The following is a 65,773-nucleotide window of genomic DNA, read 5'->3' as shown; positions in this document are numbered from 1 at the left end:
TATTTTAACTATATTAGTACTTAATTATACTTTATATAATAGGGTACGCCTTTTAAAGGTATTCTTTAAATGAAATAGAGTCGTCTTATTTAATTCCTACTAAATAAGTTTATAGTAGGGGATCTAATAAAGAGTAAAAATCCTCTTTCTATTATTCGTATAGAAGGTTAGCTTCTAAAGCTAGGTATATAAACTCTAACTAGAACTTCTAAAGATCTATAGAAATTTTATAATAAAGGTCCTTTAGCTTCTTCTTTATATCCTTTTACTAGTACGAATTCTTAAATACTTACTTAAGCTAGTAATATAAGTTAGTATTAAGGACTAGATTATCTATCTTTATATAGATATAAAGAAATAGTACTAAATACTATACTACCTTACCCTATATCCTAGAGAGGATGTAACTTATAATAGCTTCCTTAGTATCTATAGTAGTACCTCTTTTAAAGTAGTCCTTATTACTATAAATTTTATTATTTATAAGGAGCTACTAATACTCGTACGTAGGGTTTTAGCTATTCGTTAATTTAGGTAGGTTAGGTACTCTTAGTATATATTTCTTCTTCTTCTAGGATCTATTCTCTTCTAAATACTATAAACTTATTAACTTAAGAGTATCTTCGCGTAATAAAGTTTAATAACTTAAAATCCTTTCTACTAAGTTAAGGATAACTTATTTAAGAGTCTTAATTTATATCTTTACGTAAATAGTAATATCCTAGGTTTATTCCTTTATAAGAGGAGTAATCTTAGATTAATAGTTATTAGCTTCTTCTAGTAGAATATACCTAAAAGCTTCTTTAACCTAAAATTATATCGCGTAAAAAAGACCTTTCTCTTATACTTATATATTAAGCTTAACTGGTAATAGGGAGTAAAAATGTTAGTAGTATTCTATAAAGATAAGTAATATCTTTATTATATACCGTATAGTAGATAGTTTATAGTAGAGAATGTAGTAGATTCTTTACTATAAGAGAACTTCCTTAAAGGACTAACTAGTAGGCTACCTAAGGGTGTTTATATAGAAGAACCTATAGATTCTAGAGAGTTCTATCTCTAGGTAATTCGTAATAGGTTCTTCTATTAATAGAAGACGATTTCTAATTAATCTAGACTAGAAGATTCTAGGCCTTAGTAATAAGACAATCTAGAATAAGGGCTAGAATCTAAAAGAACCCGTAGGAATAAGTTCTTAGTAATAGAAGAGGTCTAGAAGAGTCTAGAATAGTCTAGACTTATTCTTAGGCCTCTAATACTCCCCCTAACTTATTACGCAGGGTAATAGAGAGGAATTTAGTAAAGAGAGCCTTAGTAAGTACCTTAGTTAAGGCGTCTATAGGCATCTCTTTAGTAGAGATATAGGAGAATCTTATAAGATTTTCCTTAACTAGCTGCCTTAAGAAGTAATACCTTATATCTATATTCTTAGACTTTTTAGTAGCATCTTCCGTAGTAGCTATAGCCGGTATGTTATCCCCTTTAAGGACTATAGGAGTAGGTATAAGGTCTTTATAACCTAACTCTTCTAAAAATCCTTTAATATAAAGGATAACCTTAGCTAGTATACTATAACCTATATATTCTAGCTCTATAGTAGAAATAGAGATATAGGTTAGTCTACTAGCCTTCTAGGCTATAGGCCTATTAGTAGAGTAAATAATATAAGCTGCTAGAGAATGTCTATTAAGCTCATTCCCTAAGTTAGAGTCGGAGTAGAATTCTAGATTAAAACTAGTACCCTTATAGGTAATAGTATAATCTTTAGTTCCTTTTAGATAGGATAAGACTCTTTTAGTAGCTCTAAGGTGCTCTACTAGAGGGCAGCTTAAATACTAGCTTAAAGAAGCTAGTATATAAGCTATATTAGGCCTAGTATAGACTATAGCATATAGAAGAGAGCCTATTAAAGATCTATACTCTTTAATAAGGTCTTTACTAGCCTAATAGTCCGCGGGTGGTCTAGGAAGCTCCTTATATAAATAAGGAGTCTTAGAAGGCGTAATAGAGCTTAGAGAGAAAGTCTCTAAGACTTTAGAAAGATAGCCTTCCTATAATAAAGATATAGTCTTTTTAGACCTATCCCGGCTGACTTAAATTCCTAAATAATAGGAAATAGGTCCTAGGTCCTTAATAGTAAACCTAGACCTTATTAATTCTTTAAAAGAATTAATAATAGACATATCCTTACTAAAAAGTAGGATATCGTCTACGTATACTAAGACCTATATAAATAAGCCTTCTTTAAAGGTCTTAGTATATAAGTAGGCCTTAGATAGAAGCTGTTTATAGCCGTTCTCTTCTAAGAAGTGGCTAAAATAGGCTGCCTATGCCCTAGGGGCTTATTTTAGGCCATAGAGAGCTTTCTTTAATTTATAGACTTTATTATTAAGCTTAAAGCCTGTAGGTTAATGTACATAGACGTCTTCATTTATTTTCCCATTTAGGAAGGCGGTTTCGACGTCTATATATACGATTTCTAGGTCTAAATAGGTAGAAAGGCTTAGTAGTAGGCGTAAAACTATAGGTAAGACTATAGGACTAAAAGTCTCTTTATAGTTTATACTATACTCCTAATTTTAGCCTTACACTACCTATCTAGCCTTATAGCGGGTAATATTTCCCTTATTATTAGTTTTAATCTTATAGACCTATTTACCTCTAAGAATTTTATTATCCTTAGGGGGGTCTACTAAGATCTAGGTTTAATTCTTAATAAGGGAATTATATTCTTCCCGCATAGCTCTCTGCTAGTCTAGGCTATTAGGAGAATTAATAGCCTAACTATAAGTAGTAGGTTCCCTATTACTATAGAGTAAGTAATAAGAGATATCTTCCTCTATATTACTTAGGCCTTCTATAGTAACATAGCTACTACTACTAGGGATTCTAACCTCTTTAAAGGTCTCTCTAAGAGGATGAGGTACTTCTTCTATAGGGCTATTAATAGTAGCCTCTATAGTAGTCGATTCCTTAGAGGATTTTTCTCTAAGGCGCTTACTTCTCCTAGGCTCCTTCCTACTAGTATCTATAGTAGTTATAGACCTAGATCTTAGTCTATTAGGAGGGCTAGTTATAGAAGAAGGAAATATAGGCTTAGTATAGTCTATATCTTCCTTATCTTCTATACTTTTAGTATAGGGAGAAGGAAATTCATCCTCTTTAAAGGTAACATCCCTAGTGCGTATAATAGCTTGTTTTTCTATATCCTAGCACCTATAAATATGCTCCCCCTTAAAGCCTAATAATATACTAGGCCTAGAGCGTAGAGAATACTTAGAGGATATAGTACGCTTTTCTCTAGGGATGTTTATAAAGACTTTACTTCCGAAAGTCTTTATATAAGAGAGATTTATAGTAGGAGACCTGCCCTTAGCTATATTTAGCCGGGCTAGAGGCGAAATACCCTCTAGGGACTTCTTAGGGGTCCGGTTTAGAATATAAGTGGCGGTTTTAATAGCCTCTAGCTAGAAGGTAAGGGGGACCTTAGAATTTAAGAGAAGGCAACGGGTAATAGTATCTATTAACCCATGTATCCTCTCTATAAGCCCGTTTTACTCTAGGCTATAAGGAGAACTCTTTTCTAGAGTTATTCCTTTATTTTTAGCTAGTAAATCTAGCTAAGTTCCCCTATATTCTAGGCTATTATCTAGCCTTAAAGACTAGACTTTACCATGCGGCTCTATAAGTTTAAGATAGTAAACTATCTTATTATAGGCTTCTCCTTTAGTAAATAGGGGGAATACCTATGTAAACCTACTATAATAGTCTATAAAGGCTATATAGTAGGTATATCCCCCTATTCCCTTAGGAGTAATAGGTCCTACGACATCTAGACCTATCTTCTTATAAGGTTTAGAGACCGCTACTAGTATAGTAGATATAGTACGCTTAGATTTAGCTAAAGGGCATATAGAATAGTCTATTTTACTACCCTTAATAGGTAGTAGTGCCCTAAGAGCTTCTAAGTTTATATGCCCTAACCTATTATACTATAGGTTTAAATCTACTATATATAAGTAATTTATAGTAGATTCTACCTTAGGTAGTATAAATAGGTTATTCTAAAGTAAAACTTTAGCATATATCTACTCTCTTTTATCTATAAGTCTTAAGTTCTTTATATCTAGATATATACTATGTATATATAGCCTAGATATAGAGATAAGATTTATAGATAAATCGGGGATATAGAGAGCGTCTAGAAGGGTTAGATTTATCCTTCTATTAGCGTACTTAAAGGTAATAGGTATAGTACCTATTCCTTTAGCATAGATCTCTCCTTTACCTAGTTTTATAGGTAAATTTACTTCTTTTAAAGAAGTAAAGAGATCTTTATGTCTAGACATATAGGCTATAGCGCCGGTGTCTAGAATCTAGTTATTTAGGCCGGGACCCGCGGTAAAATAAGAGGTATAACCCGTAATATATAGGGTATCCTCTAAATCCGTAGGACTACTATTATTTTCTTTACCCTTTAAATTCCTAGCTCTTTTATAGCAGTCCTTTTCTAGATGGCTATTCTTTTTATAATAAGAGCACTTCTTAGTACTCTTATTATTATAAGTAGAGGCGTTCTTTTTAGAAGAAGATTTCCCTTTATTACTAGTTATAGTAATAAGGGCAGTATTACTTTCTTCTTCTAGTTCTCGGCGCCGAGACTCTTCTACTAGACGCTCTATAAGATGGTCTAGAGTAGTCTCTTCTTTTAGCCCTAGCTGGGCTACGGCGCTCCATAAAGAATAGCTACTAGGTATATTACTAAAGAATACACCTAGTTTCTACCTCTCCGTTAAGGCCATCTTAGTCTAAGATAATAGGGTTATCTCATCTAATAGATTAGCTACCTAGGTATTAATATCTCCCGTATCTTTAAGGCTTAGTAGCCTTATAAAGTGTAAGACTTCCTATAAAAGTCCCTTAGATTTACATCTTTTTCTAAGGGCTTCTCCTATAGAACTTATAGTTCTATAATAGGCAATGCTAGAATAAAGTTTAGGATCTATAGAGGTCCTAATGAAAGTCCTTATTCTAGTATTATTAACCTCCTAGGTAGGATCTTCTACTTTAGGTTAAGATTTAGAGTCTAGATAGGCTTTTAGCCCTTCTATAATCACTATATCATTTATAGTAGATCGCTAAGACTCCTAGTTCTTAGGGCCTTTAAGTTTAGGAATGCTAGGGAATTCTTTTCCTATATTTCCTAGTAGAAGATGTTCCTTTCTTAAGGTATATTAAAGATTTTATACCTTATAGAGGTCTTTAGAGTATAAAACTCTATGTACTTATAGTTTTAAGCGGAAACTATAAGTGTATGAAGTCTTGAAGTTTATTAGGTGCTAATGGGCCTGATGCACCTAATAGAAAGTAGGGAGATTATTAGAGTATCGATGTTTTCTCTAATAACTTAGCCGGGAGTAGAGATATAAGGAATCTGATTTTAGATCCTTGTCCGCCGAGTTTTTCTCTTCAAAACGGTATACTACTTTGCTTACTAAGCAAAGTATTCGGGTCGATGCGGGTCGAAAACGTTTCGAAGTGTCGTGAAGTTTTAGTGTTCCTCGTGCCAAGACACTAGCGGGAACTAGTATAAACGGGTAACGCTTAGGCCTAATATGGTATAGAGGCCGCGCAGCCACACCTTATATTAACGTAGTTAATAGAAATGTAAGGAAATCTAGAGAAAGGTGGAGAAAGGTAAAGAATAGGTAGTAAATAAGGTTATTCTAGACTACTAGAAGGTTCTAGAATAAAATCCTAGGTAGATATAGGCCCGACGGTCCTAGGAAAAATTCGATAGGCTAAGAGCCTAAGGATAGGGCTTAGGATACTAGTCCTTACCCTAAAAAATACCTTACTTATATAAATAAGTAGGCTTTCCCTAGACTTCTTTATAAGTTTAGCTTAATAGCTATCTACCGAGATAGTCTTACTAAGCCTTACTTATAAGAGCGGTCTAGTATAGAAAGAATAGTATATTCTTTCTTATAAGTAGGGAAGGAAGTAAAATCCTACTTATAAATTATAAGGCAAGCTATATAGTAATCTATAGATTACTATTAGCCGGGCTCATAACCTATTAGCGGTATTCTATAAAGATAAGTAATATCTTTATTATATACCGTATAGTAGATGGTTTATAGTAGAGAATGTAGTAGATTCTTTACTATAAGAGAACTTCCTTAAAGGACTAACTAGTAGGCTACCTAAGGGTGTTTATATAGAAGAACCTATAGATTCTAGAGAGTTCTATCTCTAGGTAATTAGTAATAGGTTCTTCTATTAATAGAAGACGATTTCTAATTAATCTAGACTAGAAGATTCTAGGCCTTAGTAATAAGACAATCTAGAATAAGGGCTAGAATCTAAAAGAACCCGTAGGAATAAGTTCTTAGTAATAGAAGAGGTCTAGAAGAGTCTAGAATAGTCTAGACTTATTCTTAGGCCTCTAATAAAAAAGATTATAATAAGAAGGAGAGTACCTATACTCTTCCTTCCTCTAACTTATAAGGTAATTTAGTACCTCCGCGCGAGGGTATTTATTATTAACTACTAGACTCCTCTTAAGTACTAGTTATATAGGCTTAATTCTTAGCTATACTATCTACGTATAGAATAGTCTTCTACTTTCTTATAAGTAGGTACGGAGAGGATACCTCCTTAATGTTTATATACTATACTATAGCCTTATAAAGACTTCTATAGTTAATATATACTTAATACTCTTTAGTCCTTAGATAATACTAATGCGCCTTACTAAGACGACTTAAATTTTCTTCTTAAATAATAGACGGTTATATATAAGGCTCGGGCTATATATATAGTATACCTAGTTTAGGTATTCTAATACCTCCCTTAGGTAATAAAAAAGTAGGATAGGGATAATACCTAGAATAATCTTCTATATCTATTACGAATCGTTAAGTAGCTAATATATAGGCTTTTACCTAGAGGCTATCTACTTAGTCGGACGTATATAAAATTAAAAAGAACTTAATTAAAGTTAAGTAGCTAAAAGATAAAGTTAAGTAAAGTCTTCTTAATTATTATAAATATAGAAGATGCTATATACTCTTCTATCTTCTATATATATTTATATAAGAAGTAAAATAAGAACTAAACTCTCTCTTTACTACGTAAATTACTACTTTAGTTACGTTATTAAAATAGATAAGAAATTAATCTTCTTATTACCGCGTAAAGTTTTATTAGCTATTAAGTAGGCTATATATCCTTAGTAGTATTTATTATCTATTAGTACTACTAGCTTATACGGCTTAGCTAGTTTACGCGGCTTAGTTATAATTAGCTTTAGCTTATTAAGTAATCGCGTAAGGGCGTAGTTATAATATACTTACGTTACTAGTATCTAATATATACTTACGTTACTAGTATCTAATAGCTATCGCGATAATTTCCCTCTCTAAAAGGGCTATCCTTAGACTATTAGTACGCTAAGTAGTATAGAGTTAGGCGGTAGTATTACCTATTAGGTTATTATATTATCTAGCCTAAGGATATAGTTATGCTATTAGGCGTATTCTAGCTAGTAATTAGCGTTATTATAGTTCTAAGTATTATTATATAGTAATAGGGTTTCTTTATTTAAGTCTTTAGAGTTATCTACTTTATTATTAGCCTTATAGCTTATATATAAGCGCCTAGGTATTAGCTTATAGGTACGGAGTTAGTAGCTAGTAGCGTATAAATAGGGTTACTTATCTTACCTACTATCTATCTTTTTTATCTATTACCTTTATATAACTCTTACTATAGCCCCCTCTATCTTATATATAATAAGGTTTATAGCTACCTAGTTTATTTCTAGCCTTAGCCGCTATTAGATTACCCTACTTATACGTAATATATTTACTACTAGTCTAGAGTACTACTAGGTAACCCTTTAGCTTCTATTATAAAGCTATAGGCCTCTCCTTATAAGTATAAGGCGTCTAGTAGCTCTCCTAGGAGCGATACTAGCGCGTTATTATCTAGTAGTTATAAGCTATAGGCTTACTTATAGTAAGTTATTAGAGCTAATTTCCTAAACGGCTATAGCTAACTATTCTAGGAACCCTTTAATTATTTAGGCCTAGATCTACATATTATTTATTAGTTATAAGGCGCTAATAGGTAGAAGTAGTAAGTATATATACTACGCTACTATAGCTAATTAGTATAAATAGGTATACTATTTAGTTACTACTTAGGCATGTTACTAACTAGTTATTAGTAGATTAATAAGCATTTTCGCCGCGTAGTTAACATTATACTAGAGGAGTATAAGTACTTAATTAACTACGCTTACTATACTATAGTATATAATAAGTTAGAGTCTTATTACTAGACCTAGTCTTAGACTTAGGCGTCTTATTTATCTCTCCTTCTTATATCTACTAGTAGTATAGCTACTACTCCTCTACTAGCGGCCTATTCTAAGACTAAGCTAGATTATACTTATAGACTTTTAGATAAGGATATATATGACGCTACTACTCTAGCCTAGTAAGATATATTTATACGTCCCTTAGCTTTATAGTTCGGCGATTTAAATATACTAGAGCGTATAGCTTAGAACTATACTAAGGCTATAGGTAATAGTATAAAGAGTAAGAGGGTTATGCTAGTAGAGTTAGGTTATTATTATTAGGTAAGTTACTATACTATATAGGAGTATTAGAAGGTAAGTTATTACTATTTTTAACCCTATTTAGGTTCCTATTAGCTAACCTATAGTAGAATACTAGTAGCCTCTTTAGCCCTAATAAGCCTACTAATATTATTATAAATAAGGAGTTAGAGTAGTTATAGCTATTATATATATATATTACGCCTACCTATTATAATACCCTTTACTATTATAGCTAAGCTAGGTTTTCTTTTCTATAGGATCTATTTATACTAGTTAGGCGTTCCTATTATCCCTAGTTTCTATATAGGGTCTAGTTAGTAGAGTTATTAGGTCCTTTTTAATACTCTTATAGTAATTAAGGTCTTTTATAGGTATAGTTAGTAGAAGTAGTCTACTTATATTAGGCTAAGTCTATAGGATAGTTTATAAGATATACTTATTTCTATCTAGTACTTACTCTTACCTATTACTTTCTATAATTCTTTCTATACTTCTTTTTAAGTTAATATATCTATATTATTACTTAGGCCGCTATCTAAGTTATCTTCTAGTTTCTATAGGGTATTATTAGGGTCTATTAGGGTTCTAAGAGGGCTCTCTACTACTACTATTACCCCTTTAGGTTTATTTTAGGACTCTAGGAGTCGTCCTTATCCTTACTTTATAGGGCCTACTAGGGCTAGCCTATTAGTTACCCCTTTAGGTACTATCTACTTACGTTTAGCTAGGTTTTTTAAAACATTATAGGTAGACTTATACGCGTCTATTATTTCTTAGTAGTTATCTAGGCCGTCCTTATATATCTATTTATTAAATTTATTCCTATAGCCTACCTACTTAACGTAGTACTATACCCCTCTAGGGGTAAGTTTATAGTTAATAATAGTTTCTACTTCCTAGTACTTATTACCCTTATTATTAATCTTAATAGGGTAGGGTTTAGCGTCTACTAGGCCCTAATAGGGTTCTAGTAGGAAGATATAGAATGTTAGGTAGATCCTTACTATACTTCTTAGGAGGTCTAATTTATACGTTAGCCTACTATATTATTAGATAATAGGGAAAGGGCCTAGATAGTAGGTATCTAACTTCTTTATTAGTTATTTAGTATAGATGTTCTTTAATAAAAGAAGTACTCTTTCTTCTATATTAAATTATTTATCCGATTAGTAGCGGTTAGTATACTTAGCCTAGAGTACTTAGGCGCGCTCTATATACTCCTTAGCCTTCTTATATGTTTTAGTTAGCTAGTAGAGGTAGCTCTCTACCTACTAAGCTTACTTAGAGTCTATTAGTGCTATAATATTAGGGTCTATAGTAACCCCTTTATTATTAATTAGGTACCCTATAGTAGCCCTATTAGTTCCCCCTCCTATCTAGGGTATAGTATCTAGTACGCTATTAGAGAGATTAGGTACCTAGCTATAGACTAGGTATATTAGAGTAAACTTAGTTATTAAGTAGACTTTACTATTATAGGTAAAGGCCGCCTTATATAGGTATAAGGCCTAGTCTAATTATTTATAGTTAATATATATATATAAGTACGCCTCTAGCTCCTAGTTTTAGCGCTCTATCTATATATTAGTCTATAGGTTAAACGCTATACTTAACTTTTAGATAATTCTTAAGTAGTAGTAGAATATACTCTAGTAGTTACTTATAAAGAGGCTACCCTAGTCTAAGATAATATTAATTAGGTACCTAGTTACTATAATAAACTTATACTAGATAAGAGTACCTAAGCTATCTATACTTATAGTTATTTATATAGGAAAATACTACGCGTATTTCGTAAACCTATCTACTAGGACTAGGATAGTATTATATTTACATCCTAATAGGTCCTAGAAGGCTAGAAGGTCTATAATAAAATCTATTATAAAATGTTACTAGGGTATTATAGGTCTTTAGACCGGTTTAAGGAGCCTATATAGCTTATACTACTACGGCTTATTTTACTAGTAGGTATTATAGTCTCCTATATATACGGTTACGTCTTTAGCTAGTATTAGCTACTAGATAACCTCTATCGTACGTTTAATACTAAAGTATCTACCTACTAGGTTATTATAATTCCGTATAAAGATCTTACCGCGTAGTAGGGTGCTATTAGGTACCTATACTTTACTATTCTAGTAGATAAGACCTTAGAGGTCTATAGAATACCCCTTTCTAGTACTATCTACCCCTATTACGCTATCTATATAGACCTCCTAAGATAGAGGGTTCTTCCTCTAGCTATCTAGAAGTAGCTAGAGAAGGGACTTAGAGGGGTTAGTATATACTATTTTACTAAGAGTAGGTACTACTACTTCTTAGTAAGGCGTTAGACTTAGCGCTAAGCTAATACTAGTAAGTAAGAACGCTATAAGGGGGTATTACTTATGTTATTAGACTTATTTTAAGGGTAGCTTTACTAGTACCTCTACTTTAAGTAGGTACTATAACGCGTCTATCTAGCTAGTAACTAGGGGTATAGTAGTACCTAGTAACTCCTTAAGGTCTTTTACTTAGAGCTTTTATTATAGAGTAGGTAATAGTATATCTAATACTAGCTATTTATCTACTTCTTTAAAGCCCCTTATATAGTTATAATAGTAGGATAAACTATTAGTAGAGTTACTTAAGCTAGGTTTATAGCTAATCTTAAAGTTAAATTCCGCTAATAACTCTATATACCTAGCCTACCTTACGGTTAGGCGTTTAGTATCTATAAAATAGTAGAGGTTATTATAGTCTATAAGGACTCGCGTTAGGGTAGGTATATATACTAGGTAGTACTACTACATCTTAAAGCACTCTATAATTATAAGTAATTCTTTATTATAGGTATCGTACTATACCTCTATAGTAATAAATTTACGTAAGTAGTAGGTAATTAGGTACTAATAGGTAGCCCTATTACTACTAATAGTTAGCTATAGGAGTATTCCTATATATATATAGTTAGATATATCTATAATTAGGGTTAGTAGGCGCTTTAGATTATAGTACTATAGTAGGGAGCCTTCTAGGAAGGCTACTTATAGCTACTTAAAGGCCGTCTAGGCGGCCTCTAGCTAGTACTAGGGTTAGTACTACCTTATAGGCCCCTTTCTAGTCTTTTTCTTCTTCGCTTCTATAGTATCTAATTAGGCGCTAGCTAGGGCCTAACTAGCCTTATATAGGAGTTTATATAGGGGTTAGGTTAGTATAGAGTAGTTCTAGATAAACTAGTAATAGAAGTTAGTAAAGCCTAGGAATACTTAGATATCCTTATAGCTTTATAGTTCTAGCTATTCTTTAATAGTCTAGACCCTCTTAGCGTCTATTTAGATACTAGTAGTAGTGATTATAAACTCTAGGAACTTAATACGTTTTATATAGAATGCGTACTTTAAGATTTTAGCGTATAGTTTCTATTTCTATAGATATTATAAGATTTACTTTACGTACTATATATAGTCTACCTTATTTTAGGAGTATATAAGAATATTATCTAGGTAGATAATATAGATAGAGTCTAGAAGCCTAGCTATAGCTTAGTAGATATATACTTAGAAAGATATAGGAGCGTTAGCTAGCCTAAAAGGTATAACTAGATACTTATAGTAGCTATACCGCGTCTTAAAGGCTATCTTCTACTTATCTCCTACCTTAATCTAGAGTCTATAGTAGGCGTTATAGAGGTCTAACTTTATATATATAGTAGCCCCTAATATATAGTCTATTAGATCCCTAATAAGGAGTAAGAAGTAGTAGTTCTTAATAGTAACCTTATTAAGTCCCTAGTAGTCTATATAAAGGTATAGAGTCCTATTAGCCTTAGGTATAAAGAGGATTAGGGCCCCTATAGGTAACTTACTTAGTCTAATCTATCTAAGGCATAGCGCCTTTTCTAGATACTCTCTAAGGATACTTAATTCTCTCTTAGATAGTTTATATATAGGTAACTATAGTAGTATTCTACTATCCTTAAGATTAATTATATAGTTATATACTAAGTTCTAGGCTAATATACTAGTAAGATCGCTATTAAAGACGTTATTAAATTTAGCGTATTACTCTAGGAGGCTCTAGATTAGGCTCCTACTAGTACCTATATAGGCTACTAGGTATAGAGTATAACTACCTTTATTAGAGTAACTAGTAGTTACTAGTAATTATATACCCTATAGGGTCCTATTAGGACCTAGATAGCTAACCTACTAAGGTTATTATACTATAGATATATAGGTCTAGGTACTATAGATATATTCCTTAGAGCTAACCTCCTTTCTTAATTCCTCTAATAATACTTATTTAATTATAGGTTTATAGTCTAGGTTAGCCTAGAAGAAAGATAGCCTATATTTCTAGAAGTACTTAAAATAGTATTTAGCCTTAGAAATCTATTCTAGGCTAAGGATAAGTTTAAATACTATATCTTAGCTCTCCTAGAATAGTTAGGAGCCTATAGCTTAGCTCTAACCTTAATTATCTTATATAGTTATAGTAAGCTAATAGGCTAGTCCTAAGGTAAGAGGAGACCTATTAGCTAAGATAGCGTTTAGGTAGTAACTAGATAGCTCTTAGGTAGGGACTAGGCTCTTATCCTAAGCTACTAACCTCTAAACTAGGTTTAGAGTAGTACTATTATTAATAAGAGCTATTAGGAAGTACATCCTAGTAGCTATATTATATATAATATAAACTACTAATAAGTTATATATTACTTAATAGTCTCTTTATTAATTCTTCTACTCTAGTTATGAAGATACTCTTAGGTATATAACTAGAATATACCTTTTTCCGACTTTTTATTAGTTAGTAGTAGTTAGTCTCTCCTTAGCTAGGGAGTACTACCCTTTTAGTACTAATTACTAGTCTAATAGTTCTTTAGCCTACTCTCCTAGTAGGTTACTTTATTAGCTACGCCTCTAGATAGGGAGTCCTAGTATTTCTTCTTAGGTCTTAGCCCCTAGGGGGGTACTAAGCTAGGTTTAAACTAGCCCCTTTTAGGCGCTCCTTTAGGGTTACCCTTTAGGGATACCTACCCTAGGAGCTCCTCTACCTTCTTAACTTTAGTAAATATATTATACTTAGTCTTTATATAACTCTTAGTACTTATCTTAGTTAGCTTAGTACGTAAGATTAGGTATACCTATAAGAACTAGTATATAACGTAGTACTTCTTATTAATAATCTTAAACTTAAGATGTTACTTCTTAGCTTCTAGTATAGACTATAGGCTTTTAAACTCTTACCTCTTTATTTAGGTTATATTAAAGAACTTTATATATATCTTAAACCTCTATACGTTAGGGTCCTAGATCTAGTCTATAATAAACGTATAGAAGTCTTTAAAGTAGACTAGAAGGTCTATTTTTAAGTTAAGAGCGTTAAATACCTTATTATATAGGTTTACTATACTAATAGCTAACCCCTAGGTAGCCTATTATAACTAACGCCCTAAATCTTTAGAGGTACTATATATCTTAAACGTATTATTTAGGGCCTAAAACTAGGAGTCTATATTCTTTACCTCTAAGCTTATAAGCTTAGGCGTAGGGGCCTTAATAAGGGAGCTAAGGGGGTTATAATAGGGAGCTTATAAATTAGATTATAAGTTAGGCCTAACTAGGGTTATAATAGGTAGTTCTAAGAGACTTTATTTAATCTCCTAAAGCCCCTAAACCTATTAGTATACGTTAGTAAGCTCCTCTATATTTATAGAATTAAGCGTTACTAAGAGCGCTATAATCTTATTATTAATAGTTATAACATATAGATTTAGTATTAGAGTAGCTAAGAGCTAGCTCTTACTATTATTTAGGGACTAGATTTTAATATAAGTATCTTTATTAACTAGAGGGAGGACTATTCTCTAGTTAGTAGCCTCTTAGCCTCTAACTAGCTAGTTTATAGCTAGAGAGCTAGCCTCTAGGTTAATACTTCCTAAACGAGTTATAGGAGCTATTTTTAATTTAACTAGCCGTAGTAGTTAAAGGTTTACTAGAACCTACCTTAGTTATAGCATTATACTACTACTAATATATAATTCTAATTCTAGTTATACTAGCTATATTAGATTAGGTAAGTATTATCTTATCTAATTACTTATTATAGATTTAGATATCCTAAAGCTAGTCTAGCTAGATATTATACTAATACCTACTCTTAGGTATAATATAAATATCTAGTCTAGGTTAGCTTAGGTTAATCTAATCTTCTATTAAGCTTTAGTTTAGCTATTTAACTTAACTACTACTTCTACTTATAAATTTATAGTAAGGTCTTTTAACCTATTTTCTCCTAGTATTATTAGATTAGAGACTAAGATAGGAGTACTTAAATTATACTACTTCTACTTAAATTAATATAGATATTCCTCTACTCTCTTTTCTCTCTCTCCCCTCTTCTAGTTTATTATAGTTATAATTATTACTAGCTACTTAAGAGATATATAACTAAAGCGCCTACTATACTATTATCTATAACTATATCTATAACTATATCCCCTATTTATACTAGACTAGATGTCTATCTACTTATTCCTACTACTACTTATTAGACCTACGCTAATTAATTAATTATATATCCTAGCTTAGGGGTATAACGTAATAACTACCTTAGCCGCGTTCCTAAGTAGGAAAGGCATAACCTACGTTTAAAGCCGTTAGTTGCATACGATTAAATTAAATCAGGTCGTTACACTCGACACGTGCAGCAGCTCGAAGGAAAAGAAGCATCTACTAAGGGCTGTGTCTACATGGTTTGCGTAATCTAGTTCATCTCGAGTTTCTACCTTTTGTCTTCCTGAATCCCTAACCGCACGCCGATCGACGAGAGATGGAGAGATGATGGCCTCGGTCAACGTTCTTGACCACAGCCAGGATGACACGATTGCTGCGTTCCTCCATGGGGCCACTTAAGGGACAACGCGCGGCATCCAACAGCCAGCCAGCAGCCCTCTGAATCATCGCATGGCCGGCCTCCTTGACTTGGTCCCTCGCGGCCTGGGCCGGTCGTACGGGTGGCACTGACTTGGAGGCGAGTGTGGACGTCGCCGTGCAACGAATTGATTGTGGAGCAGCCATGCCAGCGACAAGTGAGAGAGGGTGGGTGGGAGAGCAGAAAGTGAGTGGAGGCAGATCGAGTTGTCGGGGGGTTTTGGTTGCTGGCAGACAGCAGCACAAGAGACGTTGTCACGGTAGCGGTCGCCGGCTAGTGGGGGCAGACATGCCGGTCAAGATGTGTGTGGTACATGACGGCAAGCAGGCTGTGGGACGAGCCGTGAGGTTGGCGTTGTCGAGGAGCGACACGACAAAGGCCTCGACGCCGACGGATCCATTGGTGTGGCGGAAAAGTGGTAGCCAGTAAGCGAGCATGGACAAGGCGGTATTTCGAACCTGCGAGCATCAGCAGGACGTCATTTTTCCACATGTACCAGACTCAAGTAGGGGATCTTTCCGCACTCATTCGTGGCGCCTCGTCGCAGACTAAGCTGTCAAGAGCATTCCGACGCTCGAAAAAACAAAGGCGCATCTTGGATCTCGCTGGGGGGAGGCCACTCGCGAGCGCCGACTGAATCTTCTTGGGCAGATTCGGTGCCCCATGCACACATCACATGTAGTCGGAGACGTGGGCAATCGACAGAAAAGCATTGCGCGGCAGACATGGGCCTCGCAAGGTCATTCTACGCCGGAATCATGTCATCCCACCAGGCTTTGAAGTCGGTGCCCACCCACTTATACAAAGCACGTAGCGAGCCAAGTAGTCTATAGACGCCCAAGAACGATCGGGTGTGGCCGATCAAGGATGGCCCATAGAGTCTGACCTCATCTTTCGCATCGTTGCCGCTAGGGATGACAAAGTAAATGTCCCAACAGTGGCCTAGCACAAGCAGCACGGGGAATCCTGGCAGCTGTTGATCATTACCTATCACCTGTCGGACTCGTCTGAGCTGGAGCGTTGCCCAAACGGTAAGCTGAGCTTCAGCCTCGTTTCTATCGCAATTCTTGGGCCTTTTAGTCTCGATGCCAATGGCGATTGGGCGTAAATGAAGACCAGGCTGGTCCGATGCGTTGATGAACTTTTTGAAACAGTCAATCATGATGACCCAGAAGTTCACCATCTGAATAAGAGACGCACCTTTGACTCATCGTCCTGTTGAAGCACAGACCTCAGTCTGTCATATAGTGGCCAACTCGGGCCGACATTGAGCACTATGGCGTAATCAACCATTTTCCTGCTTGCCATTATTTGCATGTTGGCCGCTGGGAGATACGAGACTAAGGTCTGAGGGTGGGTCTTCGCCTTCATCCTAGAGGACTGTCAACTGCAACTGGGATGAATCATCATGGCCAACGGCTACATACATATCTGCTAGGTCGACAGTGTCTAGGCCCTTGAGCGCCGCACGTAGCAATGGCGTGTGCACTTCGCTGTTCCATGACGATTCGTGTCCTCCATCGGCGTCGTATTTTCTTGCCGCTGCGAGGACATCCATGGCAACGCCATACTCGCGGAGAATGTCCATGGCCGACCGGTCGTCTTCCGAGCGATAATTTTCTTCGCGCAGGCCTAGTCGCTTGAGTTGTGGCTGCTCTTCGATTTCCGACTGGAGTTTTGGACGACAATGTCAGCTTGATAATATGACACGACAGCGAGACAAAGCAGCCACGCACCTTGAGACGCGGGGGAATGATGGCCCAGCAGGTCTCGAGCGGCAAGGCTCCAAACAGATTGCCCAACGACTGTCCAAGAAACGACGCAGCGTCGCCCTTGGCCAAGACGTCTTCCATGCTGATGCAAGTGACGACGCCGGAGATTGTCAGGTCGGCCATGGGTCTGATGTGACCGTAGGAAGAGCTGGCTGTTGTGGTTGTCGTGGAGGAGCGAGCTGGAGATGAGGGCCCTGTCCCTGCGCCAGACCTCTTTCGCTTGGCAACTGGTCGCGGAGTCACCTGGTCGTCATCGTCCTCATAGAAATGTCCGCGCGTAGCATGAGGCTCAGAGCGCTTTGAAGGTGTACTTGTACTTGAGCGGGGAGATGGCGGCATGTCAGCCGCGCGTGAGCGATGGCGCTTAGTTGCTGGCGGCGGCGGCGGCGGCGACGACGACGATGGCGACAATAACGGTGATGGCAACGACGGCGATGGTGGGCGGTTCCGCTTTTGCGAGCGACGATTGGTTGCTGTTTCGACGTCTTCAAGCCAAGTGGTGATCCAACTGTCGCTAGACATGGAGATGAGAATGACGGAAGATGGAAAAGTCGATGGTAGTAGAGGGGCTTCTGTGATGGCTGGATGGCTGGGTGGTTGGGTGGTTGGGTGGTTGGGTGGGTGGTTAGGTGGTTGGTGTTGTTGTTGCGCTGCGCTCGCTCGGGTTGCCGGGGCGGCGCCGCCGCGACACACATCACGTGCATGCCCTCATGGAATTCCAACGCTTCCGGTTATCTCCCGTCAGCTGGTGACTCAGCCGGCAACTACGGTCACGTGAGTGCCGTAGGCGCAGCGGCTGAGATAAGGTCAACACCGACCAACCTACACAGTTCCACGCTCGCCTCCTCTTTCGCTACACCCGGACCTCCAGTATGCCGCATGTCAAAACCCGCCTCAACCTGTCGACACTCGCTCGAGCCCCTCATCCTATACTGTCAAGAAATGACCAATGCGCGCCGCCGACGTCGCCTCCTCCTCCCGCACTTTGACCGCGACGACGACGCTCGTGTCGCGCGTGTCGCTTCAATGCTCGCCCTGCTCGACCCCGACGGCATCCACCACAGCCTCGGCGCCTCCCACCACAGTGCGCTGGAAGCAAGATACCGGACCCACCCCTCGACACACAGCGCACGTCTTAGGTGCACCTCCAGCTGGAAAGAATGGTGGTGGCCGATGACTGTGTCAACAACGGCGCCGCATCTGAGGCGGCAACGCAGCCATCATGGGCCCAGACACGTTGTTGGCACTTGTGGTCTTGGGCGTGCTCTGATGGCCGGCGGCGTGCGGCAGCGGAGGATGATGCTGCGGATGCGTTGGAGCGTGTTGGAGTCGGGCGGCAGCGGAAGAGGAGAACAGATGAGGAGGAAGAACTGCGAGTGATGCGAGGGGCGCGGCAACGCCGTCCATACGCAGCTAGCTGGTCGCGCGCAACGTTCACGCAATAAGTGATGGTGGAGTAGTGAGATGGAGATGGTTGGGATGAGATGGAGATGGTGGGCATGGAACCATCGCATCTTGCAGCGGTGCGATGGTCGTATGGTCGTGTGGGGGCGAGGTCCTCCTCCCTCCATAACACCTTCGCATCCCTCTCTCATGCCGCCACCTCATCATATACTTAGTGGACTGGACTGGCCGCAGCACCTCAGCAATTGCCATCGTCACTGTTTCTCAAATCACAGGCCCTGCCCGCGCAGGGCGTGACGCGCATACGCCTTGAAGCTAATTTCCTCCTTCACTTCAACCAGAAAGACGAGTACGCCTACTTACGGCTATCGCCCGAGAAGCTAGGCGTTATTGAGGTTAGCCACTGTATTTCTAACCCCCCCCCCCCCCCCCTCTCCCTACTAAGAGTGCAACTAACTACGTGAAAACTAACTACACGACTAACTACCTAGGTACCTAGTAATAGCTATACGACTACGTAACGGACTACCTACCTAGTAATAACTATATAACTATATAACTATACTATTAAGGCTTTTAATAATACTATAATACCTCTTAGTATCTAGTAGTACTCTAATAACTAGATGCCCTTAGTACCCTTATCTAAGGTAGGTATATTACCTTAAAATATACCTAAGATAGTAATAATAAAGAGGTAGATTTAGATATACTTTTAATACTCTACTAACTCCCCTTTATATAGTAGTTTAAAGTACTAAGTTATAGCTAAATCTAGAGTTAAGAATTATATTCTATATTACTACTAGGTATTACGTACTATAGTACTATTACGGCTAATTTATAGTATTTAGTATTAGGAGTTTTAAGCTTATATATATACTAGCTATAGTTAGTTAGACTAAGAAGTAATAATTACTTACTAGCTAGCCTTATAATAACTACTCTTACTTCTTACCTATTAACTATTAGTAATTAGTATAATCTACTCTACTTAGTACTATAATACTATTAATAGGTCTCTTATTACTTATATAAGGGTATAATTTATTATCTATCCCTTATTAATAAGTTCTCTTACCTTATTTACGCCCTATTAGGTATTAGAATAAAATACTATATTTTTAGATATACTAGAACTACTAGATATTATTAGTTTTATAGTCTAGGCCTTAAGTAGGGCCTAAGAGTAAGATTACTAGTCTAAGGGACTCTAGTTATAGTAAGAGATAATTATCTTATTATATAATATAGTTATAGACCTATATAATAGCTAAGAGTAGCTAAACTACTACTAGTAACCTAGGTTTACTAGCTATAAGATTTAGTACTATAGAGAGTTAAATTAAGGGTAAATAATAATAATATATTTAGTATAGATACTAAATAAAACCTTAGTTTATAAGGTTTTATCTCTTAGGGTATTTATATATCCTTACTAATACGTATAGCCCTCTTTAGGTCCTAGTACGGCCCCCTTTAGGTCCTAGTTAGAGTTCTCTAGGCCCTATCTTAGTTATAGCATTATACTATCCTCTTCTCTAAAAGGGCTATTCTTAGACTATTAGTAAGTAGCTATCTTAGGGGCGCTAAGTAGCGTAGAGTTAAGTAGTAGTATTACCTATTAGGTTATTATATTATCCGGCCTAAGGGTATAGTTATACTATTAGGCGTATTCTAGTCTATAATTAGTATTATTATAGCCTTAAGCATTATTATATAGTAATAGGGTTTTCTTTATTTAAGTCTATAGAGTTATCTACTTTATTATTAGCCTTATAGCTTATATATAAGCACCTAGGCGTTAGCTTATAGGTATAGAGTTAGTAGCTAGTAGTATATAAATAGGGTTACTTATCTTACCTACTATCTATCTTTTTTAACTATTACTTTTATATAACTTTTACTATAGCCTCCTCCTATCTTATATATAATAAGGTTCGTAGCTATCTAGTTTATTTCTAGCCTTAGCCGCTATTAGATTACCCTACCTATATATAATATATTTACTACTAGTCTAGGGTACTACTAGGTAACCCTTTAGCTACTATTATAAAGCTATAGACCTCTCCTTATAAGTATAAGGCGCCTAGTAGCTCTTCTAGGAGTAATACTAGCGCGTTATTATCTAGTAGTTATAAGCTATAGGCTTACTTATAGTAAGTTATTAGAACTAATTTCCTAAACGGCTATAGCTAACTATTCTAGGAACCCTTTAATCATTTAGGCCTAGATCTATATATTATTTATTAGTTATAAGGTACTAATAGGTAGGAGTAGTAAGTATATATACTATACCGCTATAGCTAATTAATACGAATAGATATACTATTTAGGTACTACTTAGGCTTATTACTAACTAGTTATTAGTAGATTAATAAGCATTTTCGCCGCGTAGTTAATATTATACTAGAGGAGTATAAGTACTTAATTAACTACGCTTACTATACTATAGCGCATAATAAGTTAGAGTCTTATTACTAGACCTAGTCTTAGACTTAGGCGTCTTATTTATCTCCCCTTCCTATATCTACTAGTAGTATAGCTACTATTCCTCTACTAGTAGCCTATTCTAAGGCTAAGCTAGATTATACTTATAGGCTTTTAGATAAGGATACGTACGACGCTACTACTCTAGCCTAGTAAGATATATTTATACGTCCCTTAGCTTTATAGTTCGGCTATTTAAACATACTAGAGCGTATAGCTTAGAACTATACTAAGGCTATAGGTAATAGTACTAAGAGTAAAGGGGTTATACTAGTAGAGTTAGGTTATTATTATTAGGTAAGTCGCTATACTATATAGGAGTATTAGAAGGTAAGTTATTACTATTTATAACCCTATTTAGGTTTCTATTAGCTAACCTATAGTAGAACGCTAGTAGTCTCTTTAGCCCTAATAAGCCTACTAATATTATCGTAAATAAGGAGCTAGAGTAGTTATAGCTATTATATATATATTACGCCTACCTATTATAATACCCTTTACTATAGTAGCTAAACTAGGTTTTCTTTTCTATAGGATCTATTTATACTAGTTAGGTATTCCTATTATCCCTAGTTTCTATATAGGGTCTAGTTAGTAGAGTTATTAGGTCCTTTTTAATACTCTTATAGTAATTAAGGTCTTTTATAGGTATAGTTAGTAGAATAGTCTACTTATATTAGGCTAAGTCTATAGAATAGTTTCTAAGATATACTTATTCCTATCTAGTACTTACTCTTACCTATTACTTCCTATAACTCTTTCTATACTCCTCTTTAAGTTAATATATCTATATTATTACTTAGCTAATTACCTAAGTTATCTCCTAGTTCCTATAGAGTATTATTAGGGTCTATTAGGGTCCTAAGGGGGCTTCCTACTACTACTATTACCTCTTTAGGTTTATTCTAGAACTCTAGGGGTTATTCTTATTCTTACTTTATAGGGCCTACTAGGGCTAGCCTATTAGTTACCCCTTTAGGTACTATCTACTTACGTTTAGCTAAGTTTTTTAAAACGTTATAGGTAGACTTATACGCGTCTATTATTTCTTAGTAGTTATCTAGGCTATTCTTATATATCTATTTATTAAATTTATTCCTATAGCCTACCTACTTAATATAGTACTATACCCCTCTTAGGGTAAGTTTATAGTTAATAATAGTTTCTACTTCCTAGTACTCGTTACCCTTATTATTAATCTTAATAGGGTAGGGTTTAGTATCTACTAGGCCCTAATAGGGTTCTAGTAGAAAGATATAGAATATCGGGTAGATCCTTACTATACTTAGTAGGAGGTCTAATTTATATATTAGCCTACTATATTATTAGATAATAGGGAAAGGGCCTAGATAGTAGGTATCTAACTTCTTTATTAGTTATTTAGTACGGATATTCTTTAATAAAAGAAGTACTCTTTCTCCTATATTAAATTATTTATCCGATTAGTAACGGTTAGTATACTTAGCCTAGAGTACTTAGGCGCGCTCTATATACTCCTTAGCCTTCTTATATGTTTTAGTTAGTTAGTAGAGGTAGCTCTCTACCTACTAAGCTTACTTAGAGTCTATTAGTACTATAATATTAGAGTCTATAGTAACCTCTTTATTATTAATTAGGTGCCCTATAGTAGCCCTATTAGTTCCCCCCCCTATCTAGAGTATAGTATCTAGTATACTATTAGGGAGATTAGGTACCTAGCTATAGGCTAGATATATTAGAGTAAACTTAGTTATTAAGTAGACTTTACTATTATAGGTAAAGGCCGCCTCCTATAGGTATAAGGCCTAGTCTAATTATTTATAGTTAATATATATACGTAAGTACGCCTCTAGCTCCTAGTTTTAGTACTTAGTTTACCTATTAGTCTATAGGTAGAATGCTATACTTAACTTTTAGATAATTCCTAAGTAGTAGTAGAATACGCTCTAGTAGTTACTTATAAAGAGACTATCCTAGTCTAAGATAATATTAATTAGGCACCTAGTTACTATAATAACCTTATACTAGATAAGAGTACCTAAGCTATCTATACTTATAGTTATTTATATAGAAAAGTACTACGTAGATTTTATAAACCTCTCTACTAGGACTAGGATAGCGTTATATTTACGTCCTAATAGGTTCTAGGAGGCTAGAAGGTCCGTAATAAAATCTATTATAAAATGTTACTAGGGTATTATAGGTCTTTAGACCGGTTTAAGGAGCCTATATAGCTTATACCGCTACGGCTTATTTTACTAGTAGGTATTATAGTCTCCTATATATACGGCTACGTCTTTAGCTAGTATTAGCTACTAGTATTTACGGCTAATAACCTCTATTATATATTTAATACTAAAGTATCTACCTACTAGGTTATTATAGTTCTATATAAAGATCTTACCGTATAGTAGGGTACTATTAGGCACCTATACTTTACTATTCTAGTAGATAAGACCTTAGAGGTCTATAGAATACCCCTCTCTAGTACTATCTATATCTATTATACTATCTATATAGACCTCCTAAGGTAGAGGGTCCTTCCTCTAGCTATCTAGAAGTAGCTAGAGGAGGGACTTAGAGGGGTTAGTATATACTATTTTACTAAGAGTAGCTACTACTACTTCTTAGTAAGGCGTTAGACTTAGTACTAAGCTAATACTAGTAAGTAAGGACGCTATAAGGGGGTATTACTTATATTATTAGACTTATTTTAAGGGTAGCTTTACTAGTACCTCTACTTTAAGTAGGTACTATAACGCGTCTATCTAGCTAGTAACTAGGAGTATAGTAGTACCTAGTAACTCCTTAAGGTCTTTTACTTAGAGCTTCTATTATAGAGTAGGTAATAGTACGTCTAATACTAGCTATTTATCTACTTCTTTAAAGCCCTTTATAAAGTTAGGGCGGTAGGATAAACTATTAGTAGGGTTACTTAAGCTAGGTTTATAGCTAATCTTAAAGTTAAATTCCGCTAATAACTCTATATACCTAGCCTACCTTATAGTTAGGCGTTTAGTATCTATAAAATAGTAGAGGTTATTATAATCTATAAGGACTTACGTTAGGGTTAGTATATATACTAGGTAGTACTACTATATCTTAAAGTACTCTATAATTATAAGTAATTATTTATTATAGGTATCGTACTATACCTCTATAGTAATAAATTTACGTAAGTAGTAGGTAATTAGGAGCTAATAGGTAGCCCTATTACTACTAATAGCTAGCTATAGGAGTATTCCTATATATATATAGTTAGATATATCTATAATTAGGGTTAGTAGGTACTTTAGATTATAGTACTATAGTAGGAGGCCTTCTAGGAAGGCTACTTATAGCTATTTAAAGGCTATCTAGGTAGCCTCTAGCTAGTACTAGGGTTAGTACTACCTTATAGGCCCCTTTCTAGTCTTTTTCTTCTTTACTTCTACGGTATCTAATAAGGCGCCGGCTAGGGCCTAACTAGCCTCCTATAGGAGTTTATATAGGGGTTAGGTTAGCATAGAGTAGTTCTAGATAAACTAGTAATAGAAGTTAGTAAAGCCTAGAAATACTTAGATATCCTTATAGCTTTATAGTTCTAGCTATTCTTTAATAGTCTAGACCCTCTTAGTATCTATTTAGACGCTATTAGGGGTAATTATAAACCCTAGGAACTTAACGCGTTTTATATAGAATACGTACTTTAAGATTTTAGTATATAGCTTCTATTTCTATAGATGTTATAAGATTTACTTTATATACTATATATAGTCTACCTTATTTTAGAAGTATATAAGAATATTATCTAGGTAGATAATATAGATAGAGTCTAGGAGCCTAGCTATAGCTTAGTAGATATATACTTAGAAAGATATAGGAGTATTAGCTAGCCTAAAAGATATAACTAGATACTTATAGTAGCTATACCGCATCTTAAAGGCTATCTTCTACTTATCTCCTACCTTAATCTAGAGTCTATAGTAGGTATTATAGAGGTCTAACTTTATATATATAGTAGCCCCTAATACGTAGTCTATTAGCTTCCTAATAAGAGGTAAGGAGTAGTAGTTCTTAATAGTAACCTTATTAAGTCCCTAGTAGTCTATATAAAGGCGTAGGGTCCTATTAGCCTTAGGTATAAAGAGGATTAGGGCCCCTATAGGTAACTTACTTAGTCTAATCTATCTAAGGCATAGCGTCTTTTCTAGGTACTCTCTAAGGATACTTAATTCTCTCTTAGATAGGTTATATATAGATAACTATAGTAGTATTCTACCGTCCTTAAGATTAATTATATAGTTATATACTAAGTTCTAGGCTAATATACTAGTAAGATTACCGTTAAAGACATTATTAAATTTAGTATATTACTCTAGGAGGCTCTAGATTAGGCTCCTACTAGTATCTATATAGGCTACTAGGTATAGAGTATAACTACCTTTATTAGAGTAACTAGTAGTTACTAGTAATTATATACCCTATAGGGTCCTATTAGGACCTAGATAGCTAACCTACTAAGGTTATTATACTATAGATATATAGGTCTAGGCACTATAGATATATTCCTTAGAGCTAACCTCCTTTCTTAATTCCTCTAATAATACTTATTTAATTATAGGTTTATAGTCTAGGTTAGCCTAGAAGAAAGATAGCCTATATTTCTAGAAGTACTTAAAATAGTATTTAGCCTTAGAAATCTATTCTAGGCTAAGGATAAGTTTAAATACTATATCTTAGCTCTCCTAGAATAGTTAGGAGCCTATAGCTTAGCTCTAACCTTAATTATCTTATATAGTTATAGTAAGCTAATAGGCTAGTCCTAAGGTAAGAGGAGACCTATTAGCTAAGATAGCGTTTAGGTAGTAACTAGATAGCTCTTAGGTAGGGACTAGGCTCTTATCCTAAGCTACTAACCTCTAAACTAGGTTTAGAGTAGTACTATTATTAATAAGAGCTATTAGGAAGTACATCCTAGTAGCTATATTATATATAATATAAACTACTAATAAGTTATATATTACTTAATAGTCTCTTTATTAATTCTTCTACTCTAGTTATGAAGATACTCTTAGGTATATAACTAGAATATACCTTTTTCCGACTTTTTATTAGTTAGTAGTAGTTAGTCTCTCCTTAGCTAGGGAGTACTACCCTTTTAGTACTAATTACTAGTCTAATAGTTCTTTAGCCTACTCTCCTAGTAGGTTACTTTATTAGCTACGCCTCTAGATAGGGAGTCCTAGTATTTCTTCTTAGGTCTTAGCCCCTAGGGGGGTACTAAGCTAGGTTTAAACTAGCCCCTTTTAGGCGCTCCTTTAGGGTTACCCTTTAGGGATACCTACCCTAGGAGCTCCTCTACCTTCTTAACTTTAGTAAATATATTATACTTAGTCTTTATATAACTCTTAGTACTTATCTTAGTTAGCTTAGTACGTAAGATTAGGTATACCTATAAGAACTAGTATATAACGTAGTACTTCTTATTAATAATCTTAAACTTAAGATGTTACTTCTTAGCTTCTAGTATAGACTATAGGCTTTTAAACTCTTACCTCTTTATTTAGGTTATATTAAAGAACTTTATATATATCTTAAACCTCTATACGTTAGGGTCCTAGATCTAATCTATAATAAATATATAGAAGTCTTTAAAGTAGACTAGGAGGTCTATTTTTAAGTTAAGGGCGTTAAATACCTTATTATATAGGTTTACCTTACTAATAGCTAACCTCTAGGTAGCCTATTATAACTAACGCCCTAAATTTTTAGAGGCGCTATATATCTTAAACGCGTTATTTAGGGCCTAAAACTAGAAGTCTATATTCTTTACCTCTAAGCTTATAAGCTTAGGCGTAGGGGCCTTAATAAGGAAGCTAAGGGGGTTATAATAGAGAGCTTATAAATTAGGTTATAAGTTAGGCCTAACTAGGGTTATAATAGGTAGCTCTAAGAGACTTTATTTAATCTCCTAAAGCCCCTAAACCTATTAGTATATATTAGTAAGCTCCTCCGCGTTTACGGAATTAAGCGTTACTAAGAGCGCCGTAATCTTATTATTAATAGTTATAACGTATAGATATAGTATTAGAGTAGCTAAGAGCTAGCTCTTACTATTATTTAGGGACTAGATTTTAATATAAGTATCTTTATTAACTAGAGGGAGGACTATCCTCTAGTTAGTAGCCTCTTAGCCTCTAATAAGCTAGTTTATAGCTAGAGAACTTACCTCTAGGTTAACGCTTTCTAAATAAGTTATAGAAGCTATTTTTAATTTAACTAGCTATAGTAGTTAAAGGTTTTAAATATAAGATTTAGTACTATAGGGAGTTAAATTAAGTATAAATAATAATAATATATTTAGTATAGATATTAGACGAAATCTTAGTTTATAAGGTTTTATCTCTTAGGGCGTTTATATATCCTTACTAATAAGTATAGCCCTCTTTAGGTCCTAGTATAGCCCTCTTTAGGTCCTAGTTAGAGCTTCCTAGGCCCTACCTTAGTTATAGTATTATAACTAATTACTAATAATTAATAGGTAAGAAGTAAGAGTAGTTACTATAAGGCTAGCTAGTAAGTAATTATTACTTCTTAGTCTAACTAAATACGGCTAGTATATATATAAGCTTAAAACTCCTAATACTAAATACTATAAATTAGCTATAATAGTAGTATAGTATATAATACTACCCCTCCTTCTAGTAAATAACGTTCTTATTATTTAGTTAGTTATCTAGCTAATTAGTAGCTATAATTCTAGGTAATATTTATAATACCTTATAATAATATTACGTATACTATTAAACTTACTATTATCTACGTTATAAAATACTAGGTTAGATAGATAATTAGCCTAGTTAACTCTAAGCTAGAGCCTTCTATTAGCTAGTACCTAGTAGCCTATAATTTCCTTAACCTCCTACTTAGTATCCTTATTATTATCTTATAAGGCTAGTATATTAGTAGGTTATTAGCTAGGTAATAGGTTATTACTAGTAATAATTAGTTATAAGATATTAAACTTATTATTAGCCTATAAACCTATAGGTAGTTATAATATTACCTAGTTACTATAAATATTAATAACTTAATATAGTCTATTATTATATTAGTCTAGTATAGTAGCCTAGCTAGTTATAGTATAGATATATATACTTACCTAGCTTAATAATATATTATGCCTAGTAGTAGTTCGCTTATATAGCTATTTATTATTATATAAAGGTTAGGCTTTATCTTATCTTATTCTATACCTATTATATAGTATAGATAATAGCCTAAGTAATATTTAATTAAATAGACTACGTATCTATAATTAGACTATAGACGCTATAGATAGCTACTTTAGTATTAAAGTTAAATCTTAGCTTATATCTATTATAAATAAAGAATAGTAAGTAGCTATTAAGGCTCTTATATAGTATACTATTAGCTATAAACTATATAATAGATAGTAGTAGTACCTAGTTATCTTAGTAGAAACTAATAAACTACTATAAGTAATTCTTAAGGTCTTAATTAGCCTATTTAGTCTAGCTATTAGTCTAGAAGAAATAACTAGTAGATAGCTTAAGGCTAATACTAATAATTTAGGTAAAACTAGTCTATAAGTAGGAGATAAATTAGCTACTATAATCTAAGATAATTAAGAGAGGAAACCTATAAATAGTAAATATAATAGTCTATAAGTACCTATATAGTAGCTTCTACTATAGTTCTATTATTAGTAGTATATCTATAGCCTTACTAAACTAGTTATAAATAACTAGTATTATATTAGTATTCTTACTATAGGGTAGAGGCCTAATAAAATCTATAGTAATATACTACTATAGCTATAATAGGATTAGTAATAGCTATAGGTATTCTAAGATAGCTAGGTAAGCCTTTTAAATATAGATATAGGCTAGGTAGTTATTATTAACCTAGAAGATAAGTAAGATAAGATATAGAAACTAAAACTATAGTAAAAGTAGGTTCTATAGCTAAGTATAACCTAGATAGCTAGTTAATTACTACTTATAGATATATTAGATAAGGAGTAGTCTAAGATCTAATAGGATAATAAGGTATCTATCTATAAATATATTTTCCTACCTATTTATAGTAAAGAGTAAGTCTAGTTTACCTACCTATCTTCTCTACTTATTTATCTTAGGTATATCTACTATATTAGTAATAAGTAGCTATTATTCTAGGGGTAAATTATTATAAGGATTACTATTAGGATTAACTATAATAGGAGAGAGCTCTTATACTATATAGGTACTAGTAGATAGATAATCTAGTAGTAGGAGGATTTAGTTTTCTATATAGTACTAGGGGTTATTAGTACTAGGATAATCTTAGTAGTAATAGATAAGAGTATCTACTTTAATATTAGCGTAGCTAGGGTAATATACGATCTTAAAGTTATATTTAGAGAGGAGCTTAGCCTAGTAGGCCTAGTATTAAGTAAGCTACTTAGTTATAGTAAAGTACTATAGTATTAAATAGTCTATAAATACTATAAATAGTATATACTAGACCTTTAAATTAGGCTTCTATAACTCTAAGGCGTATATAATAGCTAGGAGCTTCTTATTATAGATAGAGTAGTTAAGCTTAGCTTAGGCTATTATTTTAGAGTAGTATATAATAGGGTAGAGCTTATTATTATTATTATTCTAAGAGAGAAGGCTACTATTAGTCTAATTAGATAAATTAGTTTCTATAATAGTTTTATAAATAGGGTTAAAATAAGCTAGGACTAGTATAGTTATTAGAGTAGTCTTTAAAGTAGTAAAGAACTACTATTCTTTACTAGTCTAACTCTAGGTAGTATCCTTATATATTAGCTATATAAGTAGCCTAGTAATCTTATTATAGTCGTATATAAACTACTAGTAGAAGTTAGTTACGCTAAGGAATAACTAGACCTACTTAATAGTAGCTAGTAGCTCCTAGGGTATAATAGCCTTAATCTTAGCTAGGTCTATATAGACGCTATTAGTTAAGATAATAACGCCTAAAAACTATATCTCCTAGATATAGAACTTATATTTATTAATATTAACTTATAAGCCGTACTCCTAGAGCTAGTAAAGGACCTTATATATATACTAGTAGTACTTAGTAAGCGTATAGCTATAGATAAGAATATTATAAAGGTAGGCTATAGCGTAATTACTAAGATAAGGAAATAAATACTTATTAATAAGATATTACTAGGTACTTAGGCTATTAGTAATACTAAATAGCATAACTAGGTACTTATATATACTATATTATAAATAGAATATAAGGAGGTCCTTAGTCTAGGGATTAGCTATATAGATATAGTAAAACGCGTACTTAATATTAAGTTTAGTAAGATACTTTATACTATATATCTAGCTAATTATCTTATCTAGTAAGGGAAGGGGATACTAGTCCTTTTTTATAAGCTTATTAAGCTTCTAGTAGTTAATATAGAAGTAAACGCCGCTATTATACTTAGTAACTAATAAAATAGATAAGGCTATACCTATCTTACTATATTCTAGGATACTAAGATCTAGGCCCTCTTAAATATATTACTTAATCTCTATAAGCTAGGTATTTTTTACGTATTATAATAGTATATAGCTAAGGTTCTTAGGCTTAGTACTATCCTTTAGCTTAATATAGAAGTTAGTTTATAGGTAGATCTATAGAAGTAGGTTATTATTATAGAAAGCGCCTAGTAGATTATAATACTTATAGGAGATAGTATTATAGAGGTACGTTTTATTTTTAGTTACTATAGAGTATAGTTTAGTAAACTTATTATTCTTAATTAGGGTAAAGAGGTAGATAGAATAAGCCTTATTACCTAGTTATTATTATAAGAGGATAGTATTATAGGTACTAATTAGGGTAATATTAGCTAAAAAGCTAGTCTAGGCCTAGCTCTAGTTATATTAGTAGGGCTTAGTATCTTTAATAGTAGCTAACTCTTATAGATAGTATAGGAAGTAGTATTAGGTAGAGACTTACTAGCTAATCTACTTATATCTAACTTATATTAGGTAGATAGGTAGTTTATTAATTAGAGAGTTACTATAGTATAGAATTTAGGAGGATATAGGCGCTATAAGTAGAAGTAGAGAAGGTTATAGTATTAAGAGAGTAAGTAATACTAAAGATAGCTTTACTAAAGATAGTAAGGGTTTAATTAGCTAGGAGTCGTCCTAGGATTTAGCTAAAAGTAAATTAGCCTAGTAGCTAGAGTAGCTTAATAGCTTTACTCTCTTAATCCTTAATACTATACTACCTAGGTCTAGTATAAAGCTAAAATAACGTATATATTTAATACTAATAAATAGGTTATATAATAGGCTAATCCTTATAATAGTTATAGATACTATAGGGTTATATAATTATAATACTATAACTAAGGTAGGGCCTAGAGAACTCTAACTAGAACCTAAAGGGGGCTATACTAGGACCTAAAGAGGGCTATATATATTAGTAAGGATATATAAACGCCCTAAGAGATAAAACCTTATAAACTAAGGTTTTATCTAATATCTATACTAAATATATTATTATTATTTATACTTAATTTAACTTCCTATAGTACTAAATCTTATATTAGTATAATCTACTCTACTTAGTACTATAATATAGAATAGTTAAATAAGTAGTAGAAGTAGGTTCTATACTAGAAGTATAAAAAATCTAATATTCTATAACTATATAGTAGATAGGTATATTAAATTAGAAATTAGGTTAGAGATTAACTAAGGGAGCCTTATAGAACTAGTATTATAAAGGTAGTAGAGGGAAGGAATAAGATAAGGTATAGGCTAGCTAATTAAAAAGAACTTAAGCCCTTAATAGTAATATATAGAAGTTTAAATTTACTAGGCTAGGGTAGAGGCGGATCTAGATAAAGAAAGTAATAAGGTAGAAAAAACTTTAACGCGGTTTCTCTCGCTTACGGGCTCTCCGTCTCTTATTTCACATACACGCCGCTGTCGTTCGGCGGCGTCGGTGGTGTCCAGTTGAATCCAAGAGGAGGCCGCGTGTAGTAATTTTTAGCGTGGTACTGCCCCTCGTTTACCCCCCTTTCGAGCGATTGGGAAGCTGTATTCTGTACTCCATGAGGAGGCGTCGAAGAGTACATGTGTGCGCTGGGAAGTAAGAAGGACGTTGTTGATGGTAATGGTAGCGACGGTCGGAAAGAGGGCGGCGGCGGAGGTTCGTTGAACGACGTAGGGGCGGTGGTGGTGGTGGGTGGGCTGCTACCAACGACGCACCCGCATCGCTGGGGCGGCAGCAGAGGAGCAGCGGGTTGATGAGGAGCGGCATGTTGATAAAGTCCCGAATTGGGAAGTGCCGACGTTCCGACCTGTTTGTACCACACGCACTCAAAATCAGCAAAAGGGAAAAATGATGATCGGGGTGAAGCAGTAGATGCATCTTACCCGCAGAAACTGACAATGCTCCTCGACTCCAGCTTCCTGACAATTGGTGCAGGCAGCGCCGTTCTGGTCACCGCTACAGCGGATCTTTCTCTTGCGGCATCGCGAGCACTGGAAACACGTGTTAGCGGATTGTTTTCTTCGAGATAGAGGGACAACTTGCCGCGAGAGACACCCTTTGTCGCCTTAGCACCTCCGCTGTTTCTTCTTGGATGTAAGATGGTGGCGTCGGAGAGCCTATTCCGACACTGCGATAGTGTCCGATTTGCGTTAAGTACATCATGTCTATTTTGATTTTCGAAGAGCGCGACTAACGACGGGCAAAGGAGAGATGAATTGATGCATCAGGATTGATTTGAGACGGGAATCATATATATAGATCTCTCTAACGCGGAATTCCGAGACGCTTGTCACAATGAAGAAGTTTGCTTCCTGCTCTGCACCTCGCCAGAAGAGTTTCTTTAGTGATCTCGTAACACGACACCTGAGCAAACTTCTTGAAGAGATTATCTGCTGCTGATTTATGCGAGGGAGGAGCCGTTAGACTACCGACCCAGTCGCAGAGCCGTGGAAGGTCGCACGTCGATCGGATTTTTTTCGTGCAGGTCGCTTAATCGGACAGATCTAACGTCGCCGTTTTGGGAACGGAGGAGGACCAGTAAAGGTTGACTGGATGTTACGCAGTCTCGTGGGCAGCTACCCGCCGTGCATGAACGACAGCAGGGGGGGGCGACCAGGGGTATACACACGCAAAGATTTTAAAGGTGTATCTTGCACCCCTGTCCGCTGCCACCCTTGATTAATCCAGCCACCGCTAAACTTTGGTTGGACCCACAAGCTTGTAACTGTCCAACTTTTGCGAAGCGCATCCAACTGTCTTCCCTAAACATCAGGCGACCCAGGACTGCGCAATTCACTCTGCACGTCACACAAGGTACGGACAGCTCGCTCCGCCACTTGGAGGTTGCCACAAATCGCCTGGCGAGGCCGTTGGGCCAGAAACTCGTCGACTTGCCACGTAAGGGATTCGGATATGAAGGGGGTTTTCTGCACACACCCGCACTCCCCCCGCAATGCGTGATTACTCTCGCCAATCTTTTTCCTCGGAGGCGCGCCTGCAGATGCGGCCGCTCAGATGCGCGTTTGGGATTGGATCGGATCAGACTCGGGCCACTAGGAGTGAGTGTGGCGCGCTTGACGTACGTGGGCGTGGTGTTGGTTTGGGGAGACGACGACGACACGATGCTGCATTTGGACCTCCACGTCCGTTTGCACAAAACTTGCATCTTTGTAATCGCTTCCATTGCCAGTCATGTTTTCCAAAAAATTTCTGCAGATCACTTACCTAACGGACGCGGCCTGCCCACAACCGACCCCGCGTACACCACAGCTTTCCAGCCTCAGACGCCGATCGCGGTCATCCAAATCAGCAACAGCCTGATCTTTCCCGGCCATCGTCCTCTCGGCATTAGACAAGGCCCTGTGCAAGCCTACAATGTTGCTCTTAACGTGTCCGAAGCCCTCGAGACGTGCTTAAAGCTGTCGTTCCTCGATAACCGCCGGTAGTGTCTTACACAAACTTCCGGCGAGGACCGCGTATCGGGGCAGATAGGAAAGCGAAAAGGCAGATTGCGACGGGGAAAAATCCGATGTCGTCGACGATGTGGATAAGGTGCGACTAAGGATGCGGCGAGAGGGCAAGGCCTTAGCCTAAGCGGAGGATGGATTGATGACATAAAAGGCGGGTTGTGAGGGCGAGTCTGCAGCTGAGGAGCTGGGGCGAGCTGAAGCCCACGGTCGGGTCTATTAGTGCTTGCGAGGATATCTATTGACGGGCAATGTCAGCCTAAGTGAAAAAAGAGGAGAGTCCTCGCGCTCTACTCTTGTCTGATTGTCCAACCTATATTGCTAATAACTCAACCATCTTCATCTCCCTAAAGGTGACAAACTTCCCTGCCGCGTTTGTCGTCCAGCCAGCTGCCCGCTAGAAGCTGCCTGGAAACGAGCGGCGCAGCCAGTCGCAAAGACGGCGAGCCGGACACTGCAACGCCGAATCCGTGACGGGGACATGGAAATCGATGCGGAAAAGCTTGGAGACTGGCAGAGCAGATGTGGTGGAGGTGGGAGCTGGAGGGCGAGCTGCTTGGAGGAGATGCGTTGCAGTTGGTGCGAAGGGCTGAGGGAAACCAGAGCTGATTGAGGGCAATACAGTACTGCTGGCGCAGTAATCATGAGAGTTTCGGAATCCGTCGTCTTCGAGGTCACGGTAGCGGTGGGTGAAGTAGTGTAGAGAGAACAAAGGAATGGAAGAGCAGACGGGCGCGCCGGCGCGGACCAGCCCCGCTCCGGCTAAAAGCAACCGCAGTGATGGCTGCTCGAAGACGGCGAATCGACGCGGCAGTTGATTGAGCTGGCCGGAGGACTTCAACGCCAGCCCACAAACCCACGTTGGCATTTCATTTCTCCATTGCGTCGCGGCCAACGGCTGTATTGCCATTGCAGCGCTGCTGGATGTGAATTTTCGGCGGCGGTAGCACAACAACAACAGCAGGTTCCACGCCTGCGACCGCGACCGCGCAACGCGCAGCTTCATCACCACCGGCGCCATGCACCAGCTGTGAAGGCTTCCCGCCTAAGCTCCCGCTTAAATGCGTCGATTTCCGAAGTGTATTCTGCGTGATTGGGGAGGGTGTGATTGTCAAGAGAATTTGCAGCCCTTGTGGCAGCCAGCAAGGCGCAAGATATCGTGGCTGAGCCGTTTCATCCCGTCGCACAACATGCCGCAGGCCGACCGCGGCAATTGTGATGGGGCATCGGTCGACATCGAACGAAAGCGAGTCACAAGGTTGATGGAATGAAGGGATTCCTTGGATCTGCCGCTCAACTGTGGTCTGGTATGTTGCAATGTTTCCCGGCGATGCGCTTTAGATTCGAAGATGCGTCTGACTCTGCAGCGTCACGTTTACCGTCGACAGGCCTCATGCGCGTTAGAAAGTGTCCTCGCGCAGGTAATCATTCGCAAATGAAGCGCATACCAGCCCTGGAAGCGCTGTCTAACGCGACCGCACAGATGTCAAGGTGGATGGAGTAGTGGCTCCAGATGGAGCAGTCGAGGACGTATGAAATCGAGGGCATTCAAGATTCCGTCGCATCCTGTCACGAGGGGAAGGCCGAGAAAAGGCGCGGCAGTCGAATTTTCAAGTTGCACTGCTCATTGAGGCGCCATTTTAGCCCTCATCTCATCCAAACGGTCACAAAAGTCTTCGCTGTCGTCACCTTGTCCGTCGAGTCGCCTCGCATGACGCCACAACTGCCTGTTGCTCCACCATAGAGAAACATGATCGATACTTTCTTGAACGGTACTCGATGCCCGGCAGAAGATTCCATTCACGTACAACATGAATCAGAAACGCAAATGTCAGCCGGACCTTGAAATGGCGTCCTCGACTCGAGAAAATCTTGAAAGTCTGCAAGCACATCGCCGCTGCTCCCCCTGCATGTCAGAAAGGCAAACTTGCTCCTTTCATTCTTTCCACGTCGTCGATGCGAAAACAACAAATCGTAATCTGCACGGAAGAAGCAATTTTGATCGTGCTGGAAGTAAAGCAACGGCGGACAAGCGGCGACCGTGGAAGTGGAAGATGCAATGCAGTGGGTCTTCGATGCCAATTCGTGTCCAGCGTAGATCCCAGCCCGCCCGCCGCCCCGACATTGCAGAGCGCGGCGATCATGGCGCAGCTTTTAACCATTCATGCCCGCTGGGCACACATACGAGGTCGCCCCCGAGGGCTTCGTCTTCAACTTCAACCTCAGCGTCGGCGAGGACTGAGTCTAGGAGCGGTCCCATGCCACAACGCTCGTGGGCGGCTGTTTCGGGCATCTCAAGTGTCGTCAAGCTGGAGTGGGTGAAGCACTGTTCTTAGTTTGTTTATTAGAAGCGCCGACGGGCGTGGAGATGGGCTAGGCGTTTGAGGTTTGGAAGAAGCATTCAAGCGGCGCGAGACTGACCTTAAAAACCGCGTCCCACACATAGACAAGATGGTGGCGCTCCTCCTTGACCTAACCAGGGAAATCGGCGGCTTCGCGCCGGAGCAGAGTGTCTTCGCGCCGGAGCAAAGTGGCTTCGCGCCGGAGCAAAGTGGCTTCGCGCCGGAGCAAAAGACGTGGGAGCGCTCGGTCTGTGGTGTCATCGCGGCTAGGAAGCAGGCGTGGCTCACGTCCTTACTGAGCTGGAGGAGGAGCTTGTTAACCTGGCCCACAGCTCTACAAAGGCGTACGGTCAGCATGAGCAACAATGAAAGCGGTGAGGGCGCGACAGGCACGATACAATTCCCCAACAAAGAAGAGAGGAGCTTCACATCCTAGATTTGGGTCTTGTCTTCTCCGTCTCGTGTATCTAGCAGCGGCTGGATGTGCGTTGCGAAGTGTCAACTTTTTCACACTTTCGAAAATACGCACCGTCGCCCCTCAGAGCACCCACCGCTGCTGCTCCGCCACGGCGTGGCGACGAGCCAGCATCCTCACGCTACTCATCTTCTCATTTCCCAGCGTCCTTTTTCTTGACATTGCACATACTAGAGATAAAGCTCTCGGGGGACATTCGCGTGGGGACTTAGGAGCGGAGCGCGGCTTCGAAGTTCTACTTACTGTGTCAGCTCGACAAAGTTGAGACCAAGCAATGAGGAGAGGAGATGACGCACCTGCCACGTTATGGGCTTTGGACTTGGAGTTGCACTACCGCAGTTTTCCGCTTTGTTGTCCTTCTTCGCCCCCAGCGTCTTGTCGCCCTCATACTCGCTTTCTCCGACCGGCCTGCTCGACTTTGTTAGGCGTTTCGAGGTACGGACTACCGACGCCGTATGTGTAATGTCTTGATCGGAAGGGTAAATGGGTTGGTGGCATCAAAGAAGACAAATCTACTGAAGAGATGCGCAAGCCGTTCCGCCGATGCTTGTCAATATCACCAATTGCGGGGTGGCGCGGTGCTATCGTTGTTTTCGAAGATGTCCTTGATCCAAGCAAAGATTGTGTTGAACTAGAAGGCGGGCGAGGAAAAGGAGTCCACGCCTTAACGCTCAAAATCTGGAGTGGGCGCTGTGGACAGTCGAAAAGGCGGCCTTTCAACAGGGGTCGCGCGTTGGGATCCAGAGAGTGAAGAGCAACGTTGCCGCCTTGCCCGGACCCTGCCGTATCTCTGAATGGCCAGGCGGGACAAGATGAGTCACCGCCGAAGGCCATACCAGTTGATGTTGGCTGTTGAGCATGCCGACTCTCCGATTTTGTGCATGTTTCGGTGTCACATCGCGTGGGTTGTTTCGTGGGCTCGGATGGCGATTTGCCAGCTGCGCGCGGCTTGCGGGGGAGAGGCGGGCTGGGTTGGCTGCGGGTAGCGACATAGGAAAACTCGGAGCGGTGGAAGTGGAAAACAGCGATCGAGGCGAGTCGAGTGGAGAGCGTGGAGCGACGGTGGAGTGGCCAGCGCGTGTTGATGAAGTGGATTCGTATTCGTTTGAGTAGAGGTGACGCAAGCGGAGGGATGTAGTTGTGGTCCACGTGTTATCTTACGATGAGTCATCACAATTACCCCAGCCACCTGCTTTTCAATGACTCCGCTTCTCCCACTACAGCACTCAAAACACTGTCATCGTCCATCGCCATCAACAACCCGAAATGCTTTGATCCATCAAACCTCCATTTCACCATCCACCGTTTATCCCACCGCGCGATTGCCTTCTTCCTTCTAACGTCGCCCGTGTCGCATCGCGTCGCCCCGCCCGTGGCCAGCCTGAGCCCTTTTCCGACCGACCTCTGCCTCCTCAGCAAAACCTGCAGCACAACATGTGAGATTCTCAGGACATTACAAGAGTCAAGGCTGCTCGCACTACACACAAGCCTGGTTGGGAGGAGGGGTAGGTCGCGGCGCGCCAAACAGCGCAGTCTGTCGTCGGCTTCAGCTTGGACGGTTGTACTTCCTTGTCCGTTGGCGCGGAGCCCGTCTGGAACGTGTGAAGACGCTAGGATCAGGCCATGCTTTGTGCACCTGAGAAATCAGGGGTCTGAATGGGAGCAATCCCCATTCTCTAGATCTCCACGTTTGGTTGGCTTCAGCGTGGATGGTTGTACTTCCTTGTCCGTTGGCTCAGGGCGCGTCTGGAACGTGTGCAGCCGCTAGGAGCAGGCCATGCTTCGTGCACCTGAGCAATCGGGGGTCTGTGCGGGAGTTCTCTCTCCCCATTCTCTAGATCTTCACCTTCCAGCGTCTCTGATAGCGCAGCGGTGCCAAGCTGAGCCAACGTCGAGTCAAGGCTGCTCAGGACCTCAACGTCCAGAAAGCCTGGGTGGGTGGGCAAACCGACGTTGAAACATGCGTCGGGGTCTTCATTTCTTACCCGCCAGCCTGGTCGGAACTGACAATTGCCACAGATTACCATGCCGCCGTCAAATTGCGATCTTGCGTCCAACGCGCCCGCCATGCTGCAATGGGGGCAGGAGGACAACCCCAGACACATTGGTCTCGGACATCCCGTCCCATCCAGCTCCATTATTGCTGACCTTGGATTCGACGCTGCCCAACACACGGCTCTCCTGCGGTTCCGCGTCCATATTTGGTTGAAATGTCAAAGGAAGAGAATCGTGCTGTTTATCCTCGTAAACCCCGCCCAGATACGCAATGCATCCAAGCTGGAAATCGAGAAAATACCTCCGCTTGTCACCAATTCTTTTGTTGCTGGCCTGCAACAATGCAGTGGAGCGCAGGACGTGTTTGCCCTGCACATTCTGCTCCGTGATCCGGCCGGGTTCAAGATTATTGCGCCTTCCAACGTGACGGACCTTGACCCCAACACCAAACCTTCTGGCCAAACCCTCAACGCCCTGCAATCACTCTCGTATGCCCAAGACTTTGTCGTCTACCTCCCAGCCAGTCCAGGATTGACCGACCGCATTGATGCTTTTTGTGATGAAGTTAGAAATGGGGCTCTTGCACCGAGCGGCAACCTTTACGAACTCAAGACGCTGTACGGGGGAATTGGAGGTGTAGATGTTTGCAGCCTCCTGCAGGCTGTCGCCTCCGAGTCTCCTCCCGCGTATGACGGCGTGATCGACCATGTTTCCGAGCCGGAAGGCTCATTGTCTGCGAAACGTTGGTGACACCATTCTCCGTACGAGTTGTTCTGACCATCTGCAGGACTGTTGTCGCGTGGAAACTCGCCGTGCCCCAACAAGAAATCGCGAAGCGAAGACCACAAAGCCGAATTGAACTCGTGGGCCAACCGCCTGCTGCAAGTGGAATTGCAAGTCTCGGCCATGCGCGGCCGGATAGCGCATCACGGCAACGAGACACCCGGCAGCCCGACCGAAGACGCGTCAATCGCCGATCGCTTTGACCGACTTGACGACGAGGTCCGTGCCCTAAACGATAGCATGAACTCCATTCAAGAGCAGATGCAGCGAGAGTCGAAGCGGCGCGACGAGCAACTCGAGCAGCTGCGGCAGCAAATCCAACAGCTTCGGGAGCAGAAAACCGAGCGGCACGTCGAGCCAGGGCCAGAGGCTACACGGCAACAAAGCGTCATCGGCAGCAGCAGCATCACCCCCGAAGTCGAGGAGTTGCTTCAGGACTGGGTCCAAAACTACCTCTACGACCACGGATGGAACGAGACGCAGGACTACGTCGACGATTTGATCGAAGACGGCGTGCTGGGCATCAAAGTGGCGCATCGTGAGTGGCTCGAGGAGCAGGTTGAGCAGGATTTGCCCGACGTGGGGAGGGCGGCGCTGCGGCGTCTTTTGCCAGATTTGCTGGTGCAGACAGAGTTGAGGGTGGGCTTCGTTGAGGGCGGCGGTGGGTGGCTTTGGAGAAGTGCAGATGGCGTGGTTCAGGATGATGACGAGGATGAGACGTGATGAATGGATGGAAAGGGTATGATTCTTTGCCATGCGCAAATGGAACTACCTTGAGGCCAACTTCAGGACCATGTCTGCCCTGCCGCTTCCTCGCCGCTCGGAACTCTTTGGCCAACACCAGAAGGTCGACCGAAACATCGTTCACTAAACACTCTTAAACCTCATGTCGCCCCTGACGAAGAGCGGCCATTGGCAAGAGTCTGGGTCCTTGGATGGGCGACGGTTGCTGTTCACCACCTACCTACTTACCTACCCACCCACCCACCCATGACAGAGGCGTGGGCTTGCGGAGACAACGAAACCACCCTGTTCGTCGGATCTAACATGGCCGAGCAAACCCATCTGCAGCCGAACAAACGTACTTCCCTGATTGCCGGCAGACGCTGGGTCTACGCAACGAACATTCTCCTCCCTCTTCCCTCTCATGCCAATCATGACCAACCATGGCTGGCGTCGCGCTGCCTCAGCGTCACCACATCGGGCTTCGTGCTACCCTTTACCCGAAGCCAAGGCCAAGGCATGCCGCCGGTGAGGCAGGGTATTCTGTCTGTCCTCCAAGGGCAGCACAGCGCGCTCGAAATATGGGAGCCCCACCGCCGCTGTCTTGTGTGCGTGCGCGCGTGCGGCCAGCCAGGCGCTTCGACAAGCCGATGTTCTTGTCAAGTGAGCTGGGGGAAATCCATTATCCCTCTGTGGCACACATCGCGTGCTCCTTTTGCAGTTGGAGAGAGCACGTAGCCCGCTGCGAGGCAAGAGCTGGTCCGCAATGGCCAAGGTCAAGTACCATCACCATTACCATGTTGATGCTCGCATCCAAAGCACAACAAATCAATTCGTATCGGATCGCACCGCAAAGGAGGCGGACGGACCAGGCGCGACAGACAGACAGACAACATGAGCAGAGAGGCTACGACGACTACTCACTCTCTTGCATGCTTCTCCTCCTCTTCAACATCCACTTGACGCCGATGATGGTGAAAACGGCGCCCTTTGAGTGCCGCTGTTGTCGCCCATGCCGCCGGGAAAATCAGCTCTCGACATGGGAGACCCAATCAGTCGAGAGGGAATGTTGTTCCGTTTTGTCCAGCGACCAATCCGTTGTCTTGTCATCCTCTCTCCTCCATCCCCGCCTTTTGCCTTCGCTCTCTTGCTGGGCCGATAACCATGTTGCCTTACCTTGCCCTCCTCTCTCCCGTTCCCTGCTCATGAAAGCTCATGCTGAACCTCCGCACCTCTATGGCGCACTCCCGCGCGTGCGTAATGATTGAATACAGGTCAAGAAGTCAGTGCTGCCGCTGAAGCCAACAGGCGCGATCTAGAGAGCCACCTACATACGCGCGGCATGGAGAAGAAGCGTCTGTCTTTTGACAACATCGATGCGGGTAATCGCCGCGGGAACTGACGGAGAGGGCCTTGAAGGCGTGGGAGACGTGGGGAGGCTCATTCGGCGTGTGTCAGTCCCTTGTATATGGACGGACGAGGCGCGAGGCTTGGTAAGAGTGGGAAAGCTACCTATCTGTATGTATATAGACACCCAGACTGAATGTTTAGATGGCCAACCAGGCAACCTCTCCCGCAGCGCATTACGGTATCTCGGCCGGCTGTCGTCTTGTTCCCTGGATTCTTTTGACCAATGCAGGCTCACGTCGAAATTTACTCGCTTTGGCCTTTGAGCTGTCTGTTCGGTCGGGTCGGTCACGCATCCGGGCAGCGTCTTCGGAGGAAGAGGTGAGCGTGTCGTCAAGTACGGCCTGGCGGCGTCTGTGTGCCCTCGACTTTGCGATAGAGACCGATGGTGATCTGATGATGCAGAATGTCTGGCTGGCTGGCGACGACAAGAGGCGCAAGAAAGTTGGCCTGGCCGGCAGCGTGTGGTGAGTACCAGTCAGGCAGGCAAGTATCGCAACTTGCTGGGCCTCATGTAGAGGCGCAGTCTCACCCCAGCATTAACCTCAACCACGACAACTCATCTCCTCCTCACACACAGACGACCCAATCCGACTCCGACTCCGGTTCCGCACAATAGTGAGCTCCCATCCCGCCCCGACCGTCGCCATCTCTAACGCATTCTTCCGCAGTGCCCTCATCCACCACGCCCGTCGCCAAAGCCAACAATGCCATCAACAGACCCAACCCAACCCCAACACCGACCGCGTCAACCGGGCCGCCGAGGACGCCAAACTCGACACCCTCACGACAGCCCAGTTGCGTGAGCACCTCATCAAGTCCTCCCCTCACCTCACCTCAACCGGCAGCTCAGCTCGCAGCACTCTGACTCAATTTAATCGCGGAGGGCGAAGCCAAGGCACAGCCGCGGCCGGTACAAGAAGGCTGGACTGCTATGGCTTTGCCTGTGCGTAGCAAGAGTACTGGTAAGTGGCATCCGACTCTAGTGACTGGCTGCTGCATGGAGTGGCTAACTTTTTTTCTCGTCTATCGAAGCACCGGACCCAGCCCTAGTCCGCGACGTCAACCACCACCACCACCACCGGTAGCGGCAGCCGTACACGCAGCACCCGCGGCCATAGATGTACCTATATTACCCGTCCCCTCCGGCACTAGCTCTAGTATATAATACTAACGCCTACTACCCCTACTAGAGGTTAAGGACTAAGATAGGGCCTAGTAGCTACTAACTAGGACCTAAATAGGGCTATATATATAAGTAAGGATATATAAAAAGTACTTTATAGACGAAACCTTATAAACTAAGGTTTTATCTAATATCTACTCTAAATATATTATTATTATTACTTAATTTAACCTCCTATTATACTAAATCTTATATTTAAAACCTTTAACTACTATAGCTAGTTAAATTAAAAAAATAGCTCCTATAACTTATTTAGGAAGTATTAACCTAGAGGCTAGTATACTAGCTATAAACTAGCTAGTTAGAGGCTAAGAGGCTACTAACTAGAGGATAGTCCCTCTCTAGGTTAATAAAGACGCTTATATTTACCTCTCTTAACTAAAAAATACTTATACCTAGATTCCTTAATAAACTCTTACCTAATTATAGAACTTTTTATAGTATCTTTCTTAGTAGGTCCTAAAGTACTAGTTTATACCCTTATATTACTACTAGTACTTATTACTACCTAGTAAGGGGTAAAAACGTGCTTTTTCTCCTACTCTCTCTACTCTAAAAATTTTTTCCTACCTACTAAGGTTCGGCCCTACTTTAGTAAAATTATATAAGTTCTTAGAGATACTTCTAGACCTTCTACCTTTTTCCTAAAGCTCTCTAAGTACCTCCTAGCCTAAATAAAGTCTAAGTATATAATACCTCTACTTATATCTTAATACTAAGATAAGATATTTAAATAAAAGCTATACTATATAAACTACCTAAGCCTACCCTATATACGTATATTTATTATATACTAAGAATACCCTCTAGTATCCTAAAATAATCTAAAAGAAAAAATCCTTAAACGAAAAATACTACTTCTAGACTACCTATTAGGCTATCCTCTAATTTTAGAGGTTAAAAATTATTAAGGACTAGGATATATCCTTTATCTTAGAACGCTAAGAATAAACCCTATTAGAAGAGGCTAAAAATAGCCTTATTCTCTCTAGGAAGTAGGTTTTTATTTCTTTTATAAAGAAATATAAACTAGAATGTAATGCTATAACTAAGGTAGGGCCTAGGAAACTCTAACTAGGACCTAAAGGAGGCCGTACTAGGACCTAAAGAGGGCTATACGTATTAGTAAGGATATATAAACGCCTAAAGAGATAAAACCTTATAAACTAAGGTTTTATCTAATATCTATACTAAATATATTATTATTATTTATACTTAATTTAACTCCCTATAGTACTAAATCTTATATTTAAAACCTTTAACTACTACGGCTAGTTAAATTAAAAATAGCTTCTATAACTTATTTAGGAAGTATTAACCTAGAGGCTAGCTCTCTAGCTATAAACTAGCTAGTTAGAGGCTAAGAGGCTACTAACTAGAGGATAGTCCTCCCTCTAGTTAATAAAGACGCTTATATCGAAATCTAGTCCCTAAATAATAGTAAGAGCTAGCTCTTAGCTACTCTAATACTAAATCTATATATTATAACTATTAATAATAAGATTATAGCGCTCTTAGTAACGCTTAATTCTATAAATATAGAGAAGCTTACTAGTATATACTAACGGGTTTAGGAGCTTTAGGAGATTAAATAAAGTCTCTTAGAGCTACCTATTATAACCCTAGTTAGGCCTAACTTATAACCTAACTTATAAGCTCTCTATTATAACCCTCTTAGCTCTCTTATTAAGGCCCCTACGTCTAAGCTTATTAGCTTAGAGGTAAAGGATATAGACTCCTAGTTTTAGGCCCTAAATAACGCGTTTAAGATATATAGTACCGCTAAAGATTTAGGGCGTTAGTTATAATAGGCTACCTAGGAGTTAGCTATTAGTAAGGTAAACCTACGCGATAAGGTATTTAATACTCTTAACTTAAAAATAGACCTCCTAGTCTACTTTAAAGACTTCTATATGTTTATTCTAGACTAGATCTAGGACCCTAATATATAGAGGTTTAAGATATATATAAAGTTCTTTAATACGACCTAAATAAAGAGGTAAGAGTTTAAAAGCCTTTAGTCTATACTAGAAGCTAAGAAGTAACATCTTAAGTTTAAGATTATTAATAAGGAGTACTATATTATATACTAGTTCTTATAGGTATACCCGATCTTACGTACTAAGCTAACTAAGATAAGTACTAAGAGTTATATAAAGACTAAGCATAATATATTTACTAAAGTTAAGAAGGTAGAGGAGCTCCTAGGGTAGATATCCCTAAAGGGTAACTCTAAAGGAGCGCCTAAAAGAGGCCGGTTTAAACCTAGCTTAGTACCCCCCTAGGGGCTAAGGCCTAAGAAGAAATACTAGAACTCCCTATCTAGAGGCGTAGCTAATAAAGTAATCTACTAGAGGAATAGGCTAAAGAACTATTAGACTAGTAATTAGTACTAAAAGGGTAGTACTCCCTAGCTAAGGAGAGACTAACTACTACTAACTAATAAAAAGTTAGAAAAAGGCGTACTCTAGTTATATACCTAAGAGCGTCTTAGTAACTAGGGTAGGAGAATTAATAAAGAGACTATTAAGTAATATATAACTTATTAGTAGTTTATATTATATATAATATAGCTACTAGGATATACTCCCTAACGGCCCTTATTAATAATAGCGCTACTCTAAACCTAGTTTAGAGGTTAGTAGCTTAGAATAAGGGCCTAGTTCCTACCTAAGAGCTATCTAGTTACTACCTAAACGCTACCTTAGCTAATAGGTCTCCTCTTACCTTAGAACTAGCCTATTAGCTCGCTATAACTACGTAAGATAATTAAGGTTAGAGCTAAGCTATAAGCCCCTAACTATTCTAGGAGAGCTAAGATATAGCGTTTAAACTTATTCTTAGTCTAGAATAGATTTCTAAGGCTAAATACTATTTTAAGTACTTCTAGAAACGTAGGCTATCTTTCTCCTAGACTAACCTAGACTATAAACCTATAATTAAATAAGTATTATTAGGGGAATTAAGAAAGGAGGTTAGTTCTAAGGGATATATCTATAGTACCTAGACCTATAGGTCTATAGTATAATAACCTTAGTAGGTTAGCTACCTAGGTCCTAGTAGGACCCTATAGGGTATATAATTACTAGTAACTACTAGTTACTCTAATAAAGGTAGTTACGCTCTATACCTAGTAGCCTATATAGGTACTAGTAGGAGCCTAATCTAGGGCCTCCTAGAGTAATATACTAAATTTAATAACGTCTTTAATAGTAATCTTACTAGTATATTAGCCTAGAACTTAGTATATAACTACGTAATTAATCTTAAGGATAGTAGAATACTACTATAGTTACCTATATATAACCTATCTAAGAGAGAATTAAGTATCCTTAGAGAGTACCTAGAAAAGGCGCTACGTCTTAGATAGATTAGACTAAGTAAGTCGCCTATAGGGGCCCTAATCCTCTTTATACCTAAGGCTAATAGGACCCTACGCCTTTACATAGACTACTAGAGACTTAATAAGGTTACTATTAAGAACTACTACCTCTTACCCCTAATTAGGGAGCTAATAGACTACGTATTAGGGGCTACTATATATATAAAGTTAGACCTCTATAATGCCTACTATAGACTCTAGATTAAGGTAGGAGATAAGTAGAAGACGGCCTTTAAGACGTAGTATAGCTACTATAAGTATCTAGTTATACCTTTTAGGCTAGCTAATACTCCTATATCTTTCTAAGTATTTATCTACTAAGCTATAGCTAGGCTCCTAGATTCTATCTATATTATCTACCTAGATAACATTCTTATATACTCCTAAAATGAGGTAGACTACGTATAGTACGTAAAGTAAATCTTATAACGTCTATAGGAATAGAAACTATACGCTAAAATCTTAAAGTATGTATTCTATATAAAACGCGTCGAGTTCCTAGGGTTCGTAATCACCCCTAATAGCGTCTAAATAGACGCTAAGAGGGTCTAGACTATTAAAGAATAGCTAGAACCGTAAAGCTATAAGGATATCTAAGTATTCCTAGGCTTTACTAACTTCTATTACCGGTTTATCTAGAACTACTCCGCGCTAACCTAACCCCTATATAAACTCCTATAGGAGGCTAGTTAGGCCCTAGCTAGCGGCTTATTAGACACTATAGAAGTAAAGAAGAAAAAGACTAGAAAGGGGCCTATAAGGTAGTACTAACCCTAGTACTAGCTAGAGGCCGTCTAGATAGCCTTTAAATAGCTATAAGTAGCCTTTCTAGAAGGCCTCCTACTATAGTACTATAATCTAAAGCGTCTATTAACCCTAATTACGGACATATCTAACTATATATACGTAGGAATACTTCTATAGCTAGCTATTAGTAGCGATAGGGCTACCTATTAGTACCTAATTACCTACTACTTACGTAAATTTATTACTATAGAGGTATAGTACGATACCTATAATAAAGAATTACTTATAATTATAGAGTGCTTTAAGATATAGTAGTACTACCTAGTATATATACCTACCCTAACGCGAGTCCTTACAGATTATAATAACCTCTACTATTTTATAGATACTAAACGTCTAACCGTAAGGTAGGCTAGGTATATAGAGTTATTAGCGGAATTTAACTTTAAGATTAGCTATAAACCTAGCTTAATTAACCCTACTAATAGTTTATCCCGTTACCTAGACTACGTAAAGGGCTTTAAAGAAGCGGATAAATAGCTAGTATTAGACGTACTATTACCTACTCTATAATAGAAGCTCTAAGTAAAAGACCTTAAGGAGTTACTAGGTACTACTATACCTCTAGTTACCGGCTAGACAGACGCGTTATAGTACCTACTTAGAGTAGAGGTACTAGTAAAGCTACCCTTAAAATAAGTCTAATAACGTAAGTAATACCCCCTTATAGCGTTCTTACTTACTAGTATTAGCTTAGTACTAAGTCTAACGCCTTACTAAGAAGTAGTAGTAGCTACTCTTAGCGAAATAGTATATACTAACCCCCCTAAGTCCCTCCTCTAACTACTTCTAGATAGCTAGAGGAAGAACCCTCTATCTTAGGAGGTCTATATAGACGGCGTAATAGGGGTAGATAGTACTAGAGAGAGGTATTCTATAGACCCCTAAGGTCTTATCTGCCGGAATAGTAAAGTATAGGTGCCTAATAGTACCCTACTACGTAGTAAGATCTTTATACGGAACTATAATAACCTAGTAGGTAGATACTTTAGCGTTAAACGCATAATAGAGGTTATTAGCCGTAAATACTAGTAGCTAACGCTAGCTAAAGACGTAACCGTGTATATAAGAGACTATAATGCCTACTAGTAAAATAAGCCGTAGTAGTATAAGCTATATAGGCTCCTTAAACTAGTCTAAAGACCTATAATACCCTAGTAACATTTTATAATAGATTTTATTACGGACCTTCTAGCCTCCTAGGATCTATTAGGATGTAAATATAATACTATCCTAGTCCTAGTAGATAGGTTTATAAAATACGTATAGTATTTTCCTATATAAATAACTATAAGTATAGATAGCTTAGGTACTCTTATCTAGCGTAAGGTTATTATAGTAACTAGGTACCTAATTAATATCGTCTTAGACTAGGGTAGCCTCTTTATAAGTAACTACTAGAGCGTATTCTACTACTACTTAAGGATTATCTAAAAGTTAAGTATAGCGTTCTACCTATAGACTAATAGGTAGATAGAGCGCTAAAACTAGGAGCTAGAGGCGTACTTATATATATATATTAACTACGAATAATTAGACTAGGCCTTATACCTATATAAGGCGGCCTTTACCTATAATAGTAAAGTCTACTTAATAACTAAGTTCGCTCTAATATACCTAGCCTATAGCTAGGTATCTAATCTCTCTAATAGCGTACTAGACGCTATACCCTAGATAGGGGGGGAACTAATAGGGCTACTATAGGGTACTAATTAATAATAAAGGGGTTACTATAGACCCTAATATTATAGCGCTAATAGACTCTAAGTAAGCTTAGTAGGTAGAGAGCTACCTCTACTAGCTAACTAAAACATATAAGAAGGCTAAGAAGCGTATAGAGTATACCTAAGTACTCTAGGCTAAGTATACTAACCGTTACTAATTAGATAAATAATTTAATATAGGAGAAAGAGTACTTCTTTTATTAAAGAATATCCGTACTAAGTAACTAATAAAGAAGTTAGATACCTACTATCTAGGCCCTTTCCCTATTATCTAATAATATAGTAGGCTAATATATAAATTAGACCTCCTACTAAGTATAGTAAGGATCTACCTAATATTCTATATCTTTCTACTAGAACCCTATTAGGGCCTAGTAGATACTAAACCCTACCCTATTAAGATTAATAATAAGGGTAACGAGTACTAGGAAGTAGAAACTATTATTAACTATAAACTTACCCCTAGAGGGGTATAGTACTACGTTAAGTAGGTAGGCTATAGAAATAAATTTAATAAATAGATATATAAGGACAGCCTAGATAACTACTAAGAAATAATAGACGTATATAAGTCTACCTACGACGTTTTAAAAAACCTAGCTAAACGTAAGTAGATAGTACCTAAAGGGGTAAATAATAGGCTAGCCCTAGTAGGCCCTATAAAGTAAGGATAAGAATAACCCCTAGGGTCCTAAAATAAACCTAAAGAGGTAATAGTAGTAGTAGGAAGCCCCCTTAGGACCCTAATAGACCCTAATAATACTCTATAGAAACTAGAAGATAACTTAGACGGCGGCCTAAGTAATAATATAGATATATTAACTTAAAAAGAAGTATAGAAAGGATTATAGAGAGTAATAGGTAAGAGTAAGTACTAGATAGGAATAAGTATATCTTAGAAACTATCCTATAGACTTAGCCTAATATAAGTAGACTACTTCTACTAACTATACCTATAAAAGACCTTAATTACTATAAGGGTATTAAAAAGGACCTAATAACTCTACTAACTAGACCCTATATAGGAACTAGGGATAATAGGAATACCTAACTAGCATAAATAGATCCTATAGAAAAGAAAACCTAGCTTAGCTACTATAGTAAAGGGTATTATAATCGGTAGGCGTAATATATATATATAATAGCTATAACTACTCTAACTCCTTATTTACGATAATATTAGTAGGCTTATTAGGGCTAAAGAGGCCGCTAGTATTCTACTATAGGTTAGCTAATAGGAACCTAAATAGGGTTATAAATAGTAATAACTTACCTTCTAATACTCCTACGTAGCGTAGTAACTTACCTAATAATAATAACCTAACTCTACTAGTATAACCCTCTTACTCTTTATACTATTACCTATAGCCTTAGTATAGTTCTAAGCTATACGCTCTAGTATATTTAAATAGCTAAACTATAAAGCTAAGAGATATATAAATATATCTTACTAGGCTAGAGTAGTAGCATCGTATATATTCTTATCTAAAAGTCTATAAGCATAATCTAGCTTAGCCTTAGAATAGGCTACTAGTAGAGGAGTAGTAGCTATACTACTAGTAGATATAAGAAGGGGAGATAAATAAGATACCTAAGTCTAAGACTAGGTCTAGTAATAAGACTCTAACTTATTATACGCTATAGTATAGTAAGCTTAGTTAATTAAGTACTTATACTCCTCTAGTATAATGTTAACTACGTAGTGAAAATGTTTATTAATCTACTAATAACTAGTTAGTAATACGCCTAAGTAGTACCTAAATAGTATACCTATTTATACTAATTAGCTATAGTAGTATAGTATATATACTTACTACTCCTACCTATTAGCGCCTTATAACTAATAAATAACATATAGATCTAGGCCTAAATAATTAAAGGGTTCCTAGAATAGTTAGCTATAGCTATTTAGGAAATTAGCCCTAATAACTTACTATAAGTAAGCCTATAGCTCGTAACTACTAGATAATAACGTGCTAGTATTACCCCTAGGAGAGCTACTAGGCGCCTTATACTTATAAGGAGAGGTCTATAGCTTTATAATAGAAGCTAAAGGGTCGTCTAGTAGTACCCTAGACTAGTAGTAAATATATTACGTATAAGTAGGGTAATCTAATAGTAGCTAAGGCTAGAAATAAACTAGGTAGCTACGAACCTTATTATATATAAGATAGGGGGGGGCTATAGTAAAAGTTATATAAAGGTAATAGATAAAAAAGATAGATAGTAGGTAAGATAAGTAACTCTATTTATACGCTACTAGCTACTAACTCCGTACCTATAAGCTAACGCCTAGGCGCTTATATATAAGCTATAAGGCTAATAATAAAGTAGATAACTCTATAGACTTAAATAAAGAAAACCCTATTACTACGTAATAATACTTAGGGCTATAATAACGATAATTACGGGCTAGAATATACCTAATAGTATAACTATACCCTTAGGCCGGATAATATAATAACCTAATAGGTAACGCTACTACTTAACTCTACGCTACTTAGCGCCCCTAAGACGGCTACTTACTAATAGTCTAAGAATAGTCCTTTTAGAGAGGGGGATAGTATAATGCTATAACTAAGGTAGGGCCTAGAGAACTCTAACTAGGACCTAAAGAGGGCTATACTAGGACCTAAAGAGGGCTATACATATTAGTAAGGATATATAAACGCCTAAAGAGACGAAACCTTATAAACTAAGATTTTATCTAATATCTATACTAAATATATTATTATTATTTATACTTAATTTAACTTCCTATAGTACTAAATCTTATATAGAACTCCTATTCCTAATCCTAGCTACCTAAATCCGGCCTTCTAGAATACCTCCTATTAGGATACCTCTATAAAACCCCTATAAATTAGAAGAACCCTCTATTTTAAGAGATTCTTCTAAAGAAAGAAATAATACTATAGACCTTAACCCCTTCCTAACTACTCTAACCCTCTAGTAGGTAGTAGGGGCTAAAAAATAACCTAGAGAGCCTATTATACTACTACTCTAGTATATAGACTAACTTAGTAAGATAGCTACTATCTTACTTACTATACCTTTTTAGGCTAGCTAGTATTATAGTATTAGTCCTACTACCTTATAGAGCCCTCTACTTCCTCTAAAAGTACTCCTAGTAGGGTAGTACTTATTAGGTAAGAAAAAAGCCTATCTCTATATCTTCTACTATATCTTCTAGAAGAACTAGTATCCTAGAACTACTTCTAGTACCCCTTAGAAGGCTCTCCTAGGGGCTAGAGATCTAATAAGAAAAGCTAATAACCTCTCTAAAAAATAGAGAGGAAGAAGGACGTCTTTTAGACTATCTAGAAGTCTTTAGAGACTATACTAAGTAAGGTAGGGCCCCCCTAAGGCTTCTAAGAGGGTAGCTACTATAGGAGAGTCTTCTAGTAAGCCTCCTAGTTATTTATAGGCTACTATAAATTCTAAGAGGTTTAAATAAGAAGAAAAGATAGATATTTCCCCTATTACTATCTCTAAGAGAGTAGTAAAGAGGTAAATTAACCCCTTATTAAACTAGCGTATTATTATTAATACCCTATCTCTTCTCTCTAAGTTTTCTCCTAGAAAACTAAGGGATTTTCTTAATTCTCTTTTTAAAGAGAATAAAACCCCCCTCTTATTTATTTATTAATTTAGTTTAATGTTCCTCTAGAGTTAAAGACTATAAGAGATAAGGGTCTAAGACCCTAATAGTCTAGTAGCTATATAAACTATAGTCCTCTAACCTCTTTAAAGAGAGAGAGGGAATCTATACCTCTTTAGATTTTCCTTTATAGTAGAGAATTTAATAATTATAATTAGATAATTTAATCCTTATAGGTATATTACCTAGTAGGTAATATATAAAAAGAGAAAGGAGTAACTATAGTTAATAAAATAGATAAAGAGAGAAAAGTAGAAGAGTAGTCTAGGAGGGTCTTTAATAGGTCTCTTTAGCCTACTAGTATACTATTTAGTATATAGAGTATATAAAGAACTAGAAGGGGGCTAGGAGGGTTTTATAATATAAAAGAAATAGTAAGGAGAGTAGTAGATAACTTCTTTTAGAAAAGAGAGAGAGAAAAGAAAGGTTTTTTAAAGAGAGGGGTTTAAGGAGGACGTCTAGAAGGGTAAGAAAGACGTAGTATCATGCTACTACCCTAATATATAGACCGACTAAGCGAGATAGCTACTATCTCGCTTACTATGCCTTTTTAGGTCGGTTAGTATAGTAGTATTAGCCCTACTACCTTATAGAGTAAGCGAGATTTATATCTATCTAGAGGTTATTAGTTTAAGTCCTAGTTAAACTACTCTTATAGGTATAAGCTAAATTTAGGTTATCGCTTATTACGAATCGTTAAGTAGCTAATATGTAGGCTTTTTACCTAAAGGCTATCTACTTAGTTAGACGTATATAAAATTAAAAAAAACTTAATTAAAGTTAAGTAGTTAAAAGATAAAGTTAAGTAAAGTCTTCTTAATTATTATAAATATAGAAGATGCTATATACTCTTCTATCTTCTATATATATTTATATAAGAAGTAAAATAAGAACTAAACTCTCTCTTTACTACGTAAATTACTACTTTAGTTACGTTATTAAAATAGATAAGAAATTAATCTTCTTATTACTACGTAAAGTTTTATTAGCTATTAAGTAGGCTATATATTCTTAGTAGTATTTATTATACGGTTTATTATCTATTAGTACTACTAGCTTATACGGCTTAGCCGGTTTACGCGGCTTAGTTATAATTAGCTTCGGCTTATTAAGTAATTATATAAGGGCGTAGTTATAATATACTCGCGTTACTAGTGTCTAATAGCTATTACGATATTCCCCCCCTAATAGAAAGCCTAAGTTAGCTTATTAGGTACTTATATAGATAACTAACTAGCGCTATTTTAGTAAGGGCGTAAAGTATAGGACTTCTAGGTATATCTTATTATTAGGTTTATAGTTTAACTAACCTTCTTTACTACTACCTTAATAATAATAATAGACCTTACTTCTATTATTATATCTTCCTATTACTCTTAGCCTATCTCTTACTTAAGTAACTAGCTCTAGTAATAATAGTAAGTCTTTCTATTTATAGTAAGTCTAAAACGCTTAACTAATTATTATACGATAGTATCTAATTAACTTTATCGCTCTAAGCGCCCTATAGGTAATACGATGCCTTAAGAGGATACTAAGGTAACTTAGAACTATCGTATAAGACGTTACGCGTAATTAGCTAATCGTCTATATATTTAGAGTTTTAAAAAGGTAAAGTAAAGTTAACTAGTCTAGGTATAGTACCTAGCTCTTAAGAGCTAGTATACGTTACTATTCTACCTATAAATCCTCGCGTAAACGTTACGTAAGCTAATTTACCTACCTTACCTTCGTATATACGTTCTAGCCGCCGTTACGTTAGTATACTACTAAGTATACCTTCGTATAAAAGTAATAATAGTAGTATTATTCGTCTAGCTACTTTACCTATAGAATTACTAGTAGAACCTTTAGATTAGAACTTAGAGGTAGATGCTTCTAATAAGATTATAGTCTTTATCCTATATAAGGCCTTTAAAAAACTCGCTAAGGTATATATTACTACTTATTTATCCTTATACGATGGCTAACTTATTATAGAAATCCCTTAGTAGTAACGAAACTAGCTAATATATAATATATATATTAGGCCTTAGTAATTTAGCTTATTATGCTATCGTCCTAGTTTCTAAGGATCGTTTTAACATTATATCTATAGAATCTCGTAGTTCTTTACGTAATACTTATTTAATCTAATATACGGGTATTAATTAGGCTACTAGTTATACTAAGTACTAGAATAATCTCTCTACTTACGTCTTCTACGGTTACTATAAGTTACTAGGTTTCTTATAGGGTCGTTACGCGAACTACGTCTAGGGTACTAGTAATATTAACTAAACCGTAAGCGACCTTACTAGTACTCATCCTCCTAATTAATATAAAAGGCGTAAGGATAAGATATAGCCTTAAGAGTACCTTACTCCTTACTACGTAATAGATAACTAGGTTAATAACTTTCTCTAGGGCTCTATTAAAGGTATAATAAGGCCTAAACTTAAGAAGTTAGCTCTAATTCCTACTAAAGAGGAGGAAGAGGAGTAAGGGTATAAAAGATAAGAAAAAAAATTAAAATAGGGAAATAGAATAGATAAGGATAATTTAGTTTATATAGATAAGAGTTATTTACTATAGCGTTAAAGGATTCTCTTTACTAGAGTATAGGTAGGTTAGTTATCTAATTACGTTTCTTCCTATAATTCTTATTAGAGGAAGGCTCTTTTCTACTTTTCTAGGTTCTTTAGTAGTCTAGGGGTAGAAGGATTAGTAGTATAGAAGTCCTCTACTTTTTAGGGGGCCCTAATAAAAGAACTTACTATATACTACTTATTATCTTAATTATATCCTACCTATTAAACCTAGTACTTTAAAGTTCTATAAGTAACCTTACTTACGTAGATAAAGTTAACTTCCTATTCTTACTAGTTATTAATAACCTTAGGTTCTAGCTTAGTATATCTCTATTATAGTAATAGGTCTATAGCTACCTTACGTAGGCGATTAGTATAGAAAAGATTTATAACCTTCATGCTTTTTAGAAGATCTAATTCGTACGAATATTCTTTTATTCTAGTAATCTTAAATAGTCCTACGTTAGGAGCGTCTAATTTTAGATTTAGCCGGTCCGTTATCTAGCTAGTCTTCTTAATGTAAATAAAGTCTCTAATATTAAAGTTAGGTATATAATAGTATTTATTAGCTTATTAGTAGTTCTTTTCTTACGATTAGCGAATTAATTTATAGGCGTACTTATAGGCTTCTTATCTTCTTTTTTAGAGAGACTAAGCTATAGACTATATTCTACCTTTAGGCGAAGTAGTTATTATCGTACGAGTAGTCTAGTTATAATATATACGTAGTACGAAGCTAAGGTCTACTTCTACTAGTATAAGACCTATAGCCTTATATAGGAGGGTAGCCTAAGCTAAGTCTATTAATAGTAGAAGATTAGACTAGTCGTTTTAGTATTAATTAATAAAGGGTCGTAATTAGTATATAAGGACCTAATTTACTATCTTAGTAATTCTATTTATCTAAGAGTAATAGGCTAAATTAAAGTATTATTTAATACTAGTTAACTTATATAGCTCCTACGCGAAGGCTAAAATAAACTAAGGACCTTAATCTAATAGTATACTTTTAGGATTTCCGAAAATTTAGTAGACGTAATTATAAAAAAGTCGAGATACTCCTTTAGCGTTAATTTTCTTCATATAAGGTAAACTAAAGGTTCTTTAGGATAACTAGTCTATAATAATAAGGATATAATTAAATTCCTTTTAGTCTTATAGTATCTCTTTAAAATCTATAGCTAGGTATTACTAGGAACGGTTAGAAATTAGTAGAGGATATAGAAGGCTAGGTATCTTATTAGTAAATTCGTAGTTCTAGTAGTAAATATAGTAGTTTCGGCTATATCTCTTAATTATATAAGTCTAGCTAGGCTAGTAATAGTATTACTATAATAGCTTTCATATTTTATTAATTCTAGGATAGGTAGTAATATAAGTAGTATATATTACTTTAATTATTCTTACGCGAAGGTTATCCTAGTTAGGAATAACTAATACGCTATAGTAAAGAAGTAATCTATCCTATAGCTTCTAATACGATTTATTTTCCGGTTAAAGATAGGCTATTTCTCTCTATAGTTTAAGATCTAGGGTTTCTCTATTTACGTAGAGAAGTTCGTTAAGGAAAATTATTAGTAGAGAAACTTCCGGCTCTATCGTTATAAGTAGGACTACCTAGGAAGTAGGAATAAGATACTACTCTTATATAGCCTTTACTTTCTCTTTTTAAGTCTTAAGTTACTCTTACTTTCTTATAAGAATATCTATAATAATGTTTTTCTTTCCTAGTTAGTAGGTAAACTAGACTTAGTACTTAGTAAGTTACTCGGCCTATCTTACTTATTATATAGATAATTAGCGCTTAGAAGTAAAGTGTTCTAATACTTAATAGTCTATAATTATAAGAAAAGGTTTATAAAGGCCTATAAGTATAGATCTCTATTCCTCTAGTCCTTATATAATAGTTAGAAGTTCTTTATTAGGTATTCCGTAGTAGAGTTTAGCGTCTAATATTACCTTAGAATAAAAGGATACTAGTTTCTATTCGTAATTTTCTTAATATTATAATAGAACTCCCGTAACTACTCTATTACTTACGTCTATTTCCATATAAGTATCTAAAGTTAGATTATAGTTTACTAATAGTAATTTACTATATATTAGTTTCTTAAGGTTTCTAAAAGATTCTTCCTTAACTAGCCTAAGTTATTACTATTTTACTTTTAAATATAGTTTTTCTAGTAGCCGGCTAATTCGTCTATAGTTACGGAGGAATCTCTAATAGAAGTTATAGAATCCTAAGAAAGACTAAAGGGATCGAAGGGTCTTAGGTAATTACTAGATATAAATAGGTTTAATTTTTTACGGGTCTATTAATATACCCTTAGTAGAGATAATATATCCTAAGAATTTTATATAAGTAGTTAAAAACTTACTCTTTTTTATATTAGCTTATAGTTCCGCTTTACGTAATCGTTATAGAACTTTAATAACGTGTTAAGTATAATCGTACGGGTTTTTAGAAACGATAAGAATATTATCCATAAAAGTAATAACGAAATTATCTAAATAGTTAAAGAGAACTTAGTTAATAAAACGTTAAAAAGTAGTAGGCCTATTACTTAGCCTAAAAGGTAAAACGTAGTATTTAAATAGTCTATATCTCGTACGGAAGGTAGTATATTCTTTAGACTATTCTTAAAGTTAGATTTAATAGAAAGCTTATTAAATATCTAGTTTAGTATAGACCTTTCCTTTACCTACTCTCTATAAGAGTTCTAAGATAAGAGGTAAAGGATATAAGTCCTTCTTTATCTAATTATTTAACCGTTAGTAGTTAATATAAATTCGCTAACTACCTCCGGGTTTTTTTACTACTAATACTAGAGAGGCGTAGGGTACGTAGCTCTTAGTAATAAATCCTTTCTTTAAATTCTCTTAGATATATTCCTTTACTATAGTAAGCTATTCTAGAGATATTCTATAGAGGGGACTTATTAGTAGGCGTAGAGAATCCTTATATATAAGAGAAATTTAATAATTAACTCCTATATAAGAAGGTAGTAGCTAGTTAGACTCTTATTTTAAAAAGATATCGCGGTAGTTCTTATACTTAGAGGGTAAACGATCGTTAAGGTATTTATTAAAAGCTTTATCTTTATCGGCTTCGTTAATATCGTCTAGTATAATAGAATAAAGATTTACTACTTCTATTAGTATTTTTATAGGTAGGTTAATTTCTATAAGAGAAGTAAAAAAGGTTTCTTAGTTATTAACTTTAATATCGTTAGAGATATATATTAAAGAAATTAATTAGTTTATCCGTAAAACTTTACTTCGTATAGATAATTTTAGAACGTTTAAAAGATTTAAAAAAGAAATTCGGTCTAGAGGATCTAACTAAATAAGTTATTAGTTACGGTAATCTAGAAGAACATAATAATATACGAGGAACTAGCGGCCTAGAATAATATTATAGCGCCTAATATCTAGTACGAAGGCGTATATTATAACTAGCTAATATTAGAAACGGAATTATAATTAATAAACGAAATTAAGTTACTTATTTATACGTTAGTTAAACCTAGAGACTTTAAGGTTCCTACTAGTAATCTTTCTTTTCTTAATCCCTAATTCCCTAAGTTATAGAAGGAGTTAAGGATAGATAAAGCTAGATCTATTTATACTAGTATTAACTAGGGTATAAATAGGTATAGCGCGACTACTAGCTATAATTATAGTTTATATAGTAAATAGGTATTCTCTAATAAGGTTATAAACGTTTACCTATAAATTAGTAATTTATAGAGCTCTAAGCTTATATCTTAGGGAGGAGACTTCCCCTAAGACTCGTTATTTTCCGATAAAGAAGAGTATAGTTCTAATATTATACGCTCTTCTCCTTCTTCTTCTATTATAGTATTAACTATCTTTACTTTAGTTTCTAGACACTATTAGATAAGGTATCTAAACTTTCTATATTAATAGTAGGGTCTAATATCGCCTTAGAGTTCCGCTTTTCCTTTACGTATTAGATTTTCCGTTATTATATAAGGAGTAGATCTCTATAATAACCTTAAAAAAGGCTACTCTTAAACTTCTACCTATTAAAAGAGTAGATTTACCTACTTATTCCTATTATTATTTCTTTATACGGTCTTCCTAGGACGATAAAGATATATTTTAACCGTTTTAGTACTCGATTATACTTTATATAATAGGGTACGCCTTTTAAAGGTATTCTTTAAATAAAATAGAGTCGTCTTATTTAATTCCTACTAAATGAGTTTATAGTAGGGGATCTAATAAAGAGTGAAAATCCTCTTTCTATTATTTATATAGAAGGTTAGCTTCTAAAGCTAGGTATATAAACTCTAACTAGAACTTCTAAAGATCTATAGGAATTTTATAACGAAGGTTCTTTAGCTTCTTCTTTACATCCTTTTACTAGTACGGATTCTTAAATACTTACTTAAGCTAGTAATATAAGTTAGTATTAAGGACTAGATCGTCTATCTTTACGTAGGCATAAAGAAATAGTACTAAACGCTATACTACCTTACCCTATATCCTAGAGAGGATGTAACTTATAATAGCTTCCTTAGTATCTATAGTAGTACCTCTTTTAAAGTAGTCCTTATTACTACGGATTTTATTATTTATAAGGAGCTACTAATACTCGTACGTAGGGTTTTAGCTATTTATTAATTTAGGTAGGTTAGGTACTCTTAGTATATATTTCTTCTTCTTCTAGGATCTACTCTCTTCTAAATACTATAAACTTATTAACTTAATAGTATCTTCGTATAATAAAGTTTAATAACTTATAATCCTTTCTACTAAGTTAAGAATAACTTATTTAAGAGTCTTAATTTATATCTTTATATAAATAGTAATATCCTAGGTTTATCCCTTTATAAGAGGAGTAATCTTAGATTAATAGTTATTAGCTTCTTCTAGTAGAATATGCCTAAAAGCTTCTTTAACCTAAAATTATATCGCGTAAAAAAGACCTTTCTCTCGTACTTACGTATTAAGCTTAACCAGTAATAGGGAGTAAAAAGATTATAATAAGAAGGGAAGTACCTATCCTCTTCCTTCCTCTAATTTATAAGGTAATTTAGTACCTCTACGTAAGGGTATTTATTATTAACTACTAGACTCCTCTTAAGTACTAGTCGCGTAGGCTTAATTCTTAGCTATACTATCTATGTATAGAATAGTCTTCTACTTTCTTATAAGTAGGTATAGAGAGGACGCCTCCTTAATGTTTACACGCTATACTATAGCCTTATAAAGACTTCTATAGTTAATATATACTTAATGCTCTTTAGTTCTTAGATAATACTAATATACCTTACTAAGACGACTTAAATTTCCTTCTTAAATAATAGATAGTCGTATATAAGGCTTAGGCTATATATATAGTATACCTAGTTTAGGTATTCTAATACCTCCCCTAGGTAATAAAAAAGTAGGATAGGGATAATACCTAGAACGATCTTCTATATCTATTACGAATTATTAAGCGGCTAATATATAGGCTTTTTACCTAAAGGCTATCTACTTAGTTAGATATATATAAAATTAAAAAGAACTTAATTATAGTTAAGTAGTTAAAAGATAAAGTTAAGTAAAGTCTTCTTAATTATTATAAATATAGAAGATGCTATATACTCTTCTATCTTCTATATATATTTATATAAGAAGTAAAATAAGAACTAAACTCTCTCTTTACTACGTAAATTACTACTTTAGTTACGCTATTAAAATAGATAAGAAATTAATCTTCTTATTACTACGTAAAGTTTTATTAGCCGTTAAGTAGGCTATATATCCTTAGTAGTATTTATTATATAGTTTATTATCTATTAGTACTACTAGCTTATACGGCTTAGCTAGTTTATATAGCTTAGTTATAATTAGCTTTAGCTTATTAAGTAATCGCGTAAGGGCGTAGTTATAATATACTTACGTTACTAGCATCTAATAGCTATTACGATATCGCTTAGGGGTATATATATTAGTAAGTAGCGTACTTACGTAATCCGTACGCCTAGTACGTACCGTAATTTTACTACTATATATATATACCGCGTTCCTATAGCTATTATAGCCTTTATTACGCTACCTACTAGTTAGCCTTATCTACTAACTAGCCTAGTACCTACGTATTAGTAGACTAGTTCCCTATTAGCGCTAACTTACGTCTACTTCGTAGCTAAACAGGTTAAACGCGAGGATACGTTCCTCTAAGAGGGAGATAGTATTATACTACTACCCTAATATATAGACTAACTAAGCGAGATAGCTACTATCTTACTTACTATACCTTTTTAGGTTAGTTAGTATAGTAGTATCGGCCCTACTACCTTATATATAGATATAGTACCTCTACCCTTAGGTATTAGCTAGTAATATATTAGCTATTTTTAATAGCCTTATTTACCTTAGAATTAGTAGAAAAAATAAGAGAAGTAGAAGAAAATATTATAAATTATTAAGCGGCTAATTTATAGGCTTAGGTATAAAGGCTATCTACTTAGTTAGATATATAAAATTAAAAGAGATTAATTAAAGTCTAGTAGAAAGAAGAAGTTAAGTAAAATCTCTTAATTATAGTAAATATAGAAGATACTATATACTCTACTATCTTCTATATATATTTATATAAGAACTAAAATAAGACCTAGACCCTCTTATTACTATAAGAATTTCTAATTTAACTATATTATTAAAAAAAATAAGAATTAAACCTTATAATAATTATATAAAGACCTATTTAGCTACTAGGTTAGCTATATAGCCTTAGTAGTATATATTATCTATTAGCTTAGCTAGTTTATATAGCTTAGCTAGTTTATATAGCTTAGTTATTATAAGCTTTAGCTTATTAGGTAATTACGTAAAGGCGTAGTAGTAGTATTCTTATATTACTAGTATATAGCCTAGCTTATTATATAGCCTAACTAACCTTATTATATAGCCTAGAGTTATATAGCCTAGCTTATTAGCTATTATAATATTTAGCTAATATAGCTAAGGAGGGCGTACTAGGCTAGGAATAGAAGAGATCTTATTAGATTTATACTATAATAGGTAATAGCTAGAGTAAATAACGTAGTTTTATAAGTTTACTACTAGTCTTAGAGGGTTATAGTTTAAAGATCTTAAATAATAGAGGCGTAGGCTTATTACTTTTATACTTTAAGGACCTAGTCTACTAGAAGAGGATTTTCTTATTTATTAGCTAGCTAGTTAAGTATTTATAGTATTTATTAGGCTAGAGTATTAATTAGGAAGTATAGAATACGTCCTTATAGCTAAGAGAGTTAAAGTAATAGATCTCTATTATAGAGTATTATATTATCCTATAAGCGCTAAATAAAGCTAGCCTTCTTAAGGCGTCCTTTAGATATAATATTAATATAAAAGCCTAGGATATATACTATATTATAGAGGTTTAAGTTATATAGGTAGCCTTTAGTATTCTTTATATAGAGTTTAACTCTCCTATATATAACTACTCTAATTATTCTATTTCTAATACTAATATTATTATTTAATAGAAGTCTTATTAGTTTAAAGCTTATATAAGAGTAGTAATTAATAATATAAAGATCTAAGCCTATTATTATACTACTACCCTAGTATATAGACTAACTAAGTAAGATAGCTACTATCTTACTTACTATACCTTTTTAGGTTAGCTAGTATAGTAGTACTAGTCCTACTACCTTATAGAGTAAGTAAGATTTATACCTACCTAGAGGTTAATAGTTTAAGTCCTAGTTAAATTACTCTTATAGGTATAAGCTAAATTTAGGTTATTACTTAGGGGTATATATATTAGTTAGTAGTATACTTATATAATCTATATACCTAGTATGTATCGCGCTTTTTTACTACTATATATACGTACTATATTCCTATAGCTACTATAGTATTATTACTACCTACTAGTTAGCCTTATTCCCTAACTAGCCTAGTATCTATGTATTAGTAGACGGGTTCCCTATTAGTACTAACTTACGTCTACTTTATAGCTAAATAGGTTAAATATAAGGACGCGTTCCTCTAAGAGGAAGATAGTATTATACTAATACCCTAGTATATAGACTAACTAAGTAAGATAGCTACTATCTTACTTACTATACCTTTTTAGGTTAGCTAGTATAGTAGTATTAGTCCTACTACCTTATACCTATATCTAGGATCTATTCTTTATTAAGAACTACTTAAACTAAGTAGTTCTATTCTATAGGTTTTTACTAGAGATAGTAATATATATATTCCCTTTATATAGTTTTATAGAATTATCGTTATCTAGTAGTTTAAGAACCTTAGTATTATTTAAATACTTAGAAATAGCTCTCTAGTAAGGCCTAGCCTTAAATTAGTCTATATAGTATAATAGGTAAACCTTCTCCTCCTTTAAGTAGTTATTAAGTAGCTTATATTTAGCTAGGTTAATAATATAATAGGCTAAACGCGTAGAGTACTACTTATTATCTATCTTCCTAGTTAAGTCTCTATAGAGATAGCCTTTAGATAATATAGTAGAGCCTTTTATTATTATTTAGCCCTTATCTATATAGCTTAAACTATCTTAAAGAACTATAGTATTACTACTATAGCTACTTATACTAAAGTCTTATCTATATACTAGAAAGATATTAATAGTAGTAGAAAGATTAAGATAGGCTATTAGGAGCTTCTTTATCTAGAGAGTAGACGTAGCTTATTTATTAGACTTATAGATAGCTTATATAAAGTACTTAACTATCCTACCTACTTTAGAAAGCTTTAAATCCTCTATATATTATTAGAGATACTTCTATTTACCTACTAAATTTATAGAGTCTTATATCCTTAATTCCTTCTAAAGCTATCTTAATTCCTTTAAGAGTATCTTCTTCCTATAGTTACTTATTAGTATAAACCTATCCTTTAGAGTACTTATCCTTTCCTTAATTATAGGTTTTCTATAAGCTAAGTATTTAGTAGTTAGGAAGTAGGTATCTATAATTTTATTAAGAGTAAGGTAATTCTTAGTAGTAAAGTCCTTATATAGTAGAAGGAGTAGGGCTTATTATTTATAGGTCTTAAGATCCTTCTTCTTAGTAAGAACTAGTCCTCTAAGAAGTAGCTCTTAAGGCTCTACTTTAGGAAAGAGATTAATAAGGCTAGTATATTTAAGTAGATTATATTAATTAAGAAGGAAGATAGTCTAGTTAAGCTATCTATCCTAGTCTTTAGCTATATTAAGAATAATAGTATTATTAGTAGCTATAGTAATTTTATTAAGGTATAATACCTAGAAAGTTCTTAAAACTACCTAATTTAGAAAGATATATATCTTTATAGGGTAGAGGTTACCCTAAAGTTAAAAACTCTATATTTCCTATAGGATTATCCTAATTAGGTAAGGTACTAAGCTTTAATATATAGCTAGAAGGAAAGGGCCTACTTATATTATATAGCTCTAATTAGTTAATTAGGTATATATTAGTAATTCTAGGCTTATAATAATTATAGAAAAGTAGGTATATCTATATATATAATTAAATATATAATAAGGGGAAGATATTATCTTAATCTCTATAACTATCTACTTAAATAACTACTTTATATAACTAGAATTAGGTAATTATAAACGTACTTAATAGCTTACTACTAATATTACTACTACTATACCTTAAGAGATATTAAAGATATTATAGTAAGTATATATAGTAGAGTTATCTTAGTATAATTACTAGCTAATAGCTATAAAGTATTCTAGTTAATAATTAGCTTAATTATTTCTATATTTCTTAGTAGCTCTACTAGGTTTAAGTACTATTTTAAAAATCCTATCTAGGTAGGCTTTTACTAGGAGAGTATATAAGGTAATTACTAGTACGCTTTAAAACGTCTAATAGTTATTAAGTAGGAAACTAAGCTCCTATAGTAGCTACTAATTTATAATAGCTTATTATAGACGAATCTATAGTCGATTTAAGGAAAATAGATAGTATTTCTAGAATAAGTATAAACGTTTAACTATAAAGAGTTTCGTTATATCTTAATCTTTTCTAAGGACTTATAATTAGAAGTAAATTAAATTTCGTTCTATTATTTATATACCTCTTATAGAGTGCTAGGATAAGTAACTCTATAATATTATATAAGGTAGGTTATTAACTAGAGATAAATATAGCCTTATAGATAATACTAATAGGTAGTAAATAAACTAATAATAGTATATAGTATTAAAGCTATCTATCCTTCTCTAGTATAAGCTAATTTTCTAGATTAAATGCTTTAAACCTCCTACTACTAGTAAAATATAGCCCCTAACTAATATGCGCATCGTAAGAGGCTAATAGTATTTAAAAATGTCGTAGAATAATTATTAGGCGAAGTTATGAACTAAGCTTTCCCCTTTTACTCTCCGTAGTAGATATCTAGTCTGCTCTCTATAAGAGTAAAAATGAACCTAGTAGTCATCTAGCTATCGTCATGTTGCTCTACTACCATGACGTTCGCCGCTATTAGTATTCCCGTATGGCGACCTTGCAAAGCTGGCAATCTAGCGAAG

General features: G+C 36.4%; 5 protein-coding genes across 5 annotated transcripts; 2 read left to right on the top strand and 3 right to left on the bottom strand.

The window, feature by feature from the left end:
• Nucleotides 1–16,137: 16,137 nt before the first annotated feature.
• On the bottom strand, nucleotides 16,138–18,006 carry IWZ02DRAFT_156979 (uncharacterized protein). The gene is made up of 4 exons (XM_066762011.1): nucleotides 17,287–18,006; nucleotides 16,978–17,219; nucleotides 16,751–16,922; nucleotides 16,138–16,691 (listed from the first exon to the last, which is right to left on the bottom strand). The coding sequence occupies exons 1-4, from the start codon at nucleotides 17,842–17,844 to the stop codon at nucleotides 16,296–16,298; spliced, it is 1,368 nt and encodes a 455-aa protein (XP_066617696.1). The 5' UTR covers nucleotides 17,845–18,006; the 3' UTR covers nucleotides 16,138–16,295.
• A 14,038-nt stretch (nucleotides 18,007–32,044) lies between these two features.
• IWZ02DRAFT_156802 (uncharacterized protein) lies at nucleotides 32,045–33,126 on the bottom strand. Its single transcript, XM_066762009.1, has 3 exons — nucleotides 32,770–33,126; nucleotides 32,610–32,717; nucleotides 32,045–32,533 (listed from the first exon to the last, which is right to left on the bottom strand). Exons 1-3 carry the CDS (start codon nucleotides 32,887–32,889, stop codon nucleotides 32,138–32,140), a joined length of 624 nt encoding a protein of 207 aa, XP_066617695.1. The 5' UTR covers nucleotides 32,890–33,126; the 3' UTR covers nucleotides 32,045–32,137.
• Nucleotides 33,127–34,428: 1,302 nt separating this feature from the next.
• IWZ02DRAFT_156953 (uncharacterized protein) lies at nucleotides 34,429–35,337 on the bottom strand. The gene is made up of 2 exons (XM_066762010.1): nucleotides 34,507–35,337; nucleotides 34,429–34,431 (listed from the first exon to the last, which is right to left on the bottom strand). Exon 1 carries the CDS (start codon nucleotides 35,212–35,214, stop codon nucleotides 34,591–34,593), a length of 624 nt encoding a protein of 207 aa, XP_066617694.1. The 5' UTR covers nucleotides 35,215–35,337; the 3' UTR covers nucleotides 34,429–34,431; nucleotides 34,507–34,590.
• A 1,979-nt stretch (nucleotides 35,338–37,316) lies between these two features.
• IWZ02DRAFT_495156 (uncharacterized protein) lies at nucleotides 37,317–40,511 on the top strand (the record flags this gene model as incomplete). Its single annotated transcript, XM_066770110.1, has 3 exons — nucleotides 37,317–37,463; nucleotides 39,030–39,747; nucleotides 39,793–40,511. 3 exons carry the CDS (start codon nucleotides 37,317–37,319, stop codon nucleotides 40,509–40,511), a joined length of 1,584 nt encoding a protein of 527 aa, XP_066617693.1.
• A 222-nt stretch (nucleotides 40,512–40,733) lies between these two features.
• Nucleotides 40,734–42,131, top strand: IWZ02DRAFT_156732 (uncharacterized protein). The gene is made up of 3 exons (XM_066762008.1): nucleotides 40,734–41,764; nucleotides 41,820–42,004; nucleotides 42,063–42,131. The coding sequence occupies exons 1-2, from the start codon at nucleotides 40,955–40,957 to the stop codon at nucleotides 41,877–41,879; spliced, it is 870 nt and encodes a 289-aa protein (XP_066617692.1). The 5' UTR covers nucleotides 40,734–40,954; the 3' UTR covers nucleotides 41,880–42,004; nucleotides 42,063–42,131.
• Nucleotides 42,132–65,773: the final 23,642 nt, after the last annotated feature.

Source organism: Phyllosticta citriasiana (genome assembly GCF_038021145.1).
Source record: "Phyllosticta citriasiana strain CBS 120426 chromosome Unknown IWZ02scaffold_22, whole genome shotgun sequence".
Classification (NCBI taxonomy): Eukaryota; Fungi; Ascomycota; class Dothideomycetes; order Botryosphaeriales; family Phyllostictaceae; genus Phyllosticta; species Phyllosticta citriasiana.
Note: the sequence above shows the minus strand (reverse complement) of the source record. Positions and strands in the feature narration are given on the sequence as shown.

Coding starts and splice junctions, on each gene's coding strand:
- IWZ02DRAFT_156732 (XM_066762008.1), top strand. CDS start 40,955: ATGGCTGGCGTCGCGCTGCCTCAGCGTCACCACATCGGGCTTCGTGCT. Junction 41,765..41,819: donor TCTATGGCGCACTCCCGCGC/GTGCGTAATGAT, acceptor TGAAGCCAACAG/GCGCGATCTAGAGAGCCACC.
- IWZ02DRAFT_156802 (XM_066762009.1), bottom strand. CDS start 32,889: ATGATGTACTTAACGCAAATCGGACACTATCGCAGTGTCGGAATAGGC. Junction 32,718..32,769: donor GACAAAGGGTGTCTCTCGCG/GCAAGTTGTCCC, acceptor ACGTGTTTCCAG/TGCTCGCGATGCCGCAAGAG. Junction 32,534..32,609: donor AGCATTGTCAGTTTCTGCGG/GTAAGATGCATC, acceptor TGGTACAAACAG/GTCGGAACGTCGGCACTTCC.
- IWZ02DRAFT_156979 (XM_066762011.1), bottom strand. CDS start 17,844: ATGTCTAGCGACAGTTGGATCACCACTTGGCTTGAAGACGTCGAAACA. Junction 16,923..16,977: donor ACTGTCGACCTAGCAGATAT/GTATGTAGCCGT, acceptor ACAGTCCTCTAG/GATGAAGGCGAAGACCCACC. Junction 16,692..16,750: donor AACAGGACGATGAGTCAAAG/GTGCGTCTCTTA, acceptor TGTTTCAAAAAG/TTCATCAACGCATCGGACCA.
- IWZ02DRAFT_156953 (XM_066762010.1), bottom strand. CDS start 35,214: ATGGCGCCGGTGGTGATGAAGCTGCGCGTTGCGCGGTCGCGGTCGCAG.